This window comes from Aythya ferina (genome assembly GCF_964211825.1).
Source record: "Aythya ferina genome assembly, chromosome: 2".
Classification (NCBI taxonomy): Eukaryota; Metazoa; Chordata; class Aves; order Anseriformes; family Anatidae; genus Aythya; species Aythya ferina.
The window spans coordinates 34951299-35023387 of NC_140297.1; the positions used below are offsets into that span (position 1 = coordinate 34951299).

The window sequence follows — 72089 nt, forward strand, 5'->3', positions numbered from 1 at the left end:
TGCCTTCCCACAGAGAGGCAGGGCAGAGGTTAAAGGAGGTGCGTGAGAAGTGTGGCTTTCAAGGACAGAGGCATGACTGGAGCATAAAACATCCCCTGGTGCTCCACCAGGTTGGCAGTCCCTGTGAGGAGCTCCGCCAACAGGGTAATACAAAACAGTCCAGGACGTTGTAGGAAAATATAGGTGGAAATTGGCACAAAGCTGCCTTCTTTCCTCTCCCCCTGAGCTGCTCTAAGGCTGAATTCCATGCAACTGAAGGTTTGGCCTCAAGTCTTATATTTTCAATATGTTTTACATAGTTCACCCTCAAAAGGCCCTAGAAAGATAATAAAGGATTTTTTTTTTGGTGGCTTTATGTCTGATGAAGGGGATAACTGCATTTTGGGGCTTCTTGCTTCTTCCTGATAACCTATTAATCTGCTACTGATGCTGGAGAAAATTACCTCAGTAAATTGTAGTTTTGGGTGTCAGCAATAACGTGCCATGACTTTATTCAGAAAACCTAACAGCTATGGGTTACATACAGCTGTTGTGGGTTTGGCTATGTGTAAAAAATATAGAAGTGGAGGGGAATGTCATCTGTGAACAATTTTAGCCTACAGTTCTCTGTATTCTCATGTCTTCTACTGTCTGAGAACAGGAATATTTATTCCAGAGCTCTGGTAAGCAAAGTACAGAAGTGCATAATGGAACTAAAACTGGGCAAAATTGTTTCTGAATTTGGTAACCAGGTCTTAAGTAGGAAAATGAGTGACAATAATTTTAGTGACTTTTAGCTCTTCGTGTAAATTTCTGCTACTGTCCCCTTAGTAGTGGTGGGGCTAGTTCACATTCATACTGCCATCAGGGAGAATGGAATTTCAGGCAATTTTGCCTACTGTTGAGAATGTTCCTTAAAAAAATAATATAATTAAATGTGGGGTCAGAGTTCAACTGGAATAGTCCAAAACCTTTTATTTTTCTTAACAGTAGAAATCCTACTTACTCTGTCATGTGTATGGAAATGTGTCTTTCTTTTAAACTGGAGAAGGAAATGGCAGTGATGATGTTGGTTGTTTAGACAGGGAAATGTTAGCTGCTTATAGAAAATGGATGCTTCCTGCCTCTTTCATTTTGGATACATTTTACAGATGTGCTGCTTGTTGATTTTAGTCTCAAATATTATTATTTAGATTTGATTTATAGTTATGATACTTCTGAGACAGTAAAAAAATCAGAACAAAACGTTCTTAAAAAGTCATTTCTTACTAGGTCTTAAATAAAAATTGTGAAATTAAGTGGAAATTAAATATGTCATAAATAAGACTGTTTTCCAGTGTTGGCTAAGTTCCTTTTTATAACTATGATTTGTGCATAGATAAGCTCCAAATCAGTGTCTTCATCTACATACACATTTCTTATATCTGGTAGTTACCTAGCTGACCTAGATTGTATTCCTTAATTCAACTTAGTGAATAAAGGTGTTTTAGATTGATTGTTGTGCAAAAAATTGGACTGATAATTAGAAAAAAGAAAATGTTGAAAGTAACCTTAGCATGTAAAAGTCAGACTGTATTTGTTGAAAACAGAACATGGGCATTCCTGAGCCACAACATTTTGAGTTTTCTTTTAAATCAAATTGGATCCTTTTTGTTTGTTTGTTTGTTTGTTTTTCTGGCTCCACTTGAACAACATCTTCCAAATGCTATTTAGCATTTCATTAGGGCTGTAGTATGGAGGGCCACAGGTGGGGCCATACCTGACTTTATATCCTGGGAGCATCTGACTCCCCTGATGACAATCATTCAGTGGGGAAGTTGTACAGGAGGTATAATCTAGCAAAGGAGTCAAGACAGCAGAAAAAAGCAGAAATATGGAAAACCAAATCCAACTGACTCCAGTCAAGCATTGCAGCAATCAGTTGAGCCCCTGTTAATAATCTATTTTCTGCTGATATGAAAAAAAAAAAAAAACATGCACCAACTTTCCATGCAAACCGCCCTTGCTCATGCTACGTACTTGCTTGCATTTTCCTATCAAAATGTTGGTGAAAGCTTAAAAATTCTTATTGGATCCAATTGCTTGCTTTCTTCTCCCAGATTCCAAGCAAACAGATAAATCTCATTCACTTCTAGTAGCAACTTTATTGCCCTGATCTGATGGTCCTGGTTAAGAAACAATTAGAGCTATACTGACAGATGTATTTAATCCCCAAATGTTAGTGCACACATATGCTCTGCCTAGATTTGTGAAAGGTCAGAAAGCCCCACGTAGCTAAGATTTCTGTGGTTTTGAGTGGTGTAAGTGGTGTAATGCAGCATTGCTGGTTTCTATGTGGTCTTGGGCCAGCACTGGCCAGTATAGGCACTGCCTGAGCAGGTCCAGGAGAAGGAGAAGAGCCAGCAGATGAAGAGTGAAAGGGATAGAGGATCATTTTAAAGGCCAGCTCCAGTACTGAATCACACCACCTCTGAGCAACCTTGACTCTAACTTTCAACACAGTTCCTTAGTGAACCCTAGGACATTCAAAGATAGATGTTGCAGATGAGGCTATAGCAAAGGAAGGGTGAGAAAAACACCAAATCAAAAACTGAAAACTCTGGACCATAACACCTTCTCAAGCCTGGCATGTCTTTCTCGGCTTCCTACCCCTGGGGAAGGTGTAAGCAGCACTGCAGCACTTGCAGAGTTAATTTTGCAGAATTTCACAGAATCATCTAGGTTGGAAGAGACCTCCAAGATCACCCAGTCCAACCTCTGACCTAACACTAACCAGTCCTCCACTAAACCATATCACTAAGCTCTACATCTAAATGTCTTTTAAAGTTATGCATACAGAAGAAAGATCTCACACCAGAGAAGGTGTTTGCCTGGCCTAAGGCACTAGGGCCTGGAAAATGCCCTTCTGCCTCTACTGCCAACTATAGCCCAGTTCCAGAACCTTCAATATTATTTATTCAGTAGCATCTAAAGTGTTTCTCTGCAGTGTGAAACAATGGAGACAGCATTAAAAGCAAATAGCTTTCCTCAATTGCTTGTATACCTAGGTAACATCATTAGATCATATTTATAGATTTTTTTTCATTTCAATCTGTTATGTAAAAAAGAGGAATGTTTGAGTTAACTAGGTGCAGAAAGGTTTGGAATTGTCAGAAATATTTTGTCTCCTCATTATTACTCATGGAAACAGAAAACAGTTTTCAAAAAACAAGCAACAACAGCAACAAGAAAAAAACAAAAAAAAAAAAAACAAAAAACAAAAAACAACAAACAAACAAACCCCAAATCAAAATCTTTCAGAAAGAATTACAATTCTTTTATATAAACCAAGCTTCCAGGAGCACTTTTTTCTTCTCTGTGTCTCAGGTTTGGAGGACTGTTGCATTAACTGAGAAATTATATCTCAAGCTTTAGCTGTACTCCCATTTTATTTGTGTGATATTGTGATAAACTCACAGGGACCCTAATGAGTACATGAGTAGAAAAAGCATCAACTAAATGGGGGAACTGAAAATGTTCTAGCCCAGTGCTATTACGCAGTTCTTATGCTTTTTTTTTTCCTGCCTCCTCCGTAATAGGATGTTTTGCAAATTCTTCTCTCAGCAGGTTTTGAACATGAACTTGCATTACTATTCTTACAAAATAATAAACAGCTTTGGGCTATAAAATCTCTCAAATTGTTTTCCCCAGAAGGGATTTGCATGCTGACTCATTCCTACTATATTTATTACCAATTGCCAAACCACTGCAACTGCAAGATTTCTAATAAAGCTATGGAAATTACATGCATTGCAATGGGAGTTGAATACATTTACATTTGTAGTATTTTACCATTTCAAAATTTATGGCAGATTACCTTGTTTCTGCATGTCTGGTCTTTAATGGTTATTTTTTATAGCAGAAAATAGTAGTTTATGGTGGTATTCCCAGTAGAAGTTTTTTTATGAATCCACCATATGGAGTATTACATAAAACTAAACTCGTATCAGTGGTGATTTTATGTAAAGTAAAGCAGTGAACATTACCAAGAATTAGTGATTACAGAAAATGTCAGAAAACCTGATTTTGTTTTTCTCCCAATGATTTTAGCATGTATTAATAGCTGTCTAAATCCCTCATTTTATCATAAGGAAAAATCTTTATTGTCTACAGCAAAGCCTGGGCATTTCAAACATTTATTGTAGGTGACTCCCTCTACCCCACCACATCTCCTTAAGGTATGCTTCATGGAGTTGTGATGTTTGGCACAACAGGGATACATGCAGTCATATATGCAGGAGAAAAGTAAGAAAATCTGGAAAGTCTTCCATTTTTTCCAAAATAACATATCTCTGTCAGTCCATATGTTGTAATCACAGCTACTTTCTTAAGCACCGTGGTAGAATATTGTCTTTTACCTGTGCCTTCCTACAAATGGAAGGAACAGATTTCTGCTAACAAAAATTGCAAGCAGGAAAATGTTCACAATTCCATAAGAAAACAAAGATGAGCAGGGCTATTTTCATGGAAATATGTGTTTGCAAAAGTATTGACACTGGGAGACTGCACACAGCTTTTTCAAAGAGCACCTCATGGATTTGGGAGTCATTTAGCTAGGAAGAAGAAATGTGCCATGAAAAGTAGGTAACCAGTCACACCGAGAGAGCAGCAGATGGTGCATCCATGAAACAATTGCAACCGCCAAGAGCCTGGAGCGTTCTGCAGGCTGAAATGTGTCTGCCTCGTTAGGGTAGTGAATGTCTATGGACATCTATATGTGATCATGGATAAGTTGTAAACAGGCTGTGAAGTTTTTATCTGGGATGTAAAAAAGATGGGAAGAGGATCGGAAGAAGGATCAGCTATCGGTATCTAATCCTAATTCTTTGGTTGATCCCAATCATGGCAGAAACTCTTGGGCAGCTCAAAGCTGATTTTGACCGAAGGCACAGTGTTTTAGGGCTGGTGACCCAGGTAAGTTCTGCTTCTCTGCACTTTACCAATCTTCGTGGGGAGGCTTGCTTGATGTGTCAAAGTGGTACAGGAACAAAAAAAAAAAATAAAGCCAGCTCTGTCCACTGGGATGCTCTTACTGGGTGAAATTCACACCTAAAGGGAGCTGAGTTTTTTAGAAGTAGGAAAGGGGCAAATCTTAAAGAGCAGTTCAACTCTTCTGACTGGATAACTATTTCTGTAGAATGGCTTTGAAAGCTAGCATATGGGTTTGCTGTCCAGTGTTAGGGTAATTCAAATGAACAGTCCACAGTTTCCTCTTCTTGCTCCTTTTCCCACTGAAATCCTGCTTGAGAAAGCTTTGAAATCAGAGAGGATTTCAGATTGGGCTTGTACATGTGTATGTAGACATTTCCTGGGTGGCTATCAACTTCTGAACTATTTTGAGGTCAAATAGAGCCATTTTATCATCATCTGACTTCTTTTAGCATCATGGAGCTTTTGTGGCTCATAAAACTTCTGGCTTATGCTGTGGAAAGGATGCTCTGTGAGAGAGCTTACCCAGTGTTTTGCTCTGGGACAATTCCTCTGCTGAGGTACAGCCTCAGAGGTGCACCCAGGGGTGCTCTTGTTGCTGTTTCCACCAGCTGAGGAGCTGCTTCTTGGCCTCTCTAGATGACTGAATTGCACTCTCTTTGCTTTTTCATTAGTTGATGTATCATAGTCTTACAGCTGTCTTCTCGTGATCTAAATTGCACACTAATACTGTACATTATTGATTAAATGAGTCTACAAATGTCTTTTTAATACTGCATGGGTTGATCAGTCTTCTCAGTTAATGTACAGCACCTCCAGTGGGCTTTAAAACCTAGTGAAGCAGCTTTTTACCAGATCCTGCTGGGAAAGAAAAAAATGAATGAGAGGCCACGCTCACATGCACTCTGAGGTATGTGTTTTGACAGCGGGGAATTGGTAATGATTTCACTTGCTAAGCTAAAAGCTCACTGTGTTCACAGGTTTGGATTTTTATAATTGTGATTCGTGATCTAACCCTTTGCAACTAAAAGAATTCGCGGGTGACTGTTGACATATACTCTGGTGACAAAACTGCACTGTAATAGCTGAGATAGTTTAGCAACTAATTTGGCTTTTCCTGTGATTTTTTTTCAGAGAAGAGGTTTTGAAGCTTTTTTTTTTTTTTTTTTTTTTTTTTTTTGTCATTTTAACATTTATTTTTCTATATGCAGGACTGTAATAACTACCTTTCCCAAGTATGACATGTGACGGTAAAAATAATAGTATTCTGGCTGTTTGAAGTGATTCTTTGTGTTACAGAAACAGCATTCAGGAGTGACTCTAAGTTCTCTCCCAACTATGTAATCATTGTAATTTTCTTTTTGCTTTCATTTTTTTAAGCCTAAATTCCATTCTATCAACCTTCATAACTTGATTTATATGCCATGATGTGATTTATAGATTGGCCTATTTATAACATAGAAGGAAAAGCATGTGTGTTTTTTGGATAGGTGTCATGTTTATCTGGTTTCGTAGAATGATAGAAAATTGGGCTGAAAGGGCACGGAGGGGTCACTTAAGCTTACCCCATTCTATTTTAAACAATGAGGTCAAAAATGAGGTTTTATTTAAATCTATTTCCTGAAGCATGGCCTTTATTTCATATCTGCATACTGAAGCATTGCACAAATGAAAACAGAGCTCTAGCCCAAAGCAAAGGGTGTTGTGAGGATATTTGTGATTTCTGCGTGCAGCTCTCACGATGGGCTTGGCCAGAGGCACAACCAAAATCAACGCAAAACATTTGCCATCCTTTGTCATTATCCAGACGGACATCTGTGTTACCACTGGGGAAAAAAATAGGGTCTTTGTGGGTACATTTAGTCAATACAAGGCTTTGAAAACTAATCTAGCGGTTTCAATTCTTGAATGTCAACTGCAGTGGGAGATGGCAGCCGCCCAGTGACTGCTAGAAGAGCTTCTTGGTGCTTTCCTTTGGGATACTGGATATGGTTTTGTGGTGTTAAGAAAAACAGTGGAGAAATGAATAACAAGAAAGAGAAGAAGAATCAAGACAGAGCATGCAGATCTGAATTAAATGAGATGGTAGCAGCTAGGCTGGATGGTCTGGAGAATTGCACAGTGGCAGGAATGATGTTGAGACACTGCCTGGTTGCTGCCCTGACTGGTGGGTGATGGGCAGCTCCAGAATGCACTGCCTTCAGAGACGGAAGATTTTACTTACACTTCAGTAAAGCAGCTTCTCCCAGGTAATCAGACATTTAGCTCCTTGTCAGATTCTTTAAGCCACACATTAACAATGAAAGAGTGATATTGTCACCATCTTCCCTGATGATTCAGCAAGGAGCAAAACATGATAGCCTTTCTAACAAGGCTGTTACTGAGACATATTAGGCAGCATCCACACTCCAACCACTCACTGGCTCAGAGTGTTAATGCTCTGCATATTGTGCTTAATAGAATTTTAAATTATTTTGATTAAAGTGTCAGTGGATGAGGATTTAAGATTGATCAAAGCTACTTGCTTGTGCTGTGCCAGTTGTTAACCAGCCACTTCCAGAACGTTATTGCGCAGAAGACTCAAGTGATATAACATTCAGACATGAGAAATACGAGGAAATATTTCTCCTAATTTCATACTGAGAGACTGAGAGAGCAAGGAAGAAACTAAGGAGGTATGGATTTTATACATATTGACTAAGTTGGGGTCCCAGTCCTTTTTTAATGGAAGTTGATGGGACCTTTACCATTGCCTTCCATTCAATGGCAATTCAACCATGGATGAACAATGACAGAAAAGCAGTCTGGAAACCCTTCACTTCTTTGAGCAGAGACTGTAAATATTAATGTATGTCTTGTCTGGTTATGGAGATGGGTATCTGAAGAAAAGGAGGCTCAGGGAGGATTTTATCAGTGTGTATAAATACCTGAAGGGAGGGTGCAAAGAGGGTGGAGCCATGCTGTTATCTGTGGTGCCCAGCACCAGGAGAAGAGGCAACTGGAACAAACTGAAACACAGGAGGTTCTGTTAGTACATCAGGAAAAACTACTGTGCAGGTGACTGAGCACTAGAACAGGCTGCACAGAGAGGATAACACAGTCCTGGGCATCCTGCTCTATCCTTGCTTGATCAGGAGCTTGTCCCACATGACCTCCAGAGGTCCCTTCCAACTTCAGCCATTATGTCTTTTGGTGATTTGGTGGTTCTGTGAAGCAGAGTCAGTCATCACTAAATTCTTGCTTTGAAACTCAGTGGGAGCAGAGGTCTTACATGACAGTTGTTTGATCATGTTGGCAAGGAATGAGTAGGTTGTCTCAGCCTCCATCTAACAATGCGCTTCAGCACATGCATAATTTTAACTATGTGAATAAATCCACTGAAACTAATGTAAAAGAAAGTGCACAATTTCTAAATGAGTACAAGTGCTTCTGGACATCCTCTGAGTGGGACCTGAGAGTGCACAGTGCCCAAATCATTGTCACAGCTAAAGGATTTGTTAATATTTTAAGCTGAATCAGAATCAAGTGGCCTGGAGTGTGAATCTCTCTCTTGCTAAGACATTTCTTGCTGCTCAGACTTAAGAGACATTAGCAATGCAGTAAAAGTCATTCATGTCTTAAAGCTCTCTGTGATGAGCCTGTCTCAAGGTAAATAAATAGCTTTGATTTTAAGAGGTTCATTTACTCTAAAAATTGAAAGAAAACAGGCCAAGAAGATAAGGAATTTACTCTGAGAAATCAGATGTATATATTAGAAATGCTAAGATTATAATAACCTAGATAGCTTCCTTGGAATGGGTTTGTTAGTTTGGACTCCTCAGTGGTGGGGCACTGTGTGTAAACAGCACAGAGAGCAGTAGGGATTTGAAAGGGATTGGAAATAACTTTTTTTTTTTTTTTTCAAGAAAATGTGGCCTGTGAAATGACAATCTGTGCCAGTCCTATTCAAGATGATGCAGTCTGTACAGCTCTTGTTATGGCATCTCATTAACAGATAATCACTTAAAATCTCAGTAGAATTTGCATCCACATCTGTAAACAATCTTCTTGCATTTTATGGAAGATTATCTTGTGTCAGACTTGTTGTTAGCAATGCAAAACAGCCATAAACTCACCTTAACTGGTTAGTTAAGTCAAGTGCACATCCACTCTGAGTGATTGCAGTGAAGAAGCTGTCTCTTTCACTGGGTAGTATGATATTTAAACAAGTACTTAGCTGAAGTGACAGACTCGCTCTGATTTAAAGCTTCCTTCTACTTGGTGTAACCTAGAGAACTATAGATATTAAAGTTGCTACTGACTAGATCATTCCAACAGAAGCAAACCTTTTCATTTCTGTTCTCTTTTGCAATTAAGCATGAAGAGTCAAATACTACTTACATAAAATGGCATTAGTTTAACTTAATGGTTCTCAGGCTATTTATTGCTTGCTAAGTAAATCTCAGAATAAAATCAAAATAATAGGTGATGTTATCAAAATTGTTTCATGGACTAAATTAAAGAATATGGAGGTAGAAAATGAAAACATACAGTGAAAGCCCATCTTGATGGTTGTCAGTTGGTGCAAGCCAGCACAATCACATCTATTGTATTTTGCACAACAGGGAGAGAGCAGGGAAATAACATTTTATGTGCAGCTGTGTTTTCATATAGACTTTCTTAATAGTTCCTCAAACTACTCTCTCAGAGAAACAGCAAATAGGAGTATTCCATATCAATCTACAAAAAAATAAAAAATAAAAAAATGTATTTCTCTACTTATTTCTGCATGCTACAAAATCACACCCTTCTTGCAATGGAACGGAGTCTGGTGTGCTGGAGTCATCTGATGTATGAGGTTCATCTTGTTTCCAGTGTGGATGTCCGGGACTGCAGCCATTTAACAGACAAATGAATATACAGAACTATTAAAACATATTAAATACTCATGTATGTGTTTAAGTGCAAGTACATGACAAATATTTTTGACTCCAGAGGCAGCAGGACATACATCTTAAGCAGGTACTTAGGAATTACGTTGAATGGAGACCATAGAACATTATTTCTTTCACTGTAGCATTAAGATGGTGTAATTGTCATGGGGATTATCACTCTGACATGGAGAACAGGAGAGTGGGTCTGTGGTTACACTGCCCTCCTTGTGCATGGTTGTTGTATTCACTGCATGATGGTATGTCCTCCATGACCCATTGGGACTGTGTGTGGGAGAGAACCTGCAGGATATATATGATCGCTCTTGTGAGTTGTCAAAGTTGGGCTGACACTGGGAATGCAAAAAGCCTGGTTAAATGGAAATCAGTGAAAACTGAAGGAATTCAGAGCTAAGGGACCCTGCAGGCAGAAGCAACACAAGTTTTTATGCTGTGTTTTGCATTAAGAACCAGCTTCCATCACTGCTCAGGAGTCAAGGTACAGTGAACACCAAGTCAGGGCTGAAGTCCTCAGTGTTGCTACTGCTGGACCAATATGTACCCTGTGGCTGCTGCCATTAAATGCACTCAAATACCTGCTAAACCAGGGCTGGCCTGCAAGTACCAGCCTGAATAAATGAGTTTGGTGTCTGTCATGCATGGGCCTTGGCTCCGGGCAGAACCAGAGAGCAAATGCTGTAAAGGCAAAGAACTTTGCTGGGAAAAAATTACCTCGTAATTTACAGAGTAACCTTTACACTGTGAGGAAAAGGATTTTTCATAAGACAAAAGGCAAAGGCATGGATCTCATTGTGAAACTTTCCATTCCTTTTACTTCTGTCCTCATTTAAATGAATTAGGGAGACCAATTCACAGCCAACCAAATTAGCTAAAAGCTATTCACATAAAGACAGAGATTTCAACGAAATCGAATCGATATTTTATCTCATAGGAACAGTTGTCCAAAGTTAATTTCCGGGTTAATAGGCAGTTATTGCCATTTTCAAATAAAGCAATTAAAAGTAATATTCTTTATAGAGTGAATCAGCAACACGGTGTGTTAAGAAGGATCATGCTGCATTGGACTGTCAGTTTATTTCGTTCAGTGTCTTTAGTCAGAGAGTTTCTAGCACAAATTATTTTAGGCAAAGGTGGGAGAAGTTTGCCCATAGAAAACTTTTTACTTCTCTGAGGTAAAAGGTGAATTTTTAATTAAATTTTGAAGTAAATTGATTTGTGGACTGTGTAAAAAGTATTTTCTAACTAAGTATACTTTGTTTTTATCAGTTTATCTGAACTGAAAAGCAGAGTTAAAACAAAATGCTAATTACATAACAGAGGCATTTTGCTGTAGATGTTGAAAGCTCTCCAGTGACTATGTGTAATGTCTTAAACCATAATCTCTTCCGCAAAAGCTTGCTGTGGAAACTCCCAGAATATTTCCAATTCTTTACTGCAAGAAGATCTACACCACGTAGACAACAAATCTGATCTAAGGGAAACAATATAATTTCTCAAGGGGAATTATCATAACATATGAATGAGAAAACATTACTTTCCCTTTGTAAAATGGCATGACTGTAACATATGTCCTGCTCCAATTAGAAACTGTCTTTTATGTCATGTCAGTCTACACTTGTGAAAACAATTTTTGCAGATCTGGGGCACATTTAAAAGCAAAGGAGACAGCTAGCCTTAGCATTTATAAGCATGCATTAATTTTTCAGAAATGATACTTCTCGTCTTTTTGAAGACAAAGAGCTAAGAAAATTCCCCCTATTAATGCTACTTGTGTGGATAGATGCAGACGTGTTTCACAACAGCAGAATAACTGCACACAGTTTTGAGGCACTTACTGGGCTAGAACAATGCAACATTTCTGACTTGACATTGGTTTTGTTTGATGAAATCTCCTCTGAGCTTACTCTCTCTCTAAGGTGAGTGATCTAGCAGAAGAGCTTGTGGTTGTAGTTGTGCTGGAAAAGCTTTGCTGAACAGGGTGATTTGATTTTGTCTGCGGTCAGCCATCAGTCACGGGCCATGCAGGGAATCCTGACCTGAGAATGGACCTTGTGGTGATGAGATCCTGATGTTTCTGTGTCTTCATGGATCTACAGCGCAGATCTGGAGTACAGCAAGAGGGAGTCAGTTCCTGACATTCCTGTTTGCAAGCCTCCGAGACAGTCTTTGGATTTATGGGAGACATTGCTTTAACATCCCCCATGCCAGCAAACCTTTTCATCCCTGAGAAAACACCTGTGGCTCATGTTTAATCCTCAAGACCTGTGAAAGTTTTGACACGTGCCTAAATAATGCTTCACTTTGAAAGGTATAAAAAATGACCCCATAGTGCAGCCTTCCCGGCCATTAACGTGTATTCACCAAGTGGTGCACCATAAATAAGAAAGTGGCAAAGGTTTCTTGATTTCAATCACTCCAGGATGTGAAACCCCTGGTAAAATTTATCCCCTGGGATCTGACTCAAAGATACAGGATGCCAAGTACACCAGTCTTTAGGGAATCCTGGGTCTTGCCCATGCCAAGCAAAAATAACAGCAAAGCTAGACTAAGCACTGCTGATTTAAGGCATGGTCAGTGGTACTGGGGAGGGAAATAAGGGAAAGTACTTCCCAGTCCCAGTACAGTTGTGTTTGAAGTGCACAGGGTACTTTTGGGTTGTGCTGCACACAAGTAGGGGACATTACCTTGTTCCCAAGGGCAAGCTCAAGACCTGTGCTCTTTTCAGCTTCACATCAAACTTGCTTTAGTGGTGTAAATTGTAGGTTTATCTTCGGGTTTGCCTCACCAGAGAGACCAGATGGTGCTGAGTGGGATGCAGACCTTCTTCTGCTCTGCACTGAGCCTCAAAAGCAAGAGGAGCACAAAGGAGAACATCTCGCTGTCAGCAAGTGACACTTTGTCTTTCATATTACATTTTTTAATTAAAATGGGCATTTCTGGCTTGCATATTGGCAGCCACAGGACTGCTGAAATGTGACATCATTTATGACTCCAGCAGTAAGAAGTTCACTGTCCATGATCGTAAAACAGATTCCAGTCTTGATTTGATATTGATTTAACAGTCAGCATAAGTTTTGCCCTTTCATATCACAAAAAGTATGTCAGGATGAAGCATTAATGCTGTTCTTCCTCAGAATTTCTCCACAGATACCTCCTCCGGCTCTCCCAGGCCATGAAACCCTGTAGAGAGAGGGGTTGTGTTCCCACCCCTGGAGTCGCGGCTCCTGCTGTCCCACAGTGTGCTCGCACCGCCGTCCCCATCACCACTCTTTTGCCCTTGACACAGACGAAGACCTTTCCTGCCAGAAGTCTCCTGTTACACCAGTTGCCAAAGATTTGCAAATCCATTCTTCATTTCCTTCTGCAGACACACTGCTGTTTTCTAGCCCTGTGCTCAACCCTTCCTCCCCAGCTGTCCTGATTCTAATGGCTTTTGTCTATTCTTGCAAGTCTCATCTATTTCCTTGCTTTTTTTTGACATGGATGATACGACACGTGACCTCTGACTCGTCTGTCTCCAGCCCCCACGTTTCTGATATTCATTAAGGAGGTATTCACTTTTCCAGCTCTGTTTTTCCTCTCAGCGAGCTAAACTCAGAGGATCATATCACTGCCTCTTTTAACAGAAGTCTCTTACTCCCTCACCTGAATTTTATCTCTGGTATTTTTCTTCCAGATTTTAGCTGCAATTGTCCTACTCTCTTTTGTCTGTGTGTTTAAAAAGCGACCCAAACCGTGCAAGAATAGTTGCCCTTTGAGATATCAGGAGAGACCTGTTTTTTTCAGGCAAACAGCTCATCCCATGATTATGCTCAGGTGCTCAGGACAGCTCTCCTTAGACCTAATGAGGTCCGTTTTGACAACTTCTTGCCATTGAGAGCTGAAGATATTGCTCTCAGTGCCACCTCCAATCCTAAATCCTCAATTAGTATCAGAGAGAGACAATACAGTGGCTTGATATAGGGCTTGAGTGCCCCCCCTCTGTGTTGTTCTTTGAGAGAGCTGAGGGGGAAGGATCATTTATTTTAATTGACATTTCTTTTAATATGGCAGTTTGGAAAATTTGTATTCTTTGTGTGATTTTTGGGAAGGGGTGACTTGTGGGACATTTCATGCACTTCCAATGTTTCTCTGTTTTTCATTACATACCAGGGCTGCTAAAAATTCAAAATAATAATATCTATAATATAAATGGAAGTAAAGAGATATATTAGCAAACTGTCTACTCAAACGTATCTTACCTTTGCATGTGTCCATTCTTGCTGCCTTTCACCTTTGTCTACCAGAGTCATCTGGGATTAGTTTGATCAGATATTTAGATCCAGGCCTGGTTAGGAGTGCTGACTTTCTAAATGCAAAAAGTAGTTGGTTTTGGGTCAGCATGTGGAGACCTGTGGGTGAGGGATGTGTAAACTCCACTTTGGTCCACTGCTTGTTCTCATTCTCTTCTTAAAGTCAGAGGTGGAAGCAGCTGTTTTGTGATATTTTCCTGCCACATGTGTAACAGATCTTTGAAGTGAAGCAGACTTTAAATAAAAGCACTGTGAAAATTTGATCAATTTTCACTGGTCAGGGAGGAAAATATGGAAATAGCAAAAAAAAAAAAAAAAGTTATGATCAGAGACAGTCAGAAACTATAGGGCAGTAAGAATATTTCTCTGTTAATTTTCCCTTTTAAGACTACAGAAAAATCCCTGTTGCTGATCTCAGTAAGCAGGTATGACCCCTGCTCATCTGAATTGCCAGCAGTCAGTGTGTTTGCTACCTGTGGCTTGAGACCTTTGCCTCCTCACTTGCTCATGACCAGCCCACAGTCAGATTTAACACACAGATTTAATCCTAGATAAGGTCTACATCCATTTAGATGAACCAAATGCTTCTGTGTTTAGACCCTTGTGCCCTTGTGGTGATACCTTACCCCTATTCAATTGTTCCACATCATCTACATATCTCCCAGCCGGTGAATAAGTTTAATTTTGTCCTGTGATTACCCAAAAGTGATTTGGGAAGGCATGGCCCAATATGGATATTTCTGTCCTCTTGGAGTGATGACAGCCCATGATTTACATGAAGCAATATGGTTCTGAGGGATCTCAAAACTGGTGAAAATAAAGGTTTAATGACTGAATTATATATTCTCTTTCTGTGTTAGAAAATAATATAAGACAACTGACTCGGCTAGCAGACAGATTACATAAGCCCAAGTTAAGTGGTAGAATAAAAATGAGTGATATTCCTCCTTGACTTAAACACAGCACTAAGTAGTATGCCCTTGAATTCAGCATAAAGCAATTTCCTCCTTCCTGGTAACAGCTAGGGGGCATTCCGAATGCAAATAGAGTCAGCTTTGCATTTTTAATATTTCTTATATACATAATTCACTGCCTCAGTTTAGAAACGTTATTGCTACCTCTTCTGTGCATTTAAATTATTTTGCACCTCTGAACTTTCATATTAACTTTAATGTCAGCCCTTAAAATGTATTTTGTACAGGCACGCTTCTGCTTATAGGTCTTGCAATTCGCAGATTGCACAAATGTGCATCCAGGCACAAATACACCGCACAGGTTAACTTGTATCATTCCACTGAGACACAGGATTTTTTACTAACTACTGACACAGTCATACCAAAGCCCTGAAAATCAATAGATAACAAATGGGAGCAAACCAAGTGCGATCAGTATTAGAATATAGCATTTGAGAGAGGTCTCCTCCACGTACATAGCCCATGGGCATAATGAAGTTTCCATCTGATCAATAGGAAACTGTGTTTTTTCTAAGTAGATTTCAAGGCAATAAAAATTACGTATGGAAGAAGATATCCACAGTGGGAGGAAGTCCATCCCCATGCTAATGTGGGATTAATTAGTGCATTGCACAAAGCCAGAAAGATGCCTTATAAGTGTGAGATGGTTCAGAGCAAGCTTTACTTCGCTGCATGTTTCAGAAGAGAGAAGAGGTCCTGGCAGTCTCCTGTGGCCACAAATGCTCTTGAGAAAATTTTCACAATGGAGGAAAAGGAGATGAAGATTTATAGTGTCTTGCTTTACTCTACAAAATCCCTCAGTCGCAGGCTGATGTTGTCAGCTGCCTGAAACCACAGATCTCAGGGAGCTGGCAGGGTGACAGCTTTGCTCAGCTCTGCTCACACTGTCCACGAGGGCACAGCCCTGTCTGTCTCTGCCATGCTTCATTCAGGAAACAGTGCCAGGAATATCGTCCCTGTTGCTCTCACCCCTCCTGCAGCCCATCAGAGCAGGCAGGAGGGAACCAGACATGATCCTTCTGAGGGGAGAGGCACTTTCCCCGGGTGCCAGCCCGTGGTGGGGAGTGAATGGGGTCATCTCATCTCCTGCTCCACCCACTGTGCATTTCCCTGGATGCTTCTCCTACAGGTGGCATAACTGACCCTGGACTGAGTCAGCAGCAGAGCTTCGAGTGTGGACAACTGTGCTGTCAGCATGACTGGTGCTCAGATCGTAAACTGCACTTTATCTACAAGAGACTATAAACAAAAGATATGGCCGAGTTCTCCGTTGGTTTGATTCCACTGACTGTTCCTCAAAGCAAATTCAATTTAGAAACTGAAAATCAAGACTGCTGCCTTCTGCACCGCAATCAATAACAGATGTCCTGCCTCTAACTTCCCATCAATTTACACCAGCATAAGCCCATTGGAATTGATGGAAAATCCAGCTGGCTTGCACAGCTCAAGTGTACTTCGCACAGGGTGCTGTAGTTCTGCAAAGTCAATGCAAGGGCTCTAACGGGAATGACATTCATGGGGGTGCTGGAAAGAGCCTGGCATTATTTCCTGGCTGCAAATGAGTGCCATGGACCAAGGCTGGTTACTGCTGTTACTGAAAAGGAGGTTTTTTCACACTGATTGTGCCCTGGCAGTCAGCATCTTAAAGCCCAATCCTGTATCTTTTCCACTAAACTGGTGGTGGGATCCATCTTCAGTTTTATTTGGCTCCTCTCAGCCACAGAAATTGCTACTGATGAAGCGATGGTGGGAAAAAAATGAACTCTGGGTTTACACTAATGGTAGTGGCATTGGTGGGACTGTGAGAGATAAAAAACATGCTTTGATGTGGAGATCAGAGAGCTGAGAGACACAAGTCACTGTGGTAGTGAGGGCAGGACTCTGTAAAGGTGCTGCAGTGCATTACTGTCCTTGGAGCAAGGTGTAACATGTGCACCTTGACTGTTCTGACTCCATTTCTAGGTCAACAAAGCAAGGTTCATTTCAATCCTACCCAGAGATCCTGTCACCCTGCACCTGAGGCTATTCATGGCCTCTGATGCAGGACACACCAGGCAGAGCAGATAACTAACTGGAGATGTTGTAATTGCATCTGTTTCACAAATGAATAACTGACTTCGGCCTTAATGTTTTTAGCTTGCTGGACAAACAAAATGAAGAAAAATAATTCAATTTGGATTGAATCAGTTGTTGCTATTATTACTTTAAATGGCAAAATAAATCTCCTCCTTCAACCCCTACCCTAATTAAATGGACTCATTTAACACTAAATATTCCACCTGAGATGCAGAAGCAAAAACACAACTGACAAACAAAATGGAAGTGGTTCATTTAGGCCCTTGTGAAAGAAAGCCTTGGGCTAGATCCATGCTGTAGCCTAGTGGTTAGTACTCTCACCTAAAATGTGGAATCTACACCGAGATCTTCTCCTCTCCGCAAAGGCAGTCACAGTCCTGTGTCCTCGAGGAAAACCAGGGCTACCTGCATGGCTACAGGGCATGGCAATACAGACAAATGCTGTTCTGGGAGGGCATGATGGGAGTCTCCAGTTGATGCCACTCTAGTCTGAATAAATTTTTGAAAATGAGATCCATTTCCTTCACCTTCAGCTGAATAGCTCACCTGTCAACCCGGACAGTTTTTTGCTAATACATTCGGAGGAACTGGAACTGCACCTCTCAGCATATGCACTCTGTAAGACCAAAATTCTCCAGCTGAAGACTCACATCAAACTCTCGACAAACTGCATGGTTTTCTTGTTGGTAAAATATACTCCACTCCGCATTGTGAGAGTTTTGAGAAAAAGTTACTGGTATGGACAGTACTCCATGTAAATTTTGGTGTAAGTAATGCTGCATTCTTATTTTTCAGCAACATTTTTAGTAAAGCAACATGCAAAGAGGCACATGTACTTGGTTGTACTAATAGCCATTGTACTGAGCCACGGATGGGTCTGTATTCCTGCCAGATGTTAGGTCCCCCACCACCCATGTATTCTCATTTCCCTCTGCTCTAGAAAAAGTTGGAATTCTTCAGAGTGACCTCCTAAGGTACCAGCTCTCATCTTATTTATATCTCTATTCTGCTGTCATTCATTACATTAAAGGTTATTTGTTTAATGAAGCACCATGGGTAGGGAGAAATAACTTTTACCTTCTGTTCTAATTGATGAATGATGTGTGAACTAATCAGAAAGCTTTGCGATAGCCGCCATTAAAGCAACAGATGTATGTGGCTCAGGAGAGATTTGCTGAATAGCTTCAACCTTTAAGTACAGAGGATAAATGGGTGGTGACATCATTTATACCTTGACAAATAGAAATTATATCATTCTCTTTTTTTCATTACTGATGGATGATTTATTTCTATGGCTTTCATTTTCATAAGATCCATTCATTGTCTCTAAAGTTAAAGACTTTAGAGATTGCAATATGCAACTGAAGAGATTGTAACAGTTTGCATGTCAGCTGCAGTGTGTTGTCTTCTGAGCTGTTCTCCTGAAAGCTACTTCTGACAGAATACCATGAAGTACAGTATGGAAAAAACAAAAGGAAACATTTGAAATTCATATGTAGGTTTACTTTTCCACCAACCACAAAAACAGTCTGTAATGAGCCAGAGGACACTCTGTGGTTGTATTGCACCTCCATCAGCTGCTGAAGGATTTTATCTTTGCAACGAACTTGAAGCCCTAGAAGAGAGAGGGTTTTTCTGCACTGCAGATCTGTGCCATAATAAACAGGCAAATATTTATTTCATCCATAAATAGGCAAATGTTTATTTTCTCATCCATATCTCCCCAGTATATTTTGGGCTCTCGCCTGGTTTGATTGCACTTCTCATATAGTCACTGCGAAGGACCAGAATTTCCCAGAAAATTGCAGTTATTACTGGAGCTTGCATTTCTTCCACTTTTATTGCAGCTTACAAATCAGAAACTAAAAAGAAAGTGTGCATCTGTTTGGATAAACTATTCCCCCCACAACAGATTAAAGTGACAGAATAAATCTTGGAAGTTCTTGGAAGAGCATAGAATGAGTTACACCAAGAGATGAAAACAAGGTGAGCTTTGCTTGGTTAGGACCTAAATGAGGGAATTAAACTGATGCTGTGTCAGGGTGAAGTTTGCAAAATAAAATAGGGGTCATTAGCATGTACTACAGAAATATAGAGAACAGATTAAAGGTGACATTTCTGCCAGAAAGCCTTTCTATACTCTGGGGGAAATGAGATCAAGGTTAGTTAGAAAAGAAAGAAAGATTGTCAGGAAGACAAAATCCACATAGAAGATCTCATGTGTGCTGGCAGGGCTTCCCTGCTCATGGCCGCAACTGGGAGAGAGTGGGCTGGATAAGTATTCATGCTCTTACCCCAGGGTGGTGACAGGCAAGACAGGGGTAAGACATGCTGACAAATTCTCTGCTTCGTCTGGTGCCAGGCAAGACCTCTTAGGTCAAAAATTTCATTTACTAAAACTCTTTAAAAAAGTGTTCCTAAACATCTGATCTGATCCGATCCTCAGAAAATGTGATGAGCCAGGCCCAGCGTGGAATACAGCTGGAATACATATATGGCCCATCAAAAATTTGGTGGCTGTCCCTGCTAATGCTGCCATCAGCCACCACTACTGCTCCTTCAAGGAGCTGATTAATTGGAAAAAAATAGTGCAGGACTCCTGCTCCAGAGATGCTCTGCTGAAAATTAATTTAAATAAGTCTGTGAATGTCTATGAATGGTTTTAGGAGTCAAATCTTCATATTTTTCTTGCTGTCAAACAGCTGACTTAAAAATGGTAAATTATCCTAAGTGTAAGAAATGGACTAAAGATGGAATTTAATGTAAGTCTAGAAAGTTAAAGTACTGTCACTAAACAGAACCAACTACAACAAAATCTACTTTGGAAAAAGCTGTGCTTAGCTTCACCAGAAGCAATGTATTTGCTTCAGGAACAACTGTGAAAAAATTCATGGTGATTTTACAAGAGAACTGGGAGCAGACAATCACTCAGGTCCCTTCTGGCCCTAAAATCTATGAATCTAGGAAATGATGCCTCATTTCACAATCTAAGTCATTAAAAACACACTTCAATTATTGAAGTAATCACATTTCTTGGAAATGTGGCTACTGTCTGCTAAGACAATCAGTGTTTTATTGAAATTCATGAAAAGAACAGTGTTTGTTACCAGAATTATTCTTTTTTATTGTTTCCACAAGCTCATTAGAACTCCAAAATACAGAAAATCACTCAGTATTATAATATAAAAATGATATAAATGAATGCACACCAAAGTAGCTCCTTGTGTAACCCCCTTTCCCTGTAAGAGCAAGGAAGTCACTAAGCCCTCACAAAAAGGGAGAGGAACATCAGAAAACTACAGTCACATTTATACAACTGAATAACACATACAAAAAGAATTTTTGGGGTAGAGCAGTGCTAGGCATTAATTTGAACTTTTAAATTATCTCTTGGACATATTTCAAAATACTTCTCTGGGTTTTCTGAACGGTGGGATCACCCCCAACGTACAGCTTTCTAAATGGAGATCATGCCATTTTGCTTCACATACTTTGGGGCAGAGCTGAGTTTCAAACAAAGGTGTTTCCTAACCTTAAAGCACTGTGCTGGGCCAGGTTATTCTGTTTCATAACATCCTCTTACCTTTCGCTGTGGAGGGCAGTGAGGTGCCCTAAAACCCTCAGGAACTACTTACAGAGATACTACTCAGTTCTTACATACTAGAAATGTGTCTTTACAATAGAAGACGTAGGCAGGCTTAATTTTGTCTCTTTCAATGCCTAATCCAAGGAAGGGGGGTCGATTTCATCTGAATTTCTTGATGGTGCTGTAAAACATGAGCAATTAAACTCATCCAATGAGCCTCTCAGTGAGCTCTGCTGCCGAAGCTGCAAACCAGCATTTACCTTCCTATACATGGTTATAGCAGGGTATCAGCACAAAGCTCTTCTCCACAGAGGCATTTCTGGGTAAATAATAAGCTCAACCAGAGAGGATGAATAAAAGGAGAAAATGTGTTTTTTTTTTTTTTTTTTTTTTTTTTTTTTTTTTTTTTTATACCGAACAACTACAAAGTGGGACTGAAGTAAATGAAACGATTTGCTTGAGAAAGTGTGCTCAGTAGAAACTTCTGGTTTTGATGAGCTGTCTCTCCAAAGAACTGGATGTGCTTTAACAGTATCATTTCTGATTTATCTGGTGTTGCCAGATAAATTTTCTTCTGGGGGGAAGAGCAGAATTCTCTTTATTTAATGTACCATGTCTGGAATGTGGACTAGATTCAGCTACATGTCGCTTATAATTATTTATGTAACTTATTAATCACTGGGCTGTCACTCAGCTGTTTATAAAACACAAAAGAACACTTGGAGCCTGAAAAATTACATTTTTCCTCCCCTGAACCTCCCCAAAGGCCCCTTTGCACTTCTGAGGAGACCTCCATTTAAATGAAAATCTGTTGCCCAGTCTAAGTAACAAGGAACTCTGTAATGATAATTTAAAGAACACGCTTGTTCTTTGTGCCTGGGAATTGAATGATTTGCTTTAAGGTGCTGTTAAAAAACTTGCATTCCAACTTTTCTGAACAATGTTTTTGGCTCATAGTGTTTTTTTTTTTTTTTTTTTAAATTTTATTTATTATTATTTTAACAAATGAGGAGACATGGGGAGGGTCCCTCTCTTGCACTCTCACCAACTTATTTTCCCAATGCTCAATACTTGTAAAACCACAGCACCTCCAAGACTGCTACCTGTGGATCATGCCTGCTTGAAACTGGCCAACACCTTCAGAAATTATTAGGATGCTTATATGCAGATATGCAGACACCTAAACACACCCTGGTTTCACACGTCTTGTTTCTCTCATAATTCCATGATGAGTATATCAACGTGGTTTTGTGCAGCTTGCTTTTGCACTCCCGTGCAGGATAACTCACAGCTTGTTTTCAGGAGAAGGTATCAGTTTATGGAGAACGGTATCGGGGCTTGTAAATGGTACACAGAAGAGCAATGACTCCATTCAGCCGAATTACATTTAAGATTTGATTATGAATGGCATCTCTGAGGCAGGCCATTTATCATTTGACATTCCACGTGGGTCTCAGTGTCTTGAAGCTTCATAAAGGCAATTCATTAAACAGCTTCGGTCACATCAGGAGGTGACTCAGTGAGCTGGTGCAATCCTCTGGCTGGTGCCCACCCTTGGCTGTGGCACTCCTTGGGCTGCAGTAACAGCAAAGTGCTCATCCTCTCAGTGCCACAGCTTAGCCAGTGGTTTAGTGGTTATACTGCTTTTTACCTGCCTTCTCACCCATTTGGAGGGCTGACTAGCAACATGTTTTCAATCTTTGCATGAAAGGCTCCACATTAATCCATGCCACGATCTGCTTTGTTTGCTTCCACCATTAAAATTACTTGTTTCCCCCAAAGATCTGCCATCTGTCACTATTCACCTTTTACATTTTTATGCTCCACAGTTGAGCAAACACAAATGCCTGAGTAATCCTATTTCCCATTATCTGCCTGTGGAAGTGCCCTGAGGTCGGGGCGATGGTGAAGCCCCGATCCTGGCTGGATGTGCCGGGGTGCCAGGGCTCACCCTGCAGCCTGGTACTTGCCCAGTCTTAAAAAAAACTATCTAGATCTGTTTTTCTCACATTGTCAAAATCTGAAGATTTTTACAGGAAGCAGGAAAAAATCAGAGGTGGGAGAAGTAAGAAGAGATGTTGTATGAGGGGATTTTGGTAGCTAAGGGGGACAGCTCTGTGCTCTCTGCATGGGTGGCAATATTGGGGTGTAATCGGGAGCCTTGGCACTTGACAAAGGAAAGGGTCAGACCTCGGGTGACGGCTGGGATGCAAGCTGCTGTCTGACTAGCCGGTCCCAAATGATTTTTGTGTTTTCATAATCCTTGTGAGTAATATCCTGTCAAAGTCTCATCAAAAGTTATTAGTCCCTCCATAAACTGGTACTTCAATATGTAAACTTGCCTTGTAATTAATTTTATGAGCTATGCCCCTGACACCACAGAGCTCTTATTTCATTTTGGGAGCATAATTGATTAGGCTTCCTGTAGCTATAATGTAGACCAAGGATGTCGCCACCAAACAAGGAGCAATTTGTGACAGCTCATTTGTGAGGAGATATCTACTCTTTGCCAGCACTGAGCATACAGAAGGAGAAGTAAAATATTTTGTATTGCTACTGCTGTGCCCTGCATTCAGTTAAAAAAAAATAAAAAGAAAAGAAAAAACAAAGAGACTATCTAATTATACAGACAAATTAGTAAGGTTAATTAGTATATATTTGTACAGCAGCTTTTATTCTCCACCGTAAAGGCTTTTCTTCTCCACTGAATTCTTTTGAAGATGTTTGCCTTGCTATAGCATCAGATGACATTCCCATTCGGGCAATTAGATTTTGCATTGCTAAAATTTCCCCCCGTTTCAATTGTATCAGATATTTTTCTCTACTTTCCGCAACTGTTACGGCACAATAAAATCTCTCTCTCTGATATGCCTTTTAGCAATTACCGAGTCCATCTTTACACCGGTACTTTAGTAATAGGATTTCCCTCCTTCTCTCTCCCTGTTTAATATTTGAGTGAATGTTACCTGAGAGAAATATGTTGGACATGCAGACTGTATTAGCTTAATTTATGGCTAGCATGAATGAGGCAATATTTCCTGTGGATAAGGTCAGAAGGGCTTTGTTTTCTATTAATTAAAAATAAGCTCTTACAGGACAATGCATGTAAGTAATAAAGACATAATGTGCATTTGTGTGGCTGTAAAGAAAGGAGTGGGATTATTCACAGAGCACTGATCATAGCTGGAACCTCACCCTGACCCCAACAACAGAAGCAAACAAGGGGAAAATATAGATTATTTTATTCTTTCCATGCCCTGCTCATGCCAGCTGGAGAAATGAGATGAATTTCCAAAAGAGGCAAGTCCCATGTCGCTGCACCCCTGGAAGCATGTAAGCATAGGGATGGGACTAAAAGTATCTGATGCTTGCTGCCTCTCCAGGGAGCGCTATGTACGGCTGAACTTGATAGAAACTCTGTCTGGAATAAAAACAAAGCAAAAACCAAAAAGTGTTTTAAAAATGAAACTAAGAATTTCAGAGAGAAAGTCAGAAGAAATGAGAAATGCTTCCCTCCAAAACTACAACAGAATGATAAATTACTTTTGCCTTTCCAAAGCCAAGCTCGAAAACCTCTGTTCACCTCTATTATCTACTTCTGGTCTCTGAAGATACATTACCATATTAATTCATTGCGTTATACAATTTGAGCAACTAAATGAGTTTACCTTATGCCCTCTTAATAGTATTTTCTTTTAATGCTGGCTTTAAGTGATACATTTTAGGGGATACTTGAAGCAGAATGCATCAAGAAAATTTATTTAAACTCAATTTTGTTTACAAATTATGACTTATCCCTTCTTGATGAACCGGGCATAAAAGAGCCACACAGCCTCTTGTGGAGGAAACCTCTCCTCTTGGCACTGAGAGCACTGCCACTTCACGACAACACGAGGTTTTACTGGGGCAAGAAAGCAGTTGCCTTGCCTCATGAGTGAAGAGAGACTCTTTCTGTAAAAGGCACGCGTGGCATCACAGGCTGAATGAAACTTGATGTATTAAGGTGGTTTCATCTGCAGCCCATCGGAATATAGGGTGTGTGAGGTGATGCTGTGCATCATACCCAGGGTGTGCCAGGCTGGTCAGATAGATGTGGCTCAAGTGGGCAGCAGGGTGTGGGACACATATCTTTGCACAAAGGCCATCCTGCAGCTCAAAGCATCGTGATGTGCTTTCCATGCCTTGAGATCATGGGAAACATGTCTGAAAATGGGTCAGCTCAGGTTTTAGCCAGCATGGTTCTTATCAGGATGGGAATTTTACATCTTGTGGCTATGGTACAGGCCATGCATGCACTGCCATAGTTTTTGTCTACATGCACATTCTGGTCTACAGACACGTAAATGTATACATAAAATATGCCTATGAGCAGCTTATAAATAGAAGCAGCAACCTGACATTTGGCCTTGTGTCCCGGCTTGTTCCTTCCCATTGCCCAAAGGACTGAGGCCTCATGGGATTGCCCTGGGGTTTATGGACTCATGGACGTACCTACAGCAGATGTGCCACTTCTCCTCCCAGCGTCATGCCCGTAGGGGTTCAAGGAGTGAGAAAGCTGCCAGAAGGCTGCCCCAAGAGCTGGTTCCCAGCTCTGCTTGTTCCTCTTCCTGGACTTCCTGCTGATCAGTGGGCAGATGTTTTTATATTTAATATAATTTATGTATTAAATAATGTATTTATATTTAATAAGTTCCCATGTCAGACATCCACAGAAGAAACAAAGACAATACTGTGCAGTTTAGGTATCTACATTGTTTCACAAACATTCTGCAAACAATCTGAAAATCAATCATCTGGTGTAATGATCATCAACAAATTCTGACTATCAGAAATAAAATAATAGTTTCATGTTTGTGGGCAGAAGGGAAGATGACAACTTAACATTCAGTGGAAATACTCTTATGTGTGATGTTAAGCACCTGTGTAAAGTTTGCAGGCCTACTGTATAGGTCTGAAATAATGCTTTTGTCCATAGTTGATTGAACCTGCAATATTATGGACAGAATTATCTAATTGTTTCAAAAATCAAATAATAAATACTACAGAGGTAATTGCTCTGGTTTTTATTAAAATATAATGGTGAGATAAGCCCAGCTCCTTTGCTTGGCTGGCTGGGTTGTACACTGCTCTTGAGCTTTAGGTTTTTTAAAAACATTCATCTGTGAGCTATTTACAATGCCTGACAGAAGTAGCATTAACTTAGTGCCAAATGGAAATCTGTTACTATTTGACCTCCTGCTATATAGTAAACACCTTACAACTTTAGAGGGAATTTCATCTCATCTTTGCAGCATTGATGTAAATTAGTAAATAGAAACAATCTTCATTTGACATGTTCCAGTGCAAGTACATGATCAGCAGAGTCTTACATCCAGTGATTTTAATTTAACAGGTTTATCCCTGTGCTAGCTATGGTATTCATTTAAACTGACCTTGCTTTATTTGAATTATTGCTCAGATTTGCACAAGTATAAATGACCTAATCTTCCAAAATACATTTTCTGATCGACATAAGCAAACAGTCTGAGGAAGCAATTATGTAAAAGAAATGGTTTTAGGCAACAAATGGCTCTATAAATAAACGAGTACATCCTAATCACAGACTAAAGAGGTGTGACATTTTTCCCTTTTTAATAAAAAAAAAAAATAGTTAAACTCAATTAATTTTAAATTTTCTGAAAGTAAGGGTTCAAGTGTCCTTTGGAAAACTGAGTGCATTGAAAAGCAAAAGCTGCACCTTTTTTTTTTGCTGAAGTTCAGCCAGAATATCTGACAAGTGTCACCTATGACTTTACAGATCTGGACAGATCAGCAAGAAATTATATGGGGAAACTATGATATTTTTTATGTGCAGCCTGCAGGAAGTAAGCTATTCTTTTCAACAAGTCAGAAGTTTTTCTCTAATGTGAAAGGTAATACAAAAGTATGCCACACTACTCATCTTTGTGATTTTTTTTTTCCTTTTTTTCTTTTTTTCATTACTATTGCTCTGGGATTCCATTATTTCAATTTAAGCACTTTTTCCTAAATAAAAGAAGGGTGTGGGGAAATATATGTTAAAAATGTGTCCACAGGGGAACGTTTATCTACTCATGCTATTTAGGGAAAAAAATAATTGGTAACAGTTGGAAAGATATTACTAGGGCATGTGCTATCAGGTGTGTCAATGGGTGTAGGAAGAAAAACAATAGATGAAGCTTGGTGCTAGAGAAATCAGTGTAGACAAATGATTTTCTCACAGTGAATAAATCAAGACCACTTGCTGTAGATGATGGATAATTACACAGTTGTGCACTGGTGTGAGCAGAGTATCAAGTCGAGGAGGAAGAAGGTGGGTGAAAAGGCAAAGGCTGCTTGAGATGAAAAGTAAAAATTATATTGCTAAAGGAGTAGATGAAGAGCAGTACAACGGAAATCAAAGCTTTCTGGAGATGTTCGTGTGTAAGAAGAAGACAAAGGAATGCCACAATGGAGAGTGCTTAATGTAAGGGAGATGAGGTGGAAAGAAAGAATTCAACAAAACCCAAAGAAATATAGGAAGGGAAAAGGTGGTTCTCACCAAGATAAAGCAACAGAAAATCTCAAGTTTGAAGGTGACACCATATGCTGCTTATCTGTCATTCTGTGTAATGGTCTAAAAAGCATGCCTTTATGAAGGCAGCAAATGGACTTTAAGCTGATGACTTTTACCTGTTGAAAGCTACTAAGTCTTTTCTACTGACCATTTCCAGCGTTCTGGGATTCAAGTGCATTCCTTCATGGTTCATATTTGCATCAGAGTGTTTTGGGGCACATCCAGTTAAGGTATTGGTTCATGTGCATGGAGAATGCAAGACTCCACTTTTTCTGTAGGGAAACGCAAGAATGGGGAAAAGCATTTAAGAGAGAGGCTTCATTAATAAGGAAGAAGCTGTTTGAAGGTCTGTGTTTTCTGTCTTCCACCCACACTGACAGAAGAGCTTAGTTTGGAGGTATGCCTCTTCAGGATTTAGTCTTAAATACACCCCTTGGCTTTGCTTAAGTATTAAAGTCAGAGTTTAAGTCAGGCACAAGACTGGAAACAAAAACCACAAATAAATCAAACATAAAGCATAATTCTAAATGTAATGGATACTTTTCCTATTGCATACCATAGGATGTTTAAAGATCATGCAGCCAGGTTCAACATCACTCCTTTCCCAGTTGTTAACTTCTGCTCTGCCTGTCTGAAAAACAGTGACTGTGTTTTCATGGAGTGATCCCACCATAATGCCCTTCCTCTCTATCCTCTTAGATCCTTCTTTGCTCACAGATTTTATTTTATTTTATTTTATTTTATTTTATTTTATTTTATTTTATTTTATTTTATTTTATTTTATTTTTAAATTTTATTTTCAAGTTGATTTTCTGCTTTCTGATCATATCCATGCAGCCTCAACAGCTCAGACCTCATACTTCCCTTGGCTTCCAGAAGTGGACTCCAGGTAGAAACACAAAAGCTGTTTGCAGTCTACCAACAGGTTGACTGCCACTGTCTTGATATGGGCTCTTTCCTTTACAGGGAATCACAGATGCTTCCAACTTAAAGGTGCAAGGCGCTGCTTACACCCAGATTTTGTGGAGCTCATGATCCATGGTGTGATGGCAGCTTCCTGTAAGGCAGTACATGGCCACATCCCAGTGCGGATTATCAGGAGGGTACATTTTCACAAATCTGTAGCTTTTTGTACACCTAGAGGCAAGAATGTCTTTTCACCTGCACCTTGTTATTTGCACAGCATCTGCAGGCTTGCATAACCCCCATGATAGAAGACTTAGGGAAGACTGCTTTCTCCTTAATGGTGCTACATCTGCTATAGGGGAAATGCAAAAGGAGTTGTCCAGGTCCTAAGCATCATATATACTATGTAAATGAAAGGCTTGTGACTATGAGGTTCAGGGGCTGCAGCATGGTGCCACGTCGTAGGACATCTGTCCTGGAGCAGGCAGGGTGGGCAGGTCCTCGTCGGTGGCACTGCAATCCCCCAGGAAGAAGAGGATGTGTTCCCCACATCTCCAGGTGACTGTCTATGCCATGTGGGCAAGAGAAGTGATTTGTTGGTGTAAATCAATACATCGCTTATGTAGCTCATGGCAATGCCTTTCTAACTTTGATGCACAAGATGAGAAGACCAAATGCAGTGTTCCCGGAGAAACAAGTGCCTTTTAGAAATACAGATAAAACAGTTATTTACAAATCCCTCCCTGGCAGGGGAGAGGGAAGAGGCACTAGGCACTGAAGAAAGCACATTAAGCAAATGTTTCAGCCTTGCCTCTAGGATACGTGCTGCCCTTTCTAAAATAAATATGTTTGTACCTCAGAGAAAAAAAAAAAAAATAAAGGACTAATACTTACAGGAGAGACACAACATCAAATGCTAGGTTAGATACTTGCTCATTTCCTCAGACTTCTGGGTTTCTCAGATACCTCTCCTTTGCATACTTTGGACCATGGAAGATGTTTCCATGGTGACAAATAGATGTTATGTTTATTTACTGGGCATCAGGGAATGACAATGTCAGCAAATGACATTTCTGTTCCTTTCTCTCTCTCTCTTTTATTATTTTTTTTCTTTCCAAGGGAGATTTCTTTTAGGTAATGAAACTGGCAGCAGAAGCAGCAGCAGTTTTTCAGATACCCTTCCCAGCCCTGCTTTGTGCATGTGTGTGAGACAGAAGTAGGGAGCAGCTAACATGGCTGCGTGACTCTGACGAGCCCTCCAAAGCCTTTTGCTCTGTTCTGCACACATGTAGTTTACATTGAGCAGGCACCATCTGCAGAGTGTCAACGAGGCTTCGAGCTCTACTCACAAGAAAGGACATGAATATTTCTTGCACTAGGTGCACGGCCTTTTCATCAACCCTCCCACATATCTGTCCTTGCTGACAGCTCTACTACATTGTGCATAAAATGTTGATAGGTAAAGCTCTTGAAGCCAACACTGCTCTGGTACAAATAAATAAATAATCAAACTTCATATTTGCTGTAGGTTGTGGAGAGGAAGAAAGAGAAATTTTCAAAAGGAAGTTTCTGATAGAAGAGACCAGAATGTGGAAAAGAAACAGGTTCACTCTTTCATCCCCACTCCCTTGGCAGGCAGTGAAGATGCAGCTCTGTTTCCCACCAGGAGTCAGGAGCAGTGTAAAGCTGCTGCTGGGGATGTAAGGTTTTCGTAGTCATCCTTTCTTGCCTCCTATCTCATGTGCTTGTGCCAGAGCTGGCCAGTATCTGTCTGTGTCTGTCAAAACAGTGGGGCCAACAAAACAAACAGTTGCAGGCAATATTAACAAGTGGGAGGTAGAAGCTGATGATAATTGTCGGTGACAGACTGAATGCAAGTTTGAATGTTTGACTTCAAATTTCAAAAGCAGGTAAACTCGTCTTGCTTTGCTTTTCTCTATATAACAGTTCTGCAGATCCATGTCAGTCCTGAAAGAGCTGTGAAATCTCAAACTTTCATTACTGGATGACTACAAAAACATGAGGGTCATGGGCAAAAGTGACTTAAAAAACTAAATGAATATACCTGGGGAAAAAAAAATAAATCAACAGCAATACAAAACAAAACACAAAACCACCTCCCCCCAAAATGCGCAACCCAGGCAAACAAACTATATTAACTCAGGAACCATGGCCAGAAACAGAAATGTTATTGCATTAGGGTCATACAGAGGTATACACAGCCTGGACCTCTGACATTTGTTCAGGTTGACAGGCCATCTCCTGTGTATTATCTCCCAGGGCCCGCAGTTAACCATTGTGCTCAGTTTTTGTCACCTAGAAATGGTCACCTGGAGAGACCCCAACATCAAAGGAGCTCTAAGGGCTTGGATTGCAGAGAAGGATTTGACCCTTGGGGTTTGATCGCATGAGAGGTTGCATGCATTATCCATGTGGATGTGGCTCAAAGCTGATTAAACTAGCAAACACACACTAAAATGGGACCTGCAAGTTGCACAGACTTAACTGACTTGCTCAGCAGAAGTAGAATCTGTTCTCCAGTCAAAGGGTACATAAATCTATACCCATTTATATGTAGTCAGCACTTTCCTTCAGCGTTTTAGAGTCTGGCATATGTGTATATATAATATATATATACAAAGAGATTGGCCTCTCTGTAACTGATTACAAAACCAGGACTTTATTTGAGCTTGGAAATGTTTAATTCTTGCAACTGTTTCTTTCTTTCTTTGTTTTATTATTTTTTTTTCTCCAAGTGTTTTGTATTATGTATCTGTCCTCACATTTCTTCAGCCACCCATCTGCCTGTTGGACCTTGGACCACGGATCTGTATTTGCTGTCTTCACTCAAACTTGCAGAAAGCTAACCCAGAAAATATTAAATACAACCAGAGGCCATTTGCAGGCCGTAGCAAAGACACACAATATGTTCTCTCCTCTAAGACACTGTAACCCTGATCTTGCACTACTTCCAACTGCCAGAAAATTTAATTATGGAGATATGGTCCTAACATCTTGAAAACATGTTTGGAGGGCTTTTCCCCCCTTTAGTCTGTTGGGTCAGGCCCACCAAAATCTGGCATATCTCTACAGTCATGGGAATGGAAAAAAAACTGTCTTTACTGCATGAAATCAAAAAATGTGGAGTCCTATCCATATCAGCTCCTTCAAAACTGTATTTGTGTGCTTTAACAAGGAAGCCTTCAGACTGATGTCAGATGGATCCCTGGGATGGTTATTGCATTCCCCCTATCACAGGATCAGAAGAGTCTGTGTAGTTGCCTTTGGCTCTGAGACAAAAAAACCTTGTGGAATGGTACCAAGAGAAGGAGGAAAGAATAACAAGGAAAATAATGAAATGACTCAGCCACGCCAGAAAATGGGAAGTTGGAGCCAAGCCAAAGCTAGCCCCATGACAAGATGTGAACTGTGAAAAAGTCTATTTGATTGAATTTAAGTGACTGACGAGTACTGGTGTGTCAGGATTTTTGGTGTGTTTGAAGGAAAGGTTGGGTACATGAGTTCAGGTCCAACACATCAAGTGGTCTCTGGTTTGGAGAAAAGGCCCCTAAAGAGGAGGCTGACCACTCTTGGTGGACAGGCTGGTAAGGAGAAGCTCTGGTACAATCCTGCTTTCTGTGAAAGGCAATGCTACCAGACAGGGAAGCTTCAGATAACATCACCAGCCACTGCAGTGCTCTCCAGCTTCTCACTGCCACAAAAACCTGTGCCTTTTGGAGTTTGAAGACTCACTGGGGAATTGTTTATTCCCACACTGAGTGTTTTTTAAAGGTCTGATCCAAAGCCTCTGGAAGTCTTTTGGTCAACTGCAGTGGTCGATGGCTCCAGCTCACAATGCCTTTTATGGGACTTTTACCAAGAGCTTCATATGATGTGCATCAAGCACCCCCCTCTGAGGTTGGGCTTCACAAGGAAACTGCTCATTTGTTTTGACTCTCAGTGCTTTTCGTGCTGAAAGTGGAAGAAACTATCTGCAAATCTAGGTTCAGTGGGATAACAAGAAGCTAGAAAAAATGAGATTTGAAAAACCGGTCCTCTTGTTCCCCTCACAACTAAACCTAGCACAATCATTCATCTGCCAGTCTTTGGCCATCCTTCCTGCATCACATGCGGGAGAGGCCAGCATCAAGAAGAAAATGACAAAGGGAAGTAGGGCAGAGATGGGTGCCACAACAGGAGGGAGGAGTGAAAGTCAGTCTGAGAATGGGCTAACACCAGAAAGACCACAGCAGACTATGAAATGGGTGGTGGCATGATCTTATGGGAGTTAGGATGGTACAAAACCAAATGTTTCATAAACATCTAAAAAAACATGTTCCTCTCTGAATAACTACGTCACTGCCTACCATTGTGAAGGCTTTTGTTTTGTGGCATAAGATGCCACTGGCTGGTAGAATTGAGATAGAGGGACCCTCAGGAAAGCCACTCACCCTTACTAAAGTGCCTCAGGCTTGTGGAGTCTGGGGAATCAGCGTTCCTCCCTCTCTGTGAGTGAGCTATTACATTTTTTGATGAATAGAGATTATGGTTTCAAATCCCAGCCATTTATTTAGAGCTAAATCCAGACAAGAAAACTCCAAGCTAAATAGGTATTGTGGTATATAAATCTTCTCACTAGGGCATATGGGAAAGGAAAAAATGTCCTTCTATAACAAACAAGCCTTCTTTCACTTACCTATTCTATCTTCTCTTCCCAGATTCCTCCAGGCAAAATAGAAGGTTTTTTTTTGTGTGTGTGTGTGTGTGAGAGATCTTTCATTTGCTGTATATTCCCAGATTCAAATTTGTCCAAACTCTACCTTAAGATGTCAAAATCTTCAGCACCCGCATGTGATCTAGCTAGTCCAACAGCTAGCAAGAGCTGCAGGGAAAGGATCCGACATCCACGTTGGTTTGTGTGCATGCAGGAAAAAGAGGGGAGATCTCCCAGGCAGACAGACTTGTTGTCATTCAAAAAGAAAAAAGGTTTCTTCTTAATCTGTGACCTAATGAAGTAAAGTCCCCAGCCCCAAGATGGTGGCTGAGGATACTAGGACTGAGCAAAAGTGCTTTCATACTCTCTCATAGTCTTTTGTTTGATCTGCCACTTTGGGCAGGAAACTACAAATGGCTGATTCAGTTTAAATATGGTTTTTAATCTTTGCAAACACATCTGAAAGGTGACCATCTGTCCCTTTTCCCGCATCCTCACCATGTGAACCCCAGATTCTTACAGTGTTTGATATTCACTGGGAAAACCAGGAATTTCAAGGTTCAAGATCCAAATGTGACTCCAGTTTCTAGGCTGACAGGAGTTTGTCTTTCCAGAGAGAAAGATCATTTAAAAATCATCCGTGGGGACAGAATGTAAGTGTTGTTACATGTGTCTGTTTACATACCAGAAAAGGTGGCGCTGAAGGACCTGAGGGTATTCAAGATTTCTGTGTCTATATAATAGGCTTTCAGTAATGCTCACTTTTGGTAGATTCAGACTGCAAGTCAGTGCAATATCGACCATCACTTGTTACTGGAATTGCCCTTCAATATGTTATTGTTCCTGTGGCCCTTCTGAAAACATTTGCACAGCCACTGCTAGCACAGATAACTGAGAGAAAGGGTTACAATGAACAGCACTTGCGTTACACATGCTCAGTCAAACATCAAGAGATCTGTCAAATAACTTTAAATTCAAAAGCTTTATCCAAATGCACTTCCAAGAACTGCTCCTGTCTCCAACATGGAGCACAGTGCTGCGGCAGTCATTTGAAATTCTGCTAAATCACTCTGCGACTCCCTAACCAGTGCTAATAGCTTTTGGGCTGTCTGGCGACCTCACGCCAACAGGAAGCCTTGCAGGGGCTTCCAGGCCATTTACGTGTGCGAGTGATTGAGAGAGAGCACCACAGATTTAATTTAGTGCCCTCGGTGGCTTTCAGTAGAATATGTATTAATCCCTTGTGACTTCTGGTTTGGGGGGCGGGGGTTCATCTGGATTGAGGGAAAATCAAATGAAACTCATAAAGTTGAAAGTTGCCTTGATTTCATTTGCTGACTTTAAGCAGCAAATTGTTTCTTACCCATTCTTGCATGGTAATTGGTAAATGTACTGAAATGGGTTATTTGAGTTTCGATGGACTCTCTGGGCAGTCACACAGTAACCAGAGTTCAGAATGTGCCCTATAGGTACGATTGCTAATTGCATTGCTCCGATAATTTCTGTCTGGGAGAAATGCGTTATATTTCAAAGCTGGCATCTCGCAATGAAGAGGCAGAGCCATCTCTAGCTGCGTCTGGCACGGCATCCCAGAGCAGGAGAGAGGCTGTGGCACAGCCCTGAAAGCACAAGCCATTGGCCCAGCTGCAGGGAGAAAGAGCAGGAGTAAATTGTGTAAGATAAATGAGGCTCAGTAGGTCTGTGGGCGACATTACTCTGCAGATGAGAGTCACTTCATCTAACATTAAGCTTTGAATGCTACACTTTAATTTGGTTGAGTAGCAGCTCTCTGTTGCTTAGAGAGAGAGAGGCCCTCGGGGGGTAATTTATCCTGCCCAGTGCTAAAGGCTTTCATTTCCAGAGCACAAATTGTCTCTCTGTCTGTGGGTGGGATAACTCACCTTGTGTGGGTGCCTTTGAGAGCAGACTGAGCCTGTCTTAGACTTGCACACCGACCATCTAGGTGATTAAAGGCACGATCAGAGGTGTCCCACTGAGGGCTGCCTTTGATCCAAGCAGGGCACAATGGTCTTGGGAGGGAGTTTAGGTACAAGAATTTAAATCCAGAGTAGGGAGGAAGCTGTAGTTTTCTGTGTTCATGCAACTGAAAGCAGATCATGCCCATAATCCTCAGATTGCAACCAAAGGGACAGTTTAATGATGGTTTTTATCTCCAGATTTTTTACCTACAGAAAGCAAAGAAGAATTGTGTTAAACACAGAGAATGACCTGGAGTAAAAATGGTGCAAAGCATCTCAGGGACTGGTGGGGACTGGGAGTGCCCCATACCTGGAGCAGCACTACGGGTACCCAGAGCCCACCGGTGCTGCGCTGCTGGCAGGGGGGCATCTGCTCCTTCATACTTCTAACCCAGGAAAAAAGCCCAGTGTCTGGAGCAGCTCTGATGAAAAAAAAAAAAAAAAAAGGAAAAAGAGGGGAAAAAATAATCACCCGACCACAGCTGGTGCTTCTCTCCTCTTCTCTCACATAGCTGCTGTTGCCATGGCAGCAGTCATCCCCAGTGGAGGATGTTCTGGAAGGTCTCTTCCTCCTCCTCTCCTCCTCCTCCTTTTCCTCCTCCTTCTCCTGCTTTTGCACTTTGCATGCACAGGAACATTTTGTAGGATGAGGGCATTTATTCTATGGCTCCCCCCTTTCATGTGTGGAGAACAAGTTTTCTATTCCTCTGGTGTGACAGTGTTGAAATCTGCCAGCCTTTGCCCATTTCTATGTCTTCACTGGATGATGGGAATGAGTAAGGGATGTACATTTAGTTCTCACAGTTCTTCCTCATGACCACAGAGACTGTTTCCTGCTTGAATTGCTTAGCCATGTTACTGAATTCAGAAGCCCCAACAGCTCTCAAACCCTGGCACACACATAATGGAAATGTTTGCTGGGATATTGCTTGCAGAATTCAGAGTATATAGGATGATGGATCCTGTGGACCAGCCAATCCATCTCCTGTTCAGTGTCAACCAGGGCAGAACAAAGTATTTTCAAGCTATTCCTACAATTCACTTGTTTTTTCACTTATTCTCACTTTTTTTTTTTTTTTTTTTTTTTTTTCTGACTGGTTGGAGGCTTAGTCCAGACATTGGTACAAGTTAAAAGCAAAATTACAATTGTGGCTACTTGGGGCCATGCGGGGTTGTTGTGGCAGGCAAATGTCCAAATTGTCTTACTCCCATCTTCTGTGGGTGGTTCTCAAATGTAATGAATGATAAAAGAATGACCCAAAAGTCACGATGGCAGCTTTACAGCAACAGAAGATTTCTCTGCAAGACTACTTGTCCTCGCTTTCAAATGTGTTTGTTCTCTCTGACCCATGGAAATACTGAGCTTTGATTAAAAAGAGGAAATAGGGAAGTTGACACTATAAACTTTGACTTGGTTTAAAATGGAAAAAAAAAGTGTTTTGAAGAATATTTTGCTGCTTGAATGCTGACTAAAACTAGACTGACCTCTTCTCTGGGAAATTCAAACAAACAAAAAATAATAATAAAATAAAAGGGAAGAAACAAAAAATAAAACAGCAAACTTCAGAAATTCCCTCCAGAAGGGATTTTTTTTAAAGGTAACAATTATAAAACTATCAAAAATGTCTCTCTTCAAGGCTTTCAGAAGGAAGAATTGCTAGAGAAGTACAGCCTCCGATACCCACGAGTCACTTCTCCTCTTCCTACTGTGGGACCCCATCCTGCCCTTGGACCCTGGCAGCCTGTGGCCATGAGTTTTTTTTTGCTCACATTCCAAGTCTGGGAAAACTGAAGCTTTTTCAGCCCACAGTTTTAATGACTGCTCAGCTTATCAGAGAGAATGGAGAGGGTGACCTGGCAGGAAAGCAGCTGGTGCCCTGCTGGATCCCCTGCAAGGTGAGTGAAAATCACCATCCGTTTTGCTGAACAGGCCGTTTTCAATGAAAAATTGTTATGTTGGATTTTTTATTTATTTATTTATTTATTTATTTTTCCTGCCCATCTCTTTCCTGTGGGATTTTAGTGCTGGTTTTCCATGTTCCTCTGTTCCTCCCCTCCCTGCTGGCTGGCATCCTGCACAGCCTGAGAGTCCCATGGACAGCAAGGTCTCCTGCCTGGTGGACCCAGGTGGGACTGGGAGCCTGGGGTTGTGAAGTGCTCATCCTGCAGTGTTCGGGAGTCACTGCACCAGCATTTCCAGGCAAAATAATTTTGGTAATGGACAGGGAGATTGCTCAAATGTTCTGTTTTTTGAATAGTGAAAACTTTTCAGTTCTGGAGTAATTTTGGAGGGAGTAAAATCCACCTTTTTCTCAAGGAAAGGAGATATATTTAATGAATAATTTAATGGAACTGAGAATTGGATGGCCAAAAAAAAGTAAAACCAAAAGAGTTTGGATTGAAATTGTGTTCAAAAGATCATGTGGAGGAGGAGGAGTGGATATATCTTTTACAAAACAGACTATGAATCTTTAAAGCAAACCTTTGTTTTTGCTGCAGCCAAGGTTGTATCTCAATAATATTGCCTCACATTGAGGCTTAATAGGATTTAGATGTTATCTATACTAGGATTTCTGCTGTCAGTTTTAAGCTGCAGTAAACCATATTTGTGCAAGCCTTATTTAGCATTAACACTTTTTTTTTCTTTAATTTATACTAGGTACTCTATTAGTGCTGCTACATCAATATAGTAAAAACAAACAAACAAACAAACAAACAAACAAAAGAAACCCTTTGCAAGTAAGAAGTCATTTGAATAAGAATCCCAGAGATACTCAAAGATAGCTTTAGCTGGAAACATTTATTGCTGCTGTTGACTATGCAATCTTTAAAAGGAACGAGAGACTGCACGATGAAATGCTTGGGATCACTAAATGCTGTGCCACAATTCTCAAAATAGGATTTGAACCCTGCTGCTATCCAGAAATCCTCCTGGCAGTTCCAGTGTGTGGCATTCGGCATATCGCGCTGGGTGCTGTTAGGGGGAGTTTTACCTCCAAAACACAGAAAGCACAGTAGGGGCCCAAATGGCACCAGCATATCCCCTGCTTCAGTCATGCAGGGGCAATTGGTTGACCCTAAAAGGAATTATTCTGAATGTTTCTAATGTGCTTCATGTTCTGTGAATGGGCAGTGTTGCAAAGTACAACTAAAGCTAAAAAGATTCATGGTGCTAAAACACATTACCTCTCACATAGGCACAACACCAACATTATTGTGGCACACTTGAGAAAAATCAACAGTATTATTAAAAATATGCTGATCATAGGAACTTATGTGATAGTCTAGGAGTATATTAAATTAATTGATTGTACAAATTAGCCATTTTATGAATAATATTAAAATGAGTACGAGACTAACCAAATTAAAGAATGCTCCATTTCTAGTGATATTTATAATTCTGAAGCAGAAGGGCTGGTGACATCATTATTGTTGGAACCCTTCCTGCAGTAGTTCTGCTTTGGAAGGGTAGTAGTCTAGCATATTGTAGATAGTTAAGGAATTTCCTGCTCCTTTATCAGCCATCTTGAAGTGCAAATTTAGATCTGTCTGGGGAAAAAGACTGGAATAGGTCAGATCAGCTGGGAATCAATAAAAAGGGAAAGACTTCTAGTAGCCTAGCAAAAAGGAAAATCGTCACCTTGAGGAAAAGGAACCTAATCATAAAGTCTCAGCTAAGGCAGGAATGCTCATGTACAAATGTGGAAGCAGAGGAGGTTTCAGAAGAATTACCCAAGGGTGAAGGAAATAAGCGTATGAGTTATTAACATTAAATACTCTCTTCTGGATCAGACATTCAAGTAGCTACATTTTTAAATAATAATTGAAAAAATATGGCTCATAAAAATTAGTGAAGTTGCTCGTGAACAATGTTGAGATCCATCTGATTTATATTGTTTGCTTAATTTTGTTGTATTAATTAGTTGGTAATAGTCTGCTAAAACAAATAACAAGACACTTGCTGGGAATAAAGCATATTTTCAACCTGTAAGCTGTTAGACATCATTTAGTCACTAAGATCAAGTCAATCTAGGCAGCTAGAAGTATTTAACATTTGGGTGTTTGAGACCAAAGCCTACACTGAGGGTAATAGCATTACTCTGCATAAAAAGTAAGTCTGTTGCAGGAATCTACTCAGCTCAGAAGGAGGTGAGGGAGGCACCCTGCTACCAAAACCTTGCCACATAAACCCACTACAGGAGATCAAGCAGTGAAGGGAAAAATAGGAGTTAGTACAAATGCTTAATTTCTCACCTGAAACGTCTCACTCTGATGATGCCAAACAACACTGGACATGGCAAAAGTTCTGTTCTGAGCCCCTGAACTGTGATTTAGGTTTTAGACATTACCATTAATTATTGAAACTCAGAAGGCTGCAAAAACATCTTGATTCATTGGCAAACTGACAAACATATGGTGTGTTTTGCAAACCTCTAGGTTTCTGTTCAGAGGAGGAGAACATTAATTGCATACAAATCCTACCGGGAGTTCTGAAACCAGCCATCATTAACATTGTTAGACATTGTCTCTGGGAAGTTCAGTGCATTTTAAAATCTGAGTGAAAAATTAACAGCTTTTGTAAAACTTTTGAGAAGGAAAGTGCTGAAGTGTAATAAACTCAAAGAAGAGCATCAAAGTATCTGAAGCTCTTCTGTATCTGGTGTTGGTGCATCAAACAGCTTTGCTTGTTGATTGATAGCCTGGTTGACAGGTTAGTATTTGTTAGCACTGGGAAACTGGAATCAGAGTATGTTGTTACGTGTTGCTCATGACCTCCAACCATCTCTACTTGGGCCATTTGATTGCCACATTGACATATGAAATCCTATGAATGTCAAGACTTGATAACTAGATTGACCTAGCACAGAGCTTAGTTGACATTGGCAGTGGGCCTTAGATAAAGGAGGTTGTGCTGTCATTATGGACACAACCCAGAAAGCCCCACCAGCAAATGCTGCAGTGCATCATGTAAAAAATTAAGCACCCTCTTTTTCATCTAGTTTGTAGCATGGCTGATCTCTCTAGCTCTTCTCCCTACACTGTTAAAAACCATGCATCACATTTATGTCATGCAAGTGCAGCAGTGCTCTGGGATCTACAGCTGTTGTTGCTATGGTCAGCACAGTGTTTGCCTAAACCAGAGATACATGAAGGATCACCTTGTTTAATGACCACTTTTTGACCAAAGTAGTGGCTCTTCTACTTGTCCTCTTCAGATTTTCTGCTTGCTGTCTCCCATGTCTTGAAAGCACCATCTCATCACCTGCAGACCTGATGAAGAAGCATGCTGTCTTTATGACTGTGGATGGGTACACAGATATTGCAGTACAGATAAACAGGAGGGACAAGTTCATATGGGCTGATGCGTTTTGAGCAAGGGCTGCAGGATCCTCATGCCTGGTGACTTACTTTGCACTTGTATTAAAGAGGCTGGAAGAGCACTCAACACAGACCAAAACTTGAAGGAAGGTTATTCTGTTGTGGTGTGAATTCAAAACCTGGAGTGACAGGACATGTGAGTACCCCATCTCAAAGCAAGGTCCAGCTGAGATGCCTATGAGCTTGTCCTGTAGCCCCAGGGTGCAGAGCAGAGACTAGATCTGCAAATGAAGTCTCTAGGACACAGCACAGAAAAATCCCAGGCCATCTTGTGACACAGGGATGGAGAAGGACTCATGCCCTTCACCAGGTCATTCCCCCACATCAGTGCTTGTTATTCTGTTCCCACTTTTAAATACCTTCAGTGATTCCTCTCTTTCAGAAGGGTTAAATTCCACATTGTTTAGCAACTTGCATACAGCCCTAACAATTTCCTTGCTAAGGGCTATCACTGCTCTATTCAAGCCTCATATTTCAGTGCCAGTGGTCAAACTCCAGAAGCAAAGCAAATCTCATTGTACTTATATGTGCACCCTCGAGAGCACTCTTCTGCAGCAGTCTTTGAAGCCGAGACTGCTGGGTGGATTTTCTTGCTTTCATCTTCCATCTCACATTCTTCATGTGTGTAAAATAGTTTAAAACTGAGCCCCAGTGTGCTTATAAAATGCCAGGTCATTGACAATTGTAGCGCTCATTTGCTGTGGTCAATTTAGTACTAATAAGCTGAAACTGTTCTGCAGGGATTCTTCTACATGGAACATAAACTCCTTTTCCCTCACTTAAGAACACTTTCCTATAAAATGATTGCAACCTAATAGTTTTCCTCCCCATTTTAGTAACCAGTCTCAGTCTCTATTAGTGGTATTTCCCCCAGCAGCTTTCCCTATAAGCTCTATTTCAAGGCACCAAATCAATGATTACACGGTGTGCAGTCCATTGAACTGTCCATCCTGGGAACCCAGCATGTAATACAATCTCTAATATCTTAGTGCCATAGTAAAAGTAGAATTTACTGCAAAAGTCTAAATTCAATGTTCAGACTCATTTTTTTTTCCTTTTCTTTCATTTCATCCAGATATTTTAAAGCAGGTGGGACATCTTCCCAGGTGTCTCTCAAAAACACTGAGTCTGCACGTGGGCTTCCTGACCCTGTGCAAATGCAATAGCAGCAGCGAAAAGGAGGTTTCACACCCTCTTCAAGCCATTACTCACTCATCTCTGAGGACTGCAATTTGCATATATCAATCAACACTGGTCACTTCATCTCTTTCCATTTTTCCTTGTCCTGTCCCCATAACCAGTCAATTTTCTGAATTCATTTTTCGTTGTCTTTTCTGGCTCTTTTCTCCTTTTGCCATTCTAGTGTTTTCTGATTCTTCATATTTCAGTAAGTTACTCATCCCTACACTGTACACTGAATCTCTTACGAGAATATTCTCTGTGCTTATTCCTATACTGACTTGGGGTTCTGTTGAAATCTGTAATAAAATATTTAAACACTATTGTAAACAAACCCCAGACAAGCAGAAATAAATGCAATTAATTCCCTATCTCAATCCGGTACGCTGTTTGTACAAGGCGTTACTTATCTGAGCAAGACGCTTGGCTGTGCAACTTCATATACTGTACTGTCAGTACTATATGTATTTTCACCAACTGCTGGCCAGATTTCCTTAGTCATATATCGTGCATATATTGTGCACATGTGAAGTCACAGCTCAGTGGGGCTAGAACCTCTGCTTTAGTGGCATTATTATCAATAATTCAGTGAAAAGTCTTCCCGCAATGAAGTTACCTTGTCTGATCTCTCTTTTACAGCATAAGTGGAGTCTCTTGTCTACTTATACTCCATGAAGAGAACTATATCATTCCCTGATAAAATGACTCTTGTAGTTGTATCCCCAATAAATTGCCTGTGTGACATCATTAACTTCCTGCATTCTGTGTGGTCATAAATAACCAGCACTTCCACATGAAAAATGGAGGAAGCACCATCTTTCTGACAGGCTATGCATTGTTATGAATTAAAACAGAACAAAACAAAACAGGACTTATTAATTTTATATTAATTAAACTAGTATTTTAACAATAACATTTTTGTCCCTATGTTTTCCTCGGCAGTAATCAGATTCCTTCATTGTGATAAACTGCCCGGCCTTCGGCCTCATAGCTTATCCACTTGGGAATTGAATTATTGCTTCATAAAACAGAGGGCTGATTATATAATCACTTAATTAAATGTTGTACTCAGTCATTGCTGAGCTATTCCTGAAATGCATTTGGCATCTGTACTCACTAGGCAAATTTAAACATTGGAAGAACTATTTTTTTCAGATGTACATCTTAAGGGTTATTATTTCCAGTGTTCCTTTGTCTGTGTGGTCTGGTTATTTTCCATGTGTCAAGCTCACTCCTAATCACAAAGGAGATGAAATGTTCTTTGTGTTCCTATCTGACTTGCAGATTGCAGTCAGATTCTTGCTGTTATCATTTTGGAAGCATTTTTCTTGCTTCTGTCTGCAACAGCATTCAGAGGGAAAGAGCCCTCAGTCACCTATTGAGCAACTCTGTTCCAAGCAGATACCTGGGACCTTACCAGAGACCACTGAAATTGCCATCAGGAATGCATCAGACCCCAGGAAGGAAAAATACAGAATTTTCTACAGCCCCAGGTGAATTCCCTCTTGCAGACAAGCACCAGAGACATGCTGGAGGCTGTGCAAGGCACCAGGCTGTGTCTGAGACAAACCCTTTGGTTTTGCTGAGCCCAGGCAGTGCCCAGACCTGGCTTTTTATGTGACTTTTCAGTTCCCTTGGCAGCAACGAATACCAATGCCAGCATGTGTTTGTAAGGTATGGTCCAGCTAGTGTAGATCTCAGGACCACAGAGGTCACAGAGGACCCTGAGATGTCCCGCAGCCTTGCCCAGAGCTTTGCCCTGGAAGGCTATATGGGTTTCACCTATGGGAACTCACTGCCAGGGAGGGCAAGTAAAGTGCTGGCCATGAGATCATGCTTCTAAATTATATGAACATGCACAGACCAGACAGGCTCATTTGGGAGGACAAAGAAATGAACATACTTGCATAAAAACTTTTAATTTTCCTACTTCATTTGGCAATTTCTTCAGGTAGCAGTTACAGTGAAGCAAAGCTGCTTCAATATCTTCATCTTGTCTGTTCCTGTCTCCACCACATTCAAGAGTTGCTCTTTACTTTTGAGCATGGTTTGGTCACAGGGTAATGTGGCCACTTGCCCTGCCCATATAGTACAGATGCATAACTCCACCAGAGCAGGACAGTGGACAAGGAGAGCCACTGACAATCAATGCTTCTTGCATGGAAGTCCCATAGTCCTGCCAGGGATGGTTCAGTTCATTTTCCTTAAGATCTATCCCTGAACCCAGCTGTCAGTTCATTTTCTCCTACCAGGGGAGAGATCGTCTACTTTTGCAAGGATTTTCTTTCTGTCCTTTTCCAGTTTGGTCTTTGCCTTGTGATCCAGCCTATGAGTTGAGCTGCACAAACTAGAAAACCTTACCTCTTTTTATCATCAGAGTCCCACATTAGTGTACATAACTTCAGGGTCTCAGTCTCCTGCTGGCTTTAATAGGACTCTGTTAATATCTACGGGAGCAAGATCAGATCAGTGCAAGGAACTAGGGCAGAAAGTAGAGGCTGACTTCAACATCAGTTATTTTGCTGGCAGAAAGAGAACACAAGAATATTTGCTCTTTCTGTTCCCATTGCTCTTAGGAACAGGGAGACCTAGGACAGAAAGGCATTAAAATCACTTATTCAGAAATGAAACCTTCCTTTTACTTGCTCATTTTCCTTAACAATAGGCAGGTACAGACACTGAAACTGCACAATCTCATTCCTGAATTAGAATCAGTATTCCTCCCTGTTTCTTAATTTAAGGATTTTATTTTTCCTGAATTGCAAGACTTTGTGGCTGAGTGGATGAACTCTCTTTTCATTAAGCAGAATCAGTCATGTTTTGGCTCAGCATTGTATATTTTCAAATATCTTTTCCCCTTGATCTTGTTTAATTATTTCCACAGGATTAACTACTTTCTAATGTGTGTCACTTTCCTCTGCAGGAAGCTCTGTGCCGGGTAGTATGTCTTCTCTTATTATGCATTTGCTTGGAATATAAATTGCTTTTCAATCAGATCTTTGCATTTCTAACAACATCTTCTGTATTGCAGCAGGTGCTTTCCCTAGCGGTTACTTATATGGACTCTAATGGCATGTCATCTGTCTATGCAGCCACTTCTCTGCCAAATATGTAATAGAGGAATTTTCTACTCACAGAAGCTTCCGGCAAATTTGGTTCTTTAAAGGCTGAGTTTTTCATCTATTTCTACATAGCTCATTTCACTGGGCTTAAATAAACTAAATTAGGATGGTTTAAAAATGCCTGGAAGCCTGATCTCATATCAAACTGCATCCCTTCCTTTTCTTCAACTTGGCTTCTTTAGAAGGTCAAGAACTACATTTTTTTCTCTCATCTTTAAAACTCTGACAGGTTAAGATGCAGGAGATTAAACCAAAATAACTACCTTTTCACACAGAAAATAGTTAAACTGCAGAACTCTTAACTGTGGGCTATGGAGGACAGGAGTGTGGAGAGGTTGAAAACAAAAGTAAACAGATGTCTGAAGAACAGATCCAGTCGTGGCTTTTAAATACAGTAGGTATAGTCTCTGGTTCAGTGAGAACCCAGTGTCCTGCTGGCTGATAGCAGGGGACACGGAACTGCTCTGACCCTGCCTTGGGCCTTGGGACCTGCAGGCCTCTGTGGCCTGCTCTTCAGATCAGGATCCTGGGCTCCGTGGTCCTTGAGGATGCTGATTCAATATAGCCCAGGCTACCAGCCCGAGAAAACTAATGACTGGAAAAAAATATGTGGGGAAATCGCATGAGCGAACAGTGGCACATACAGCAGGTGCAGCCTGGACACCAGGTTTCTGTTCTGCCAAAGAAAAGCTGCAGCCTCAGTGGAGAAAATGTGGCTGTTGAGTGTAAGCAGAGCTCTGCTCTCCTCCAAACAAAACCAGGTGCAGTACAGAGGGCACTGCTGTACAAGACGAGTGAGTGATGTGTCTGCTGTTGGACTACTTCTGTCATTGACTTGACTTTCCTTGATTTGGGGACATAAACTTACTGGTCCTTCAGTTAATCAAGGCGGGCCAATCATTATGACAGCACTGAGGTCATGGACTCTGTGATGGTTTATTTGTATGATCAGATGCAATGGGGTAACTGCACGCTACGTGCAGGGTAAAATCCATTTCCTCACCAGCAAACAAGGGTCCACAGTTCCTTGAAACTCCAAAGTGATCCTGTTAAGAACATTGCCTTTTGTAGATGCTAGATGAGCTTTTTGCTAGATTAGATTATTTTTCTCAGTTGGAACTGCTTCTGATCCTGAAGAGTGCCTGAAAAGACAACAGCAAAAAAAGAAAGCAGAAGATTCTAGAGAGGGTAAGAGTAAGGCTGAGGGAGGAATAGAAATAATAAAATAATGGAGCTGCAAGTGCCTATATGCTTCTTGTAGCATCTCCTGTGCAAGAAACAGAGCGAAAGAGGCTGTTTGTTTGTGGCATACGATGACAGCAATGATTATAGCCTTCTTTTCACTCCAGTGCCGTTATCTGCTATGTCCAGTAAAATGCTTCTAAAATAGACTTGGGATTTTAGACAGGATTTTAGCTGCCACAGATAAATTAGTGAGTGGGAAGAAAAAGCATTGTTTCTCTGTAGCATTAGATATGGTATTTTTAAGCCACATGTATTAGAGGAACAAATAATTGCTATTCACATTGGGACTTAACTAAAGCTAGTCGCGGAGAAAACAAAGTTCTCAGCCCATGTGGAGCACCAGCAGCTCTCTCCCTATGTAGACCCCAGAAGACTGAGTCTGCTCATACCCATAGTAGTCTCTAGGCTCTGACCTTTAGCTTTTGCCCAAGGCAGTCTAAAAAGCAAGGACAACATTCATCCAGGGGGTGCTCTGACCTTCCCCACCACTTCCTATATGAGCAGAGAGCAATGAAGATCATCCACTGCACATACTGACCAAAAGGCAGGCAGGACTGAGATAAGCCACCTGCATGCCTGAGGGAAAGGGCATAATAAATAAAGCCTTTGAGGACATAGTATAAGCCCCAACTACTGAAACATGGGAATTACTGGGGAAAAAAAACATACTGTGGGCAAGGTTTGGGTTTGATTATACTTTACTGCTGCCAGGCTGATTTCTGCTGGGTTGAATTTCCTACTGCTTGAAATTTATGCTTACATACTGCATTTTTACTTGGCTCTAAGGTATTAGGAACTAGGGCTGAGGCTCTTAACAATAAAAATGAGAGAGAGATATAAAGACATTGGCTTTATTTATTCTTTCACCAAACTTAGACTTTTCTGCTCTGGATCTGCTTTTTTTCATACTCATGTATTTCATAAATAACTCCACTTTGTCTTAATGGAATTAAATAAATACAATATGTCTCAGAAAAATCATTTAGAATAACTCTTTTCTTCTACTTCACTGTTATCTCTTGGGACAGTGACTTCTAAAGATTTTAATGGGCTGTAACACAACACAGTATGACGGGACACTTGTAAAACAAAGGTTCTTCTTAGTTCAAAGACAGAAGTTCTTGCACCTAAGGACCAGATGGATGTTACCACTTACCTGCAGCTTTATTTTATAATGCCTATTTCAAATATGTGGTCTTAAAAGAAAAAAGAAAAAAGAAAAAAAAAACAAAAAAAAAAAAAAAAAAACAAAACAAAAAAAAAAACAAGCAAGCAAACAAACAAACAAACAAAAAAAAAACAGAAAAGAGAAAAGAAAATAGAAGAGAAAAAAAAAAAGAAGAAAAAAATAAGAGGAAAGGAAAGGGAAAAAGAGAAAAGAGAAAAGAGAAGAAAAGAGAAAAGAGAAGAAAAGAGAAAAGAGAAAGAAAGGAAAGAAATGTATAAATCCAGTGTAAAGGAGGAAAAAGGCAATTCTAAAAAAGCCCAGGTGATGGAGCTACTTCATTGTCAGTGAGCACAGAGCTGTCGAGGATCTTTGCAGAAAAGAATCGTCAGCAGCAGAAGTCCCCAAATACCTCTGCCAGCACATCCTATAGTTCCTTTTTCCTGACTAAAGAGCACAAATCAGTGTGCACAACTTTCTGCACGTCTTTTCCAGGCAAAAGTTCGACACTTGGTGTTATGTTCTCTCTCTCCCTTCCAGAAAAAAATCTATTTACCTCTGGTTTTACCTATAGCTCCCTAATGAACTATATGCAGTATACCATCATAAGAGTTTTGTTACACATGCTGTAATGATGACTTCAGAACTGCATCAGAAATTTTCCCAGAAGCCACTTCTAATATTTTTGGTGCAAAGAGGAAGCTATACTTTTGCTTTTCTTTTTAATATACAAAAGCACTAAGATGCGTGAAAATGTTTATTTTGAATTATGCTCTAAAAGACTTTGTATTAGGATGCTTTCTAAGATAAATCTTTCCTCAAAATAATTTTATTTCTACAATTCTAGGAAGCAATGATAAGAAAATGTGGTTGGCTACTCTCACTGCAAATTTCCTCAGTTTTAGACTTTCAAAAAGCCCAGCTACCAGTCTCTGCTTATAAATGTAGCTACCGTGAGCTGCAGGCTCTGTTCCCATCATGAGTTAACTGCAGATGTTCCTCGTGAACCAAAGACAGATTAAATCCTTGGCACTCCCCTTGGAAACCACTGCTGAGCAGTTAGTGAATTTCTAAATATTTTGTGTTTGCTGTGGACCAGGAGGAACCAGGTCTTGGAATCTTCTACTGAAGCACAACAGACACCCAGCCCTGCTCTCTGCCTGGGCTTTTGCCCCAGTATGTTGCAGCAGGTGCATTATTTCAGGCATAATTTTGTTGATCAGCCTCACCTAGCATTCACCTGCAGCCTGAGCAAATGCCCATAATGCTCCAGCAAGCTCCTCCCTGAAGGCTACACTGAGGGCTAGCACTGACTTCCCTTTGAGAAACCCACAATGGGTCTCACACACTGAACTTTACAAGGCTGGATTCAGTGGTACCTGGGTTCAAACCATCCTATCTTTTGTTCTGTGTTCATGAACAAGAAGGACTGCATGAAATATGGGTAGAGATAGCCTCATTTGTGGAGAGGTTGCCACTTGGGGACTGCAGAGTCCTGTGGTTTATCTGCCACTCCTCCTCTGCCTGACAGCATGACTTGGCCAGGTCACTTTGTTGTGCAGCACCTTTATCCCCCTCCTGTTTCATACCAAGGTCGGGTAGAGCAGCTGATGGCCTTTTGCTCTGAGGGCTTGTTCTCATACCGTGTGCTACTAAAATATCTGACAGACCTGCACACCACTGTCAGGGGAACATCTGACTACTACTGTTATGTGCACGTATTTATATATATTTATTATGTTTGCATTTAATATTAGTTCAATTTCCATTATATTGCTTTTCAAAGAAAATTGAAATACATTTGAAATTAATACCATTAGTACCAGAGGCTAACAACACGGTGTTGCATACGGATGTAGTTATGAAATTTCCTTAGTTCATATAAGGTGAAGGTTAATTTTAGACTGCAGTAAGAGCATTGGAGCCATTAAAATAGTATGGAAGAATGCTACCAGATGAGAAATTGTTTGAAATAAATTAAAACCATGATTTCAGTCATGTTTTTCTGGAGTACTTTGATACTAGACAATTTTTCTTGCCTGTAGTCCTGTCAGAGATTTTCATAGCAATCATGCTCATTTCCAAGGTAATCATTCTTTCTTATATTATCAATAAGGACTGTTTCTCAAGGTATGTGAATATACTGTACATAAGTAAAATAAATCTGATCCTCTAAAAACCCCTTCAATTTTGTTTTTCTCTTGTATTGGTATAACTACTGATAATCCATGATATTATAATGGTGGTGCAAACACAACATGCTGTATTATTTTGACACTTCTTGATGTGTTTCTTCATTCCCCTCTGAGGTTTATTATGTCACTGTCAAAATAGCTACTGGTATGAAATTTTATGACTTGTGTGGCAAAGGATGTAGTGCCACAGAGATGAACAAAGAATGGGTCAGCTCAAAGATAATCCATCTTCCCTGCTCTGGTCTGCACCCCCCCTTCCTCCTCTCCTTGGCAAACTCTGAGGCTGTGCTGCAGAGCTGCAGGAATTGGGGTTGCATTAATGCTGTGCTAGATGCCTTCATTCACTGTTCATCCTTGTAAGGATACTCCCGATGCAGCTGTGATTCTCTGATCTAATTTAGCAGGGTCAGTGTATAAGAAATTGTGAAAAATAAAGGTAGCTTATATTTTGTGTTCTCACTTTTGTTTGTTTGTTTGTTTTTGAAAGTGAGAGAGAGCTCCCTCTGATTTAAAAAGGATTGGTGGATGTTCAGTGCTTTTTAAACCAAACTGTGGGGTCATCTGCCTGTATTTCCTAGTTACTGAGAGAATAAAAAAGGCTATTTTTATCACCTCTATAGAAGTAAAAATCATCCCATATTTTCCTGCAATATTTAGCATTTTTGTTAAACAGTAGCCATGGCACAACCTTGTCTCGGGGCAGTCTTTTTTCTAGCACAGAGCCTAGGCACTTTGCCTGAAGAAGGTAGGCTTCCATCTCCCAGAGTCTTCCCTTGCCTTCCTAGAGCTGCAGCAGTGACATAGCCTCCTAAAAGAGGCTGTGCCTTTCCTTAGGCTTCCTCCTAGGACAGAGGTCAGGGGGACAGCCATCTTTTTTGGCTGCTTTAACCTCTGACAGAGGGTAGGACATGTTTTGTAAGGTAAGAAAAGCGAAATGTGAAGATGTAGTTGAGAGGCAAGACACCAAACACAGGCCTGTGTCATGAGTTATACAGCAGAATACTTTGTATGCTGTTTTTTTTTTGTTTGTTTGTTTTTTGTTGCTTTTTTTTTTTTTTTTTTTTTTTTTTTTTTAATGTGCTTGTGTTCTTGAGTTACAGGTATTTAAAATAAAGATGTATAGAAAAAATTTTTTTAAGTGTTGGCCAAGGACATTGGTGCAAAGACTCAGCTGGTAAGAAGTACTTCTAATGAGTCAGCAAAAAGCACCTGTGTCCTGCAAGACTTCCCTGCCTCTAGCCCATTTGCATGTATCAACAAATAACCTGTGTGTGAAAGCAAACCGAGTATATCCAGGGGATAATGATAGTCACATTAACCATCACCAGTGAGCGCCTGCATTTGTGAGCAGCTAACTGAAACCTGCCCTTTAACGCTTGCTTACTCACCAGGACTGCAGCATTTCACATCCTACACAAGACAGCTCAGCAAAGCAGGAAGGACTCGGCTCTCTTCCACTTTCCAGCCCATGACAGACATTGACCATAGAATTAACTAGTTCATTTTCACTATTTTCTCCTCACTCCACTCTGCCAAAATGCAATTAGACAAAGACACTGCATGCAGAGGCTGTTCCCTGCCAGAGGGTACTTTTGAGGAGACAACATATATTGAGGTTGTTTCAGGAGTTAAGACTCAAACAGTGATTTAAAGCGGAAATGTTGCATTAAGGAATGTTCCATGTTGCTTTACATTTGTCATTTGCATGTGCTCAGCTATTCCTCGGGTGGCTTGAGTTTCAGCAGTTATTACCTGCATTATTTTATCCAATTAAATTTGTCTGTGGAGCAGAAAAGTGAGGATTTTGGTGATGCAGTGGCTCTGGGGTTGGTGTCCATGTTAAGAGCAGTGAGAGCAGAGCAGGCAGCAGCAGCTGCAGCATGAGTGCTGGTGCAGGCAATGGGGAACTGGTTGCTCCTGTCCTCAGGGTAACCTTCCCAGTGACAGATAGAAAACAAAGAGCTGTCACCGGGTGGACAGGATGTGGCTAACTCTAAACGGCGTTACAGAATTTCTGTGGTTTTCAGTAACTGTACCTTCAATATGTTACTGAGTCCTGAGTAAAACGTCAGGAAGATTGAAGACTAGGTTGTATCTCAAAAGATGCTGAGAATTTGCTGAGCGCATGAAACTCTCACTGATTTTATTTCTGCAGAGGGCCAAAGAAGTCCTCACAGATTCAAATTCTTACAATATCTGGTAAGTTGAAAATCATGGTGGACAAACGGCAAACAAAAAAAATCACACATTGGAACTAGCTGTTCAATTCCTCACATATGTTACTGATTCCGTATGCAAAAAAAAAAAAAAAAAAAAAAAAAGGACGGAAAAATCAAACGTGCAGCCAGATCTCAAGGACAGCAGGAATCGGATCAGCAGTGGCAGTGAAGACCAGCTCCTGTAAAACCAGATCTTGCCCTGGGCTGGCAGGGAGCTCATTGCTATTGTCTAATGTCATTGGATCCTCTTAAATAATCACATTCATTTTGGCTTGTACTGCAGGGAAGAAGTATGCTAACAGAAATCCAAAACTTCTGAGTAGAATGAAGATGAAGTAAGAGTTAAAGGATAAACATGAGAATTATATTGTTTGGTGGATGGTTGAGAAAGAAAAAAAGCAGAAGTATACAGGGGAGGTTGGTTCAAGGATCACTGTGTTCTCCTCTTTCTACTGCAGGTTTTTAGTTTAGGATTTCCACACATTGCTGTAAACACATAATTTATGTGTTCCTATAGCAAAGAAACAGAGACATATTCAATTATATTAGAATATGAAAATTTAAAAATGCAAATCCCATTTGCACTTATACCAGGGAAAATCTGAGCTAATACTCTAGAAGTGTGAAAGGAAATTCAATCCTGCTATATTTAATTTATGAGACATTCTAATATCATGTGACCTGGTACAAAGATAATAAAAAGAAAATTAATACTAAATACTTATGCAAACACTAAAAGAGTATATGCAGTTACTTCATCCAATCTGTACATTTATGATGAATAGAAAATCGTCAATATCTGTGTTCAGAGCAATTGCTAGCTGCCTCCATGCAGGCAGAGAATACTTTATTGCCAATTGTTCTCTTAAAATCTTCTAAGAATTGTGAAGAATTTTAAAATAAGAAAACTGTGCTCCAACAAACTGTATCTTAGTGGTCTACAGGCATCTGCCTGTAAAAGCTGTGGAACTTAATTGGCAATAACAGTCTCTCTATAGCTTTTCTGGATCTAGAATGGTGTAGTCAGATTGTAATTTACAATCAGATTTCATTCAGCTGTTCAAAAGCCTTTAGGTCAAAGATTTATTAAATTCCAGAGGATTAAGTTTTAAGAGAAAATGAAATTGTATAATATACAGTACTCCTAGTACTCCTATTTATTGGAATCACCTTTCCATTACTGGTGACATCTTCAGTCCCCTGACTCTTGGACCTATTTATCACTTAATTTTCACCCATCCCAAACTGTGTTCCTAACATGCCAATTTTAAGAGTATCTGCACATATGCATTAGATAGACTGAATTTCTTTTCTTTAGCACCCAATCTGAGATATATTAAAGAAAGCAGAGGGATGTCCATTGACTTTATGGTGAACTAAATCAGTTGCAAATCATGGTAAAGCTTGTGCAAGTGGAAAATGGTTTTTCAACCTTAGATGTATCAAAGCACTCAGACATACAGCGACTATGTGAATGCCTGAGTTCTTTTATGAATAGTTGTTTTAGTCCAGGTCCACAAAAATAAATAGGCCTCCAACGCATATTGGCTTGAAAATCCATATGCCTGGAAAATTAATGGAGTTGTGTGGGATACAGTTTAGTTTCTGCCCTAATACTGGGACAGTCTAATGGTTGTAGCACAGGACTTCCCAGAAATTATTACATCTGAACTGCTTCATGGCTTTAAGCAGAATGATAATTGTGTAAATTAGAAATGAAAGTAGATGAAAAGTGTGACTTTGGTCCCCTCCACCCCACTCCAACCACATCTCTGAATAACCATTTTCCCCTAGCAGTGCTTCTGATTTGAAGTGGATCTGTAAAGACAGGACAAAGGTTTTTGTTAATATTTCTTCCATTGTGAGCAGAGGTCTCTAAGCAGAAACTTTCCATCAGTAATTGCATGGGTAGAGTTAACAGCGGATCAAAGTGGGAGATGTGGCTGCAATTGGATTCTTCACCATTCTCCTGTGGCCATATTCTGCTCTCAGTCCCTTCAGTAAAGATCCACAGAACTTATTTAAAAACTAAGGCAATATCTATGATTCTCATCTCCAAATCAGAACGGGTTAAGGTCCATGCACACTCTGTTACCCATATTCTTCTCTACACTGCACAAAGAGAGGCACTCCGTTCTGTCCTGGATGCTAGTCCTTCACCAGTTTGTCTCCAAAGATATTGATGAGGGCAAAAACAGGCTGTGTGTTTGGTCACAGCCTTGACATTGCCTCAGGGCTGCACAAGGTGAAAGGACCCATTCTGTTCAGCAGCAGAGCATTACTACCTAGCTAGCCAGAGGAAAGCCTCGCTGTCCTAAAACTGGGAAGTGGCTCTCCATCCACCTGTTGGTTCAGGTAGCAGATAAATGTTAGCACGGAAGGCTGGCTTCTGGTTTGGCAGTGTCATTCCGCCTAAAAACCCTAGGCTCTCATCTCCACTATGCAAGCCGAGGTTTCTTCTTCAGTGAAGAGTCAGGGGACCAGATCTGACACCTCTGTCCCTCAGGCCAAAGCAAAACACACATTCCTGTGAGAACCGAGTACTAAATCTGTTTTCTCCCAGCCTGTTTTCCCTGGCCAGGCAGTCTTGGCCCAGGATGGTCAGGGCTGTTTCTATCACGTAACAGATCCATACCTTCTTTTTCACTTTGCTCTGTGCCCATCCTGTTTATCTCTTCTGAACTGCATATTGTTTCCAGTTTAAAAGCTCCTGCCAGCTGTTTTCTTTTGGTACCTTTTATTGCAGATAGAATTTCAAGGGCTTCCAGGGGAAGCTGCTGAAAGCACTGCAGCTCTCGGACTCACTTCAAAGCAACTTTCATCATTTTTCACGCGCTGTTTTTAGGACTCCTCTTCTGTTCTTTCCCCAAAACAGATTCTCTCAAAGATCACACTGGGAGATAGCACTATTTATGGCACTTCAGCGGGAGACATCATGTTTTTTGTCTGATTTGGACACATCCACTGTCCTGTAAAGGTTAACAACAGAGAAGTTTCCTCCCCCTCTCACTTGTAGTTTGTTGTTGGTAGGATTTTTCCAGAGGAATGGGTGGGAGGGAAGGTTACTGCTGGAATTTAGCTGCCAGAAGCCTGAGGGTCAACTTTAATTTAGTCAAACCTCCCATCATTAAAGAGATTGTAGCTTCTGCGCTGGACCAGGCAGACTCATCTGTGGGAGACCCTGGCTTCACACCAACGCTAATTGTGGCTGAATTATTCTTACAATCTGTGAGGCTTTGTTGCTGAACTTAGAGGAGAGATAGACCATCAGTTTCGCAATTATCTCCGGCTGGAGAGCAGGGGGGAAAAGAAAATTCCTGCCTAACCCATGCCCTCAGTGAACAGCCTGCTGTCCGCATCAGGCTGATGGGCCCAGGGCAGGGCTGCTGCCCTGGAGAACTGTAGCTGTATCCTGAAATGGGGTGAGAGGAAAAGGGACACTGTCTGGAAAATAAAGGGTTGAATGGCTGTGTTGGGTGGGATAGGCCAGATCCAGCTATGACACAAAGGGCTGTAGCCCTGTGAGTTCAGTGCAGATACACTGCTCCAATTGGGATGCTTTCAGGAAGACCAAATATAAATAAGCTTGTGGCGCCACATACTGTTACGTGAATCTTCTTGGGTAATGCATCACAGTTTGAGCCACTCAAAAACAAAACAAAACCTGCAACAAATAACAAAGCACTATATATAGTTTTGTGTATTTAAATCCTTGTTATTCTGCTTGATAAATTTTCAAAAATCTCCTGGGCAATGCCCTGAGCCATCTGATCTAACTGTGAAGCTGGCACATTCTTATGCAGGAGATTGGACTAGGTGACCTTCAGCAGTCCCTCTCAAATCAAACTAATCTCTGATCATACAAGGACATTAATTTCCTAGAATCCCTACTTAAAACAGTAAGATCTGTGGAGAATACCAGACGCCAAAAAGGTTGAAGACTCCTTTCCCTTATGTTTTCTCTGTGGACAGGTATGTCTTGCAGATCTGTCTTCCATCTGATCTGTAAACCACCTACAATGCCACTGAAACTCCAGTAGCATAAAAGAGACTAAGGCTGGCTTGGTAGGCTTGTGAGGGCTATCTCCCTGTAGCCATTAGCACAGTAAAGAAGTTGGCAACAGTAGTGCACAGTCAAAATGCTGAGCCCTTTTCTCTTCTTGTGCATCCAAAGTTAAACAAGGAATCATTAGCTGAGAGCACAATCCCACATCTCTCTCTTCAATATGTATGGCCCAAAGTATCACAGAAAACATGTCCCCTTGCTACCTGTAAAGCCAAGAATAATTTTCTGTATTTTGTGTTACAGAGCTCTGCAAAGAACACAGCATCCAGTTAGGATACAGGGCCAGGACCGAAGCAGAACTTCCTGGGTGCTGTTATTGCTCCCTTGGTCATGGCTGCTACTTCTTCTTTGCTCTGAATTAACAGTTGCATGGAAGGTGTCATCCAGAGGTGCAAAGAGCTCCTTGATGAGCTTTGTCCCTGCCTCTGCACTTGGAACCATGAGTGCCTGATTGTCCATCTCTCAGTCCTCCTACTTTAATTCTGAAATAAATAAAAAAAGTGAAAAGCAACCTCCATTTGTCCCTACTTGTCCACTATTCAAACAAATGAGCTTAACAATTACAGAACATCTTGTTGTTATAGCTACCAAATGTTCCTGAATGATATTGCCCACACACCCAAGTGGAAGACTGCCAAACATATCATAGGTATTTTTTTCCTTAAGTGTATAAAGCTGAAGGTCATATTCAAGTTAGTTGCTGGATTTGTGCCTTTGGGGCACTTTCTTTAGGTCATGTGAAAAGCAAAGGAAACCTTTTCCTGAATTATAGCTGCAAAGAGTGGAACAGAGGTTTAAGCTGAACTTGTGAGTTTGAGATGCTGTTTGTTGGCATGGGAAGGTTGTGTTGTGATGTGATAAAGGAGATCAATTTTAGAGGAAGTCCAACTTGCTATATGGGTTTGGAGCTCTTGAACTGTATTTAAAGCCTGATTACTGAGTTTCTGTGTGACCACAGTTTGTGAACCATCTATCTACTGGGAATAAAATTTTACAACCTGCTTTGTAAATCTCTAAAAGTTTTCACCTCCAAATCTAAAACTGCAAAGAGTTTTTTATGATCATTAATAAAATGCTGAAAACTGCATTATTTTGAGATTTTCCTGTTAATATAAACCCAGAACAGACCCACATTTTACTGGCCATTTGCCAGTCTGAAACAACCTTTTTCAGAAACACTGACGAACCTTTGGCAGAAAAACAGTTTTCTTGCTGTATAATCCCTTCATACACTATAGGATATAGATTACTGCAGCTATTTTCTTGCATAAATAAACAGCTGTAGGCAAAATATTACACAGAAATTGATGAAATTCACAGAAGCTATAAGCACACATTACAACTAATGGTGGCTTTTCCTGAGGAAAGGCAACAGAAGTATCATACTGGCAAATCTATCACATCATTGGACTATGAAAGTTGTAAGACATACTCGAGGATACACCAATATATTAAAAGAGGAGGCCTATGGCAATTGTAGAGACTACAAGAGCTTGTAGCCTAAGGCTTGCTCTGATTGCAAGGAAAAATGATCTTGTCTTCAATTTCTCAAGATACAAACCAAATGTCTTACAAATTGGTCACATTTCATTTAACTCATATTAATCTACATCATGTTGCCTGGGGGGTCAAAAGCATGTTTTTTTTGTTGTATTTTTCTTTTTCCCTCTAGACTAGATCTCTTCTTTTGGCTGTAAAATATGCTGAAAGTTGTACAAGAGACATTTCAAAACATGCTTTTCATTACCAGTGTACTGTGTACAGTAATGCCTGCACAATCATGCTAATGTAGTTTGCTTCAAGTTCATGTAAATCAGGCTTGTGGCTTAGCACATTTCAGCTGTACTAGCACTGTAAGAGCTTTGGTCAAGAGAAGAGATGATATTGGACATGCTGGCATTGCTTTTTCTCACTCAAAAGGTATAAAGATCCCTTAAATGTAACAACCAACTCAATAAATGTCATGTTTATCAGGAATTTCTAAGCATCCTAATGCAGATCATGCACAGTACTGTAATTTAGCCTCCAAGGAACAGCTGTTAGGACTGGAAGGTAAGCACTTTTCTTCTAACTAGTTTCCCCATGAAGCACTGCAAAGCATTCACTGAAAGCTGAATTAGATGTTGCAGACTGATAAAGAAGGGCTTACACCATTTTAGAATTAAATTGTCCATATTTTGTATGGTTGGGGAGAAAAAACTTGCTCTACTTCATGCCATGAAAAATAGAGAACCTCCTAAATTTCTCTTTTGACCTCTGATATCTGAGAGAAAGAGGTCATTTCCTTATGCCTGTAGTGAGGAAAAATGTATGGATTTAGCACACCTTCACTCTCTTTTGCAAATGCCAGCTTGACCAAGTCCTTGGCCAGCTCCCTGCTCACTGCAGCAGGGTGGGGGAGAACAGGGCTCGGCCCCCTGATGTGACAAGGCATATTTGCCTTTAGCCCAGGCAAAGGTTTCACCTGCTCCCACTGCTTCTTGATAAAACAGTCAGTGCATGAAACCATCATCGCCACAGATACGAACAGATGCAGAGAGGAAAACAGCAACAACAGCAAACATTATGTTCCTCCCAGAGCGGTGCTCCTGTCGCTGCCCGTGCCACATCTGTGTTTTTGAAGGGAAATGTCATAACACTGCTAATCAATAAGGAGACTGACAGGACCATTTGTCACGAGCGAGCCCAGCACTGCAGCTGTTGTTGTAGCCATCCCCTCACTGGGCTGTGCAACGAGGGGCCAAGGGAAGGACCCGATTATTTGCTCCCAGTGCGCGGGTTGGAGGGCAGCTCTGGCCAGCTTGCCAATGCGCCGCCCGAGCCTTGCAGCAGTTGGGCTGAAGGCACGGGCAAAAAGCCCTTGCAGGAAGTATAGGGTTTCGAACAATGGGATGTAAAAGACACCAGACACCCTGCGAGGCAGAGAGGGTCCTGGGTGTTGGAGGAGACCGTTGACCTTTAATCCCCAGGGCGCTCTTGCATATGCATCACGTTTGAACTGCAGATGTTCCTCGCTGTTCCACCGGCCAGGGAGACAAGCTGCTGATCTTATGGAGGAGGAGGCAGGGCTCGGGGAGAAGTTAATGAAGACTTTAAGCCGTGGGTTGCAATTAAAATGGCCCGGCGGTGTGAGCGTGGGGGGAGGAGGGGTCGCTAAGCTGCTGCAGCTGCTCTGCCTGCAGTAATGGCTGAGAGCTAATGTCCTCCACAATGAGGGCAGTCGTGCATGCCGGGGGGCTCCTGGCAGGGGTGACAAAACTGAGATGCCCTTTCCCACCCCATCAAAATAATTCTTAAATTAGGAAATTTATCTTAATCTGATGGCCTATCTGGAGGTCGCACTGCCACAGATAATGCCTCACCACTTTCCCCTAGACAGCTGACCAGTAAATCGAAAATGAATAAATATCGATGTGGCCAGGCACAGGGAAACACCCCTTCTTTTGCAGACCACAACCTGCTTTTTCACAGGCAGTTTGGCCCTCAGCGTAGTCCCCACAAGGAAAGAAATCTGCCTCCAGCTAAACAGATATCTGCCTCTCCGTACCTTAAAACAGACAATTAAAATAAAATCCACACATCGCTGACGGCATTTGTATCCAACCGACAGAATGCCTGCAGTCTTAAAATGACATCGGTTCAAGCTTGGATTAGACTTCTGAAATACCTCTACTGAGACACAAATATAATATTGATTCCTTGAGAGGCTCAAGTTTAACAGCAAATGCTCACTTTATTAACTAACTGCGAGGACAGGATCCTCGCCCAGTGTCACCTTAGCTGCACTCGATCCCACCTGAATGCCGTGTCCTGAAAGTCAGGTTCAGATCCTATTGCTCAAGCTCAGCAAAGTACAGCCACACTCTATTTTGCAACCTAGGTTTCTTCTCAGTGAAAAGTGATTTTTTTCTCTTATTAACCATGTTTTGAAAAAAAAAAAAAAAGAATTGTCAGATCTGGCAGTATTTCGTTTCCAGAACTTCTTGTCCCAAAACAAAGCATTCCCATAAGGTTGAAGTGGCCCACATGAGTATTTCTGGAATGGAATATTTTCAGTTTTCATTTGGAAATGATTTTTCCCACATGCAATTCATTGTTATTATTTTCACACAAAAGCACATCGACAAGTTTTCAAAGGGTAGACTTGGACCATAATGCTTTGATTTCGTAACAGCAGAAAGTTTTGATTGACCTGAAGTAACATTTTATTGAACCTCCATTTTCCACAGAATTTCACTTGCACACAAATATTTCCATTTTTTTTCAAGAACTGGAAAAACATCTTCCCCCATGGAAAGGTCTGGTTTGCCTTGATCTTAGAGTCCACCCCCAAAAGTGGTTCTCCACTTTACAGACAAGGCTCCAGCACTGCCCACCTCTACAGCCTTAACCTGACTGCAAAACCTTCACCCCTGCAAAACCATGGGTATTGGGTTGCTGGGCCTCACACACCACCACTAAGGTTAAATCCATTAATACTGGGAGGTCTAATCAGAATGCATGATGTGCTACACAAATGGCCAGGCTTGAATAATTTGTCAACATATTTGTCATTTCTCATCTTTTTAAACATGCTGCACATTCAGGCATTTGAATTCTAGCCTGGTGGTCTAAGAAGTGGTCATATATAAGAGATGAAATTTTGAAGAAAAGAGGTAGGTCAAGAAGGTTGAATTCATTTTAAAGAATAATATAGTTTCCACAACAATATATCTCCTGTAATTTACTGTCTCGATTCCCATAATGCTCCCATATCCCTTTTTCTTTCTGCAGTTCCAGTTCACTGAAGAATTCAAACACATGCTTTGATTGACAGTGCAAATGGTAATATTTTTTGCCTTCATTGTAAACCTATTATTTAATTTATCTGTTAGAGTTTTATTCTTTTTTTAACAGAGTACTAGTGACTATAAAGTTTAATTGACCTTTTCGCCAATAAATACATCATTGCTGGTTTCAGTGGGGATTCTACTTTTATCTGCCAATAAAAAGCTGAAGGAAACCTTTTAACTACACTTCTTCCTCTTCCCTTTCCTCATCTCTTTAACCTCTCCTCATGAACCAGGATCCTGGAAGAAAAAAAACATCCAGAGGTGGAATGAGCTCTTCTGTGTTTGTGTAAATCAGGTTTACATCAGTGAAAAAAAATGGGGTTACATTGGTTTAAATTAGCCACGTGGTAAATTCTGCCTTTCAAAGTAGTGATGTAAGTGGAATTTTGGAATTTTATCCTTGGGCTTGGTTCCCATCTCAATTGCACCGGGCTTTGAAACTTCAGGGACTTTGATGGCATGCTCATGCTTCAAGCAGTTGGAGAAGACAGCAGGATCAGGCTGAATATCTTTGAAAATGGGAAATGTAAATGTAAATCAAAAAAACATCAATCATGAAAAATCGATGATTTTCATGATCATCAATTGATCTTTTTATTGTCTTTTTATTGAAATGATAAAAAAAGAGAGTATGCTTTGCAGATTTACTTTTTTTTTTTTTTTTTTTTTTTTTAACCAGAGATACATGATTAACACAAACATTAGAGCCCAGCAGAGTATCAGTGAGATTTTCGAAGGGCCAGCCAGCTGCACTTAACCAGAACAGGCTGATGTGGCTCCTGACTGTTTTTGGACAGCTTGTATCCTCTTTGCTTTCTTGTCTCCCTGATTTAAGACTATCACCTGGCAGATTTTTATTTTCCCTCCAAGCACTCGAGGCCAAAACCATTAGAGATCAAGAAAACAAAACTTGGTTTGGATATCTCAGCTTTTCTGTTTATCTGGCTCTGGAAGTAAGTCCATCTGACCAGAGAAAAAGATAAGTCTCTTTCTCAAGCCCTGGAGTTTGTTAAGGAAACTCATATGCAAGAAAGGTGGTGAAGCTGAACTATATGTAAATTTGCTGTCTGAGAAAGATTTTCTTATGCAGTCATAAGTATCTACAGCTAAGACACTGGATTTTCATTTGAGTTTCTTTTTTTTATTATTATTTTTTATTTTTTATTTTATCTGACTTAACTAGCCCACTCAGGTTTTCTAAGGGCTTGTATTCAGGAAAGAAAATTTGTATAGTAACTGAGTAGGTAGGAGAAGTAACCAACAGCCTCTGAACAGGCATACACAGTATGTGTCATGCCACTATAAAATTGTGTGCCCTTCTGGGTAGAATTCATAAGGATTTTGCTCTGCCATGTGTCTGGCACAGTTCTGATTGCTTGATAAGTAGAAAACTAACATATATATTACATTATATATCACATATGCAGACCAAATGCATGAGAAAAGCCAAATTGGACAGTGGATTTTCCCTTCTTTTTGGCAATGGTTGCCATCCCAAACAAGCATGGAGTTGAACCATCATTTTCCCTTTTTTTCTTCCCCTTTTTCTTTCTTTAATTGCTTCTTGTGAGTAGAAGCAATTAAAATGAAGAGCAACTTGCCTGAAGGTGAATCTGGTGGTGGGCTGACCTCAATGAAGGGCACCTACTCTGGTTATTAATAAACTTCTGTGTACAGTAACCAGAACAACACATCTTTTATGCACCGTGGGATTGCTACCTCATGTGAGAAGGGTTTCTTCAATAGTGGTGTTTTGAGGAGCTGGAATAGAGTTCCCAATGCACCAAACCTTGGCTGTAACAGTGGCTGCTTGTTCAGAAACCCCTGACTTTTCACCAGCCGGCCCGAGAATACTCCTTAACAATACAGTCCCAGAGAGAGATGTGTTAATAGCAGAGGACAGAGTTATTACGTTTTGCACTGTAACTCTGGTGCAGTTTCAGAGAGTGCTGGTATCAGCCTCAGGCAAACAGGCAGGCATCATAGCTACACTGGTTTTACTGGAGAAGCCCAGCGGTGATGGGCACTGTGGAGACAGGGAGGATGGACATGTAACCCATCTTAGACCTGCACAAAGTGACTCTGCTCCTGTGACAGATTTCATGCCATGTTTTACCGTCCAGTTAATGGTGTAGTGGAAATCAAACACAGGCAGTAATGAACTGACTGCCTGGGGATGGGTTAGAGTCTCTTTTCATCTAAGGAAAAATACAGTAGTATATCTTCAAAATGCTTTTCAGTGTTATTGCAATATTTTTCCTCCATCTTTCCTATGGGCTGGGAATAATTAATCCTAAATGTGTCTATAATCTAATTAAGCAGGCTTGCATAAGTGTGGGAACCCCTTTCTTGTATGTTATACTGCAGAGTGAGTAACCAATCTTAGCCTATTTGTAGAAAATTTTATATACACTTTTCCCTTGACTACAAACTTAAGTGATACCAGTCTGGTTTCTTTTCTGTTGATCTGGCAGGCCTCTTGCTCTTGCAAACCAAAAATAATAAGTTTTGTTCTCTTCCAGAAGTGACTCATTGACTAATGTGTCTTAACACAGACATGCTATATTCTTTTACAGCTAGAGTCCGGGTGGAGGTGTCTGTGGCTCTCTTCAGATTAAGCCTGTCTCCTTTCATCATATTAGCTTTAATGCACTGAGGTGTTCCTAGGACAACTTGTCTCTTCTTTAGCATCATATTAGCCATGAAAAGAAGCTCTGCTAAGCAGTGATGACAACCTATGAGAGCTTTTTCTGATGCTAGGGGAGACAAATTAGAGGAGGAAACTGCTTCAAGATAATTCAGCAAGGTGTTTGACTCTGGCCTTGATCCACAGAGGCAGAAGTGCAACTGTTTTAACTTCAAGCACACAAGTATTTGATTTCAGTAGGACTATACAGGCCTGTAACATATATGAGTATGTGAAGATTTTCTGGTTCTCACAACTTGTTAAAAAAAAAAGAAATCCTCTGTGATTTCCTTTTCTTTCAGGCTACCTACCAAAATGTCAGTTCATTAAACAACTTCTTGCTGTTCTGGCAAGTGACATGATGTACATACAGCTTGAGCCCCAGAGTCTTGAATCTGTGTCTGACTTGGAAGTATTTCTATTTTCACGCTCGGCTCCAATTCACCTCCGGAGATTCATTCTTTTTTTTTTTTTTTTTTTTTTTTTTTTTTTTTTTTTTGCTTCTCCTTTTTTAGAAACAGCTCTGAGACTTGTGGCAACAATGCACAAAACCAGTGGAGTTCCTGTAAAATTCAGGTGTTCCACTTTTCCATAGCAGAGCATTTTGTAAAATAGGCTACAAATATATACAAAGCTCTTAATTTTATTTTACAGTAATAGAAAGGGGGGAGAAAGACTTTCAAAGACCAAGCAGCTTCTGTTCTGACAAATATGCTGGTTTGGAAGTAATGTGACTGGTGACCTCATGCCATTAACTTCATTGAGATTGCGCCTGAATCTATCACTTCATCTCATTAATGTTGCACTAAAATGCACTAAACATTTTACTATCCTCACATCTGCCTTTCACAGATGAGCATAACTGTTTTACATGGCTGAGGAGCAGCTCAGTGTCTTGCTGCCACAAGATGGCAAATATTGCTCTGGATAAACAGAGATTGCCTGAGGATAATTGCAAAAACTTCCATTTGTTCCACTGATGTGACTGGGCAGTCTTTAGGACAATGCTGATTTTCTTTCTGTGTTCAGAACCTTATTTTGTGAAGCTTTCCTATGTCAACTAGAATGACGAAAACAATACATCTTTTCCAGTTTTCTCTGAATAGTGATGGCAGCTAGTCTCTGTAGGCAAGTCTTTGTGCCTGTCTCCCAAATGTTTCTGCACCAGGCAGGCATGTAGTGAGCTACTGGAGTGCTTATGACATGCTTTTGTCAGCGTGGGCTTTCTGTGGGATGGCAATGTTGTGGACAAGTTACTTGAAGAGGACTGAGATATTTGCATTTAAAATTAAACACACGTGAAAACATGGGCCATAGTATTTTCAGGCTTGTTACAGAGGGAATAAAGCCTTAAATCAGAACTACGGGGATTCATGAGCACCAGAACAGGACACTTCCTGCGGGTGTGAGCTCTGGTTTCTGAGCTCTTCAATGCTTACTTACTGCTTAATCTGTGCCAGCTGAAGCAGGGAAATCTCTAGTGACAGACACAGTGAACACATTAGTACCTGCCACCTGCGGTCCTTCCACTATTACCCTGCTTGGCAGGGACGCCTTCTCCTGTCTTGCAGTGAGCCCTGCAGCGAGCTCATCTTCTGCCTCTTCAGACAGTCTCAGAGAGATGCTAACTCTGCATCTGCACACGTGCAAGTAGAAGAGTACAAAAAGATGCAGTAAGTAAATATTCACAGCAAATAGAAATATCAAAGTATTTCTTTGATGTTGGAAACTCTTCCCATGACCATAACTCTCCCATGCACATAACTCTCAACAATTGAAGTGACAAGATGCTTGACAGTCAATGTAGGCAAAGCCAAGGCTAAATTTAATGGGTATTATCAGTCTATCACAGAGGAAAATGGCCAGTGGTACCAGCCCATAATCACAGAGCACATTTCCTGGCATCTATCTACTCTATCTTGCCATTCTTGATACTTTTAACAGAAGTAAGTGGTTGACAGAAGGGTAGAAGAATAAAAGAAGTTTGCAGCAGTTTGCTAACTTGAGCTACCAGTAGTATTTGCTATATCTGTATCCTTTTCATAATCTAGATATTTACATCTCTGTCATTTACTAGGCAGCATCTAGGAGTGAAGTCTATTCAAGGACAGGCCCTCTGGGTATTCAAAGCCTGGGGCCATGGTACCCACAAGAACCTAAGCCATCCAGATGGGTGAAGGAGGCTCCTTGGCCCACTGTACAAGGAAATGAGGTGCTCCCAAGGACAGCATACTCTTCCATCTCCCTGGAAGAGTAAATGATGAGCCTTGATGTTCCTTCATCCTTTGGGAGATGCTGCTGAAGAAAGCTGCAGGGGCCAAATGAGGCTGTGAGGACTGGGAAAAGCATCCCTAGGATCAGAGAAGAGCTGTCAGGGGACAGGTTATATTGCAGGCACACAGGGACCCCTTGCAGTTACGGCAGCGGGCATCTCCATAACAATTTTCCCCATCATAGCATAGTCTAACAACTGAGATATTCCCACCATTTTGGCAGTTTTTTGATAAGTTGCTTCCAATTAACTTTCTTGCCTTCCCACTCTAGAAGATCTCTCAGACGAAACAGCCTAATCTTCTCAGTTAACATAAGAGCAACTTTTTCAACCAATCTCTAAACTCCTAAGAGCACTATAATATTGCTACAAAGCTCAGAAAAATATCCCTCAAGGTTTCTGAAATGGGTTTCAGGATAAATAATTCGCTCAAACTGTCTTCCCCTTTTTCTGGCAGACTCAGCTCAAACATGAGTCCAAACAGAGATATTAGACTAATCACCAGCTCCTGGGAACAGAAACTTTCTCCCTCTTCCAAATACACCAATCCCTATTTGCCTACCAGCCCTTTTTCTTACACAGGAATCTCAGCTGGAAATAATTGGCAGCCTGCACAGCTTCTGCTTGCTGCAGCTTTTAACCCTCAGCTTTCCTGATCAGACTTTGGGAAGTATTCTCATTCTCATTCCAAGCAGTGTTTAAAGTCAGCAAATGAATACTTTAATTCCAGAGAAAGGCAAGGGTTTGGGTTCTAGATTTTTGTTTTTTCTGCTGTAGATCCTTCTGCATGTTTAGAGTTATGTGAAGCTAGGATAACCTGATTATGAGCTTCTTTAGGAGACATATTAGAAGCCTGAGGCTCCAGCAGGCTTTGATCAATACACTTTACAAAGGACTAATCCAATCAGCCACCAAAGTAGAGAAAATGCAGGAATATATACTGTCAGTGAACAGGACAGAAAGACTGTAACATTCATCCTGGTAGCAGAAATATTGCCAATGCTGCTGATAGGGAAGAAAATCAATATAGGATAATGCATGGGCACTATATTACTCCTGCTTTACGTAGTAGCTGTGTCACTGAGTTATCTCCTCCCCATGAGGAGTGAATATTAAAAGGGCAAGGGGGGAAGGAGAGAAATATGTTGCAAGGACTTGAATGTGCCTGTCTTCCGCTTGCTGTGTCTGCAGGTCTACTCTCACCAAACACAGCTAATGCTGGTATAGACATAGACACCTTGCTGATAATCTGGCTTTTTGGTTAAGTTTTTCTAGTCTACAGAAATAGGTTCATTTAGTCTAGCCCACCGTATTATCTTAAGCTGAACTTTCAGCTACTGAAGTATTTCTTCTTTGAATGCAAACTTCTCAAGGTTGTGCTCTGTTTGACTTGCTCTAGCAGTAACTATTTGCACAAAAATGTTCCAGAATCAAGTGGTCTACAGATACATAGAAAACCAACAGGTTTATGTGGTTATCTGTCTATACATAAAGTCCTGTTTTGCAGAGCACTCCTATGGTAACAGTCACCCAGCAGAAATGGGGCCAGATGCTGCTGCTTTAGAGTAATTAACATTACCATGGAACCTAGCAGAACTAGTTGCATTTCTTGTTACTTCTGCATTGTAGGCAGCTCATATGCAGGACTTATATGTTATCCTTATACCTTCCTATGGCTTGGATCCAAAGGTGGGGAAGGTACTAGCTCAGAGGGTCCGTGAGGTGAGGTCTATTTTAGCATCAGGCAAGGGGCTCAGAGTATGTGTGCCTTAAAGGAGAGACACCTGGGAGGCAGTTTTCACCAAGAGTCCTAGGGTTTAGCTGCAATCACGTCTGCCTGTTGGACCAGCCAAGAGCAGTGCATCCCAGTGTAGCACTGCCTCTGTACAACCTGGGACACAAGAACCACAGACTTCTTCTGGTGGGCACTTATGGACAGGTCCATCCCATCCTACTGCTTGGGCTTGTTCTCATCCCACTCATGAAATCACAGAGATACCTAAGGCAATGCTAGGACCTCATCAGTGACCCCCTGAAAGTCAGGTTTGAGTTCAGGGGAATTTGGAGCAGTAGCCAGAATAGAGTAATTTCCTATTGCATTTTGGAAATGAAATTTACTCAGCATTATGTGCCCTTCTGCTAATTAAAAGACAACTGTATGCACTTTCATTTATATTTTCAGAAGTTTTCCTGCTGGAGAATTGATGTATTTAGTTTGCCTCATCATTATCATCACGACTATTACTCTTATAGCCCTGATTTGCTAATGGAAAAAGCCCTTTGCCCCTTGTATTCTCACACCTGAGTTGTTTAGGGAAATAAAACCTTATGTTTGAAAATAGGCTGTGCCCTTCTGAAATGTGGTGATATAATTAATCCAAAAGTTAAAGAAAAAAAAAAGTGATAAAACAATAGTAAGTCAACAAGTCTGCAGAGCAGAGATAGTGCTATCACTTACTTAAATTAGAAAAGAATTTCTTAGGTCCAATAGGAAAAAAATAGTAGATGAAAAAAAGCTTCATGCTTTTAAAGATGTATGTCACAAATTGTGCTTTTGTTCCTAAATTTTCTCACAAAAGTTAGAGAGCACAGCTCTGATAAACTGCTTTATGTTCCCTCAAGGCAGATTTTTTTTTTTTCTCTTTAGGACAAAAAGCCAATGGAAGACACTATTGAAGCATTAGATCAGTGCCCACATCTAGCTAGGCTTTGAAAAATGAAAGTATGCAGCAACACTAGCCTTTAAAAACCCATGTTTAAAAATTTCAGATATAACAGGATGAGGATAAAGGTAATGGTCTGAAAGCATTTCAATAGAGAGAAAAGACTCTAATGTCTGACAACAAAATGTTGATGAAAATAAAGATAATCACAGAAAGGTGATTAGTATACTACAAAAAAATAAAATAAAATAAAATAAAATAAAATAAAATAAAATAAAATAAAATAAAATAAAATAAAATAAATAAAAAGAAGTGACATAAGTTTGAAAAGGAAAAGCAATTCTAATTCTATTAGGCCAGGCTTTTACAATATTTCACTGCTAGATTTGCAGAAATATACAACAGTATACTGCTGGTATGTATTGTCTTCAGTGCTTGATAAAAATTTAAAATACTATATAGACCTATGGATAGGGTTGATTGCATGTTATTTCCTATTTTTTGTTTCACTTTATGTTGGTGAATTGTATAATCAGGATATTTCATCTGATTTTTTTTCCCAGTCTGCACAATAAGTACATTTCAAACCAAGTTTGGTATTCACTTCCTGATTTTTTTGGAGGTCATTCAAAGACAATATCTACATTGTCATCTCATTTCATTCTTTGAGGAGAATCTATTTTGTTTGCACCAGCAGAGATCTCCCACTAAGGTACAATAGAGAAGAACATTGTCCTACTGTGATTAAAGCTGTATTCGGGGCAGCAGTTCCATTTGGCAAAGGATTTTGAGACTTTGACCTTTGTCTTCCACTCAGATTGCAATTGCCTCCTCCCCTGCCCCCAAATGCATGAGTTGTCTTTGAAATAAGAGAAAAGCAAAACAAAACAATGTTTTCAGGCAGGTCAATAATCTTTTTTCTTTTTCTTTCTTTTTTTTTTTTTTTTTTAACAGCCTTGAAACAGTTAATGCTGGATGAGATATTTGTGGAGCAGACAAATGTTCATAAGGAAGAAACTCAATGTGAAAATGCTCGGTGAAAGCAAGCTATTTCCCAGACAGGTGTCACTGGGAGAAGACCTCTGCTATGGGCTGGTTTCCCACCAGTTCATTGGCTTGGCTGACGGGACACTGAAGCTTCAGAGAACTGCAGTTTCTGCACTATGCAGCTCCTTTCAAAGCAGGACAGGAGCCCTGAGGGGGTTTGTGCTCCTTGGAAGCCCTGGGAGTTTTAGAAACCCCTGGGAAGGTTGGTTTAGCTCTGCAGCTGAGTGTCTGGACACTGTTAAGTCCTTGGCTTGTGCTAGAGTTATCAGAGCTCCCAGGGTCTCTGCATGAAAGAGTTTCCTCTAGACAGAGGTGAGAGGGAACCAGGTGCCTGCAAGCCCTGGAAGTCAGTGAGTGAATCAGCTGCCTCTGGGAACACACTCTCTGGAGCGTAAGCACTCTGAATATGTGTGACAAAATGATTAAATTATATCTAAATGAGACCCTGTCTGACTTTCCCTAGGTAAATTGAATGACTATCCTTCATGTTGAAAGAGATTCCTTTCTCACCCTGAAGTGGCTGTATTTATCATGGATCAGACGTTCTGAATTTTGAATAGTGATAATTATAAAATTCATATTGAAAAGAAAACCTTTTTTAATTTTATTTATTTATTTTATTTTTCAAATTGAGACATCAAAAATCTTATGTAAAATGTTGAAAACGTAGTACAAAAAATATTTCCTGTTTCTCTCCAAAACCTTATTTTTGCCAACTCAGATGAGTTTTGTGAAACATTTCATATTTGATGAAACTGCATATCTTGAGGGAGTGATAGCCTGCCAAAGTTTTGGGGTCCAACTCTAACTGCATCTCTGTCAGCCACAGCCACGCTGGGACTTAAGAAGGGCTTATCTGGGCAAAATGCCATGGGTGGAAAATCCCATAGATTTCTGTTTCTTCCATGGGATTCATCTGGCTGGTGAGAGGAAAATGGAGCTCACTTTGTATCCAAGCCTGGAGGTTTGATTTACCTCTGCAGAACCCTTGCAAATATATTTGGAGCCGCGTGGGTTTAAGTCAGTACGGCAATACACAGCTCATGCTGGCATTTGCCCAGGAAAGTATTTAAGCACATGCTTTAAGGAAAGCATGTGATTAGTCCCGTTGAGGGCGGCTGGATGGGACATTTCTGCAGCGCCTGTTCCTGGGGCGCACATCTGGGGAACACATTCGGCCGCGTGAGCTGTTACAAGCGGCGCAGGTAGGGCGGCCGAGCAGACTCAGTTGGGGTTGTCTCTAATGATGTACATGTATATCATCTAGCATAATGGGGCCACGACCTAGCCTAATAGCTACACACGCACATACGGAGCCGGCATAAGAAGAACGTTGTTCGAGCCACAGTGCAGAAGTGCGCAGGGATGACTGGTGGTGCACCCGAGCTGAAGTTACTTAATCCCCTGCCAGAGGGCAGAGGACATGCAGTGTAATGGGGTAATTTATCTTTAGCCAGGGCAAATGAGGCGCTAATACCGGGAGTCAGCCCGCCTTGAGGAAGCTGAGAAAGGGTTTTCTGTGCCCTTTTATCCTAAGTGACCAAGAACATTAAGCCATCTGTGAAATATGCCACGTTTTGTCCAGAAGAATGTGAAATAAGTGAATGTATTACATAATATGCTCTATTTACTGTACCACTTATAGGCTTTTTCAACCTCAGATTACTAGGTAGTCACAGACTGCAGCTGGCAATGTATTTTTCTCTTTGAGATTTTGGTCTTTTATAATAAAACTACAGCCTTATTTTATCCCCAGCAGCAGCACGTGGGCAACACAGATAAACCCAAAGATCAAGTCAGCTATAGTCAGACCTAAAGTTAATGAACACCAACTTCACAACTCTTTCTTCATCCAAAGACTCTTTGGAATGAAAGTTTATTTTAATGTTACAGTGATATCCCTTGTATCCCTGAAGCACCAAGAACTCAATCACGGTCCCACGAGTCTTCCTTGCTCCTAATTGTCAGATGGCCCTATGTCCATTCATGTGCAGAGAGAAGGGGCTGCTATCTGCAGTGCTCTTGCAGCAAGCACCCTCTGTGCCTCTTTTGAAGCAAAAGAGAGCTTGGAGGAAGCCAAAGAGGAGGGCTTGAAAAGCTTTTCCTAACCATGCCGGAGGAGGTAGCCTCTGGAGAAAGTGCACTCTCCTCAGAACATGTACCTACCCAGTGCACCCATGGTAAAAACCAAATGCAGGTAGCTGCTCTCAGCAGTTGGTGTGTGGCAGAGGCACCTTACAGGCTGCAGGTCTTAGTCCAGGTGAATCTCACTGAGACTTCCTCCCTCCACAAAGTCCCCCTTTGGGGAAACTGCTCTTCCAGATCAGTCCCAGCTAACTACTTGTGCTATGGCAAGATGAATTTTGATGAAAGTGCTTGTCTGAAAAATTAATAATTGTCCAGTAGGAGCTAATTCCAGGAGCTGATTGGAAGCAAGTGATGACTTATGGATGTCAATCCAAAATATGGCCACAACCTGCTTAGGTAGGAGAGTCATCTGAGTCATAAAGCCCAAACAATCAAATAATGCTAGTTATCTTTCAGAGACGCCCTCACTGTTCATAAATACATACAGCCCAATCCCCCAACCCCTCGCTCTGTGTAGAGTCTTCTGTTTGGTACAAAAAAGCAACCTGAAATGTCACTAAACCTGAATGACATGTCATGTCTCTTGCAATGTCATAAGGGCTTTGAAATGTGATGGGCATGGTCATCCAGCATGATTTTTGACAGAGAATGGAGACCTGTTATCTTAAACAGCTACTGTGACATAAATGGCACTTAGCACATACAGCTGTTAAGCCACAACCTGAAGCCTCCTTAGTAGTAAAGCTGTGATGTTGGAAACAGGATAAAAGTGATAACAGGATTAAAGATTTGGTACTTCTTCATGGCTTGACTTCAACAAGAGACACAGCTGCCCCCTTACTCTCCCAGGATGCAGCCAATTTTGTTTTAATATTCAGTATAAGGTCTGTTGAGCTAGGGATGTTATATTGGCTGTTAAAAAGAAATGTCAACAGAGTCTGTGAGAAATGCC

At 40.7% G+C, this 72089-nt stretch overlaps 2 long non-coding RNA genes across 2 annotated transcripts; both read left to right on the forward strand.

Annotated features, from left to right (window-relative positions):
- Nucleotides 1-4734: 4734 nt before the first annotated feature.
- On the forward strand, nucleotides 4735-56636 carry LOC311433077. Its single transcript, XR_014690550.1, has 3 exons — nucleotides 4735-4932; nucleotides 36617-36875; nucleotides 55793-56636. It is a non-coding gene; the product is annotated as an uncharacterized lncRNA (long non-coding RNA).
- Nucleotides 56637-60320: 3684 nt separating this feature from the next.
- On the forward strand, nucleotides 60321-69490 carry LOC311433078. The gene is made up of 2 exons (XR_014690551.1): nucleotides 60321-60373; nucleotides 68957-69490. It is a non-coding gene; the product is annotated as an uncharacterized lncRNA (long non-coding RNA).
- The last annotated feature ends 2599 nt before the right edge of the window (nucleotides 69491-72089 follow it).